The following is a 72089-nucleotide window of genomic DNA, read 5'->3' as shown; positions in this document are numbered from 1 at the left end:
GTGATTTTTGTGTCAATTCCGTATGTAAAAGGCATTCTAAAATTTGAAGCCTAACTATGACTTTTCGAAGGTTTTAGTTTTTCGAATGCAAAATTTGGTAAATTTAAGATGTTAAATTAAATATTTGCGATTCTTGTTGATAAATCTTGAATTTTTTATTGACCTACTGTATATGTTTAACAAGTTTGAATGCCTAACCTTGTTAATTATGCAATCTAATTTGTAATTATGATTAATTTGTTGAAAATTGGAATAATTTAGAATTAATTTGATTTTCATAATTAGTTATAATTTAATTAGATACCTATGATTAAAAACCACCATAAAAATTGTAAATTTATGTTAAATTTTAAATTTTTATGACCTAGACTTGAATCCATGTTAATCGGAAATCAATTGAATAATAAATTTTCGATTTTTTCGCCTTAAAATTATGAAATTAATATTATTTATTAATTTGTCATTAATTTTGAATATAAATTTTAAATTTTTATGCGATTCGCTCATATAACTTGCACGCACAAAGCAATGGACGCTACGTGTTACCCTTAAGGGGTGTTGTATAGTGCGGGCATGTGACGACGAGCAAGGGAGCTCGTCGCCCATGCGGTACGAAAGCAATGAGCAAGGCCATGGTGCACGAGCACAAGGCAGCAGCCCTGCCTTGTGTCGTGGGCTGTGTGCAATGGGTGAATGGGCGAGGGCGAGAGCAAGGCACGAGCAGTCGCGTGTGGGCAGCAAGCGAGCTGCGCCACAGCGCGCACTGCCTCGCGCAAGCGTGCGGAGCCTCGCGCGCAGCGAGCGCAAGCTCGCGTGCCACGAGTGCTACGCCCAGCATCGATCGCTCACGCGCAGCGAGCGCTATTGTGCGTGCGACAAGCGCTGCGCCCAGCGATGGCGTGCAGCGTGCTTGTTGCGACGTGCGACGAGCGCTGCGCCCAGCGATGGCGTGCAGCGTGCTTGTTGTGCGTGCGACAAGCGCTGCGCCCAGCGATGGCAAGCAGCGTGTTTGTTGCGACGTGCGACGAGCGCTGCGCCCAGCGATGGGCTGCGGCAGCATGCTTGTTGTGTCGAGCGCTGGCGCGCGCAGCGAGCACCAGCTCGCGTGATGCCTTGCGATGGTGAGCAGCTGCGATGCGACGCAGCGCATGGGCTGCGCGCACATGGCCAGCGATGGCTGTGTGCGTGTGGCCCATGGGCGTGCGATGCGTGGGATTGTTGCGTTGCGATTAGATCGTTTTGAAATTTTAATTTGAAATTTTCAGTTTACGTAATTTTAATTAATTTTAAAATTAATAATTTAAATTATTTTCTTGGATTTTAATTTTAAATATTGTAATTATAATAAATTTTATTTATTCTAATTATTTTACTAAAATTAAAATCATGAATTAATTTAAATACGACTGAAATTAAATTAAACTTTTGGATTCAATTATAAATTTATATGAGCTTTAAATTTTAATTAAATTTGTATGTTTCCGGTTAGACTAGAAATACATTTTTATGTTTAAAATTAGTAAAGCATATGAATTTATTGTTTTAAGTGGGAGCCCCTTTTAGTCATAAACTCTTGATTAGGTCTACAAATCCTTAAGGTTAAAACAACTTGATTAGAATTAATAAGGACTGAATAATTTGTAGATTATTGGTGCCCTTGATTAATTGCTGCAAATGTTTATGTGATGCATAATGTGTTTTACTAACCAGCTAAGTGGGTCATTCATGATAATGAATGGGTGAATGGTATATATTGTATATGTACTGTTTTGCAGGTTATGAAGTGACTAGTATGGCCCAAATAGGATAGAAAATATGGTCTGCGTACCATTAATTTGAATGTAATTGGTCTAAAGTACCAAAGCTGTTTTTCAATTCAAATATGGTCTGCGTACCATCAAATAGTTGTAATTAGTTTTAATTATAGCTCATCCTATTTGAAGAAAATGGTGCCTCCCACGGAGATTTTCAAGACGGACTTTGAAGTTAAAGCTTCAAGATGAAGTCGGGCCATACTAGATCACATTTATCTTATGCATGCTTTAAGTTATTTATTCCTTTAAATATGTCTTAATTATGCATGAGATTGTGGCTTGATTATGTTGCATGATTAAGGATTTTAGTTCACTTAAAATCTAACCAACATAGTAAGAGCCTTAAGTTCCAAACTTAAAAATTGAGTTAAAAGGTGCCATGCCAAAATATACACTTGCTTGGATATCCTTTACATCAATCTAGTAATAGTTTTCGCTCAGCGAGGTGTTACTTATTGCTCCTAAAGGGGCAAGTTACACAAATAATTGTGAGTACATGTTAGTTTTGGTGAAACTCAACGATATAAGTAAGGAGTCCTTTTATGTCGTGGCAAAATCGATAGGTTTACCTAATAAGTTCTTAGACGTACCTATCAACCAAGAATAGTTTCTAGACTATTAGCAAAAGGATTTTGCTTACCTAAAATGTTTTAGAATTGAGTCGACAAACTGTGCTTAATTCTTCAATGGTTTTAGGGTCTTGGAATCATTTTATTCAAACCTGCCGGAACACATAATTCGAATAAAATGCTAATGACTAGTTTAAATTGCATGATTGCTTTCATTTTCAAGTTATTATTCATGATAAATGTTTAGACTTTGCATGCTTCAATGTATGTTTTAATTATTGTTTATAATTAAATATCTTGCACTGCGGTAAATCCTTTTAGAAAGGTAACAGTAAATTTCCTCGATTGGTAGTGAATTCAAGAACGATTCACGGAAATGAGAGAAAATGAGCAATTTAAAATGTACGTTTCTTTTAGCGACTTTTATGGTTGTTTTCGAATATCAAAATCGAATGGCAAACCAATTGGTGCTTGTGAACTCAAAATACACTGTAGTTTTGAGATCATAAAGCATTGAGCTTAAAATGCTCAGCTTTACCAATGGTTAACAACCTAATATCTTTGTCCATTTAATTCTCGAATGAGTCTAGTCCCTAGACATTCTAATAGATCGATGCTTAGAGAACTTTAGAAGCGTCTGGTAAGATCATCTAGTTGAAACAGAATGTTCAACATAAATTAAATGGAAAGAACCTTGTTGGTGACATTGGACATGTCTAACAAAGTATAAAAGTCAACACTAAAGAATTCAATTCTTAAGGCTATAAGAAAGGGTACAAGAAATAGGAAAACAAAGGAAAAGATGAAAGGAATTTACAATTCCGTTTCTACCTGTAAGTTTATGTTTAAAGAAAAGTGACCTAGCAATCAAACTTCCTTGGTATCATATACCGCTTGAGGTTCTTACTTCGGTAATAACTCAAACAATGGAAGCTAGGATACACTAATGACCTACAAGTGGGAAATGAAGCATGGCAATGCTACATTAGTTGTAGGGTCATCTAGTTTGTTTTAAGTCCTTTCAAAGGCTGGAACTTAATGGCTATTTTGTTCCATAATCAACATACCTAAATTTCTGTTTTCAAACACAGAAAGACTCACATTCAAGAAAAACAAAAAACAATGTTTGTTTGTTTATTTGAATGAAATGGTCAATTACAGGTTGAGTCAATATGCTTGATTAAAACAAACAACTCTTTAAAGAACTTTACTAGGTTCAAATCAACCCCTTGATTTGAGTTCCACTAATCTTTGGCATTGTTGCTTAGACCATATCAACAAGTTAACATTCATAAGCTCTATTTTGATGGACTTTTAAAAGTTGATTGATTTCTAGATCATTTTAAGACAACTAGTCTTACTTGTTGAAAGTAACAAAAGATATGAACTATTGTTAGAACGCCTAGACAATAGAGTTCAAAGCTAAAGAAAGATTTTATGACTTTATTATTTCACATGGATTTGAGTGAATATAGGTTTATTTACTCAAATGTGATATAAGTTGAATCTGTTTGGCTAGTTCAAAGATTCAGAAGTATAAAATCCACTTGGCAAGAAATCATAAAGATCTAGGTTAGATCATGTTGATGATTACTTGAGACCAAATATGATCATCAATGATTGTGTGTTGCAATTTCACAATCTAGGTCCATAAGATATGGCATATCTTAGTTGGAATAATCGAAGTCAATTAGTACTTGATTCGATCAATGATGGATCATAAAGACTTTTCCTATAATTTCTAAACCAAAATGCTCAACTACCACCAAACTAAACCAAATTCGTCAAAGCTATTGAAAAGTAATTTCAGAATAACTTTTCATAAAATATATCTAAAGAGTTCCTAAACTCAGTGGGAGCTTAGTGTTTGTTACTCAACAAACTAAGGCCCCAAGTATAGATATATGTTTCATTGTGATTTATTCAAATGAGACACAAGGGTATTGTTTCTACCACGAATTTTTGAGAACATAATGTTTGTTTGCTCGAAATAATGTCCTTTTGGAGATTCGTTTCCAAAATGACAAGTGGGAGAAAATAGACCTCGAAAGTCTTCGAGGCGAACAACAAACATAAACGGACATTCCGGAGGCTTTTCGAAGTGCTTCAGAAAAACCAACTTATTCTTTAAGGACTTTAGAAGTGGCTTTAAAGAATAGACATCTCTTAGAAGACTTTACAAGTGCTTCAAAGAGAATAGAATATTCAAAGGACTCTCAAAGTGCCTGTTGATATTCTATTGTTTGATGTTCTATACCCAAGTAGGCATAGAGTTCAAGTCACTGGTACTATGAGATTCTTCTATTAGATAGTAAAGAAACATAGAGTTCTGGTCAATGAAACTATGAGATTCTTCTATTAGATAGTGAAGAAACCTACAACTTGCAGTCAAACTATTATCATGTAGATTAATGAGTTTGTGACTTGTAAGAAAGCTATGACGAAACCTAGATTCCCTAAAATGGTTAGAGGCCATATATAGACTCAAATGTTTTAAATGGTTAGAGGCCATAAAACATACTCAATGTTTTGATGACAAAATTGAAATTTTGTTGATTTGCAAGAATAGGTTCACACCTATTGGTTGCAAGTTTGTTTTAAGGATAAAAACCATCAAACATGAAATTGTGTTCACACACAAAGCGAGATTAGTTGCTAAAGGTTACAAGCAAATTCATGGTGTGAATTGTGTTGAAACCTCATGCATAATCGTAATGCTCAAGTCTATAATTCAAGCAATGATTGCATATTGGTACATATAGCAATTGGATGACAAAACGTATTCCTCAATCAAATGTTGGAATAAACTATGTACATGGTATGTCATAGGATTTGTGGATCCAAATAAATGCTTGAAAGAGAAAGCTAGCTTATAAAATCTAAGTACAGATTTAAGCAAGCAATTGGGAATTGGAATTATATTTTAATGAAGCTAATAAGTATTTTAGTTTCATAAAATATACATGATTCTTATAGATATATAAGAAGTTTAGTGGGAGTACATAAAAACTTAATTGGTCCTATGTGTATCACACACATATCTCTCTATTGTAAAATAACATTCAAATGCTAATGACTTAGATTTGAGATTATTCATCAATGATGGACCATGGCAAAACTTAGTACATACTGGGTATTAAGATCTATTTACAAAGATCTTATGATATTGTTTTGGATTAAGTAATGGCATTTACTAAATCAAACACGAAAGTCTCCATTGGAGATATTCGACCCATGTGAATAAATCTAAGTAAAGGATGTTTGAACTATGTATAAGCATTTACTAAGTTAAACATCAAAGAGTCTAAATGAGATTCTTAACCTATATTATATGTCAAAGAATTTAGCTGAATTTAGTATCTACTGAAACTAGATAAGCTAAAGTTACATGAATAGAATTCAATTGGGAATTATTCTGCAAAAGAATTTATCATGTATGATATAATATGAGGATCGCCAAAAACGTATCGTATGACTTTAGGCATGACGAACATATACCAATCTCTATTGATCTAAGTGAAGATCAAATAGATTGAGATCAAGAATACTTATGGTACTTGAAAAGGTACATAGGAATAGTTCTTGATTCAAGGAAATAAAGATATGCTAAATTTTGATGCTACACGCATAAACACTGGCAAAGGATCAAGCAAGACCCTTTGGAGTTAACCATTGATAAGGACGAGCTATAGAGCATCGTGTTTTGAAATGGAAACATGGATTGGAGACCATGAGTTGTTGCGTGGGATATTAAAATATTAATGTTCTAAGATACAGCTGGAAAGTCTTCCACATATCTGTGAACTGCTTGGATAAGCAAATCCAAACAAAGCATCACTAGCAACCTAAACAGTTGAATTAAAAGTACTTATTGCCTAAGAAGCAATAAAATAGAGTTGTTTATATTAAAGAGTTCTTCATTGAACTTGGGTAGATCACATGTCTGTTGACTTAATAGTTCTTCATTGCAAAATGCGTAGAACCACTATTGTAGCAAGAAAGGCTAGATCACCAGATAAACATACTCAAAAGATCTTATCATCATATCTCGAAAAACATTCGATGAAAAGGATGTTAATATTGGCAAAGCGTGATAACTAAACCTATGCAACAAGTGAGAAGCAACACTCACGATGTAGCACTGGAAATCAAGCATAGCTTTGAATTCCATGAAATGTTTTAAAGATGGGTTTGAGGCCCATGGTTGTAAAACATCGGGGTTGAACATTTATCATATATGAAATGTATTTTCATATTCCATTTAATCTTGGTTTAGTATTATATGATGAGTCCCTTCAATTTGACGATATATTCAAGATAGACTGTCAGGACCAGTCCTGTGACTAAGAAATGTCTATCAAGTGAACTTGAATGTCAAAGGTTGAAAATGGTCCCTAGTCCGAGTTTTCTATAAAATTGGACGCATAGAAAACGTTAGACGATTAGAATGCAAGATGACTAGTAGTTCTGTTTCTTGAACTATGTGGACATGGCAATGTCATAATCATTTGCATAGATACTTACTTTGGGAAGACTAGTATCGGACAAGACCTATGAAACTTTACTGTAAGAGATGAAAATCTGTCATAAGTAAATTTCATTAAAATTATTAGACACTAAATCCTCAATACCTGAGTGATTTGAGATTACTTGTTTGAGAACTGGTTGCTTTGACGTTGACCAACCGTCGCACCGTAAAAGGAGGCTATAAAGGCAACGCTCAGGTAATCACCTATCAAACGAAGTCTAATCTCAAGATCGCAAGATTGGGATTGTCCTCCCATAAATCGGGATGAGATGCTTAAAAGTTGTACAAGGCCACTCGGAGAGCTAGAAACTGTGAAATGCATGGCCGTGCTCGGATGAATCATAGGCTATGATTATCTGTTTATTTGATCAGTTGAACTCTGAAACCGAGGAACACCTCTGGACATAATAAGGATGACAAATCTTACCTTATGTTCAAGAGCAAGCATCGAGCGACAAAGGAATTAGGAAATGCACACTTGTCCCTAAGGACAAGTGGGAGACTGAAGGAAATAATGCCCTTGGTCCAAGTATGCATTCTATGTTAAGTCTAATAAGTGCGGTTCAGTATTAATTAACAAGTTAATAATTCAGTGAGATCAAGTGAGCTGAATGCCTAGCTAGAGGCCGCTTCAGTTCAAGTGGAATTAATTATATTAATCCACAGCTTACTCTTGACTGAACCCGTAGGGTCACACAAATAGTACGTAAACGGATCAAGTATTTAATGGCATTAAATACTCCATCTATGGATATTCGGAATCGACGGATCTTGGTTTCAGTGGGAGCTGAGATCGTCACAGGCAAGAAATGAATACTCCGGAAACGATGATATTGCCGGAAACGGAAATATGGATCGTATCGGAAATAAAAATGTTATCCAAGTCTTAGATGTTGCCGGAAAAGGAAACATGGTACGTATCGGAAAATATTATCGGAAATGGAAATATTGCCGGAATCGGAAATATTGCCGGAAACGGAAATATTGTCAGAATCGGAAATATTATTGGAATCGGAAAATAATTCCGGAAACGGAAATATTAAATATTTGTTCGAAACGGAAATTAATTCCGGAATCGGAAATATTAAATGTTGTTCGTATCGGAAATGAAATCCGGAATCGGGAATTTAATCGGAAGCGTATCGTACGAATTAGCATCGGACGAGGCCCGCTAGACGAAGGCCCAGCACGAAGCCAGGCCATCGCCCAACGAGCCGCATGCAGCAACGCACGCCTCGACCAGGCCCAGCGCAAGGCCAGGCCCAGCCAAGGGCGCGCGCGCACGCAGCACCGCACATGGGCTGTGCGCTTGTCGTGGGCCGCAAGGCCTGCGCAGGTGCACGGCTTGTACGATGCGTGTGCGGGAAATCCTAATTCTATTAGGATTCGTGCGAAGATTAAAATCCTAATCTTATTAGATTTGCTTTGTTATTTAGAGTCCTAATAAAGTTCTAATTAACAAATCCACATCCTAGTAGGATTACAATTCCTTTTCCATACCTCTATAAATAAGGGCCTAGGGTCATTATTTATATACAAGTTTTCAAGTATTCAAAGCTGGGATTTTTAAGCAGAAAAATCAGCCATAGCTCTTGCCCATTTAGCCGAAAATAAGTAGTACCTTAAGGGCGATTCTAGTTGGTCAATCTTAAGGCGGATCCGGACGTGCTGTGGACTATCTACGGAGGGACGACACTTGGAGTCCTAAAGACTTGTTCTTGTTCGGTTCGGGCGCAGCTAGGGAAGGCACGCAACAAAGTGTATGCATCTAAACTATGCTAAATGATTATGTGTAAATAATATCCTTTCCTGGCTTTATGGTTTTTTCCGCATGATTTATGAATTGTCATATGTATCATAACCTAACAGGGAGGCGGCGAAGAGGGGTGGCGGTGCTCGTAGGGAAGGGGGGCGACGGAGTGGGATGGCTTACCTGCTTTGAAGATCGGCGCTCATTGAGGATGGGTGGCGCAAGATCTGGAATGGGCGTTGTGGGTGGGTGGGTGAGGAGGCGGTGGAGTGGCAGTTTGCGACGGAACGGTGGGTGGGGAGGCGGTGGAGTGGGGTTCGCGACGGAGAAGATCTGGAATGGGCGGCGCGGTGGGTGGGGTGGCGATGGTGTGACTGAGGGAAGGGGTGGTGGAGAGAATGGGTTTCCTTTTGATTTTGTAAACCAAACAACTTGTGATAATATAGGGATTTCCTTTCCTTCCCATTCCATTCCATACCCTTTCTTGATTCATTCCCTTTACCTCGTGTGAACCAAACGGCCCCTAAGTGAAGACCTCATCAAACTTCCGAACCAAATCTTCCTCCCAATAGCTGCACTCATGGGCGAACGTGGACCAAAACGTAGCCTGAGAAAGCCGAAAGATTAGAAATTCAAAGGAAAGAGGAAGATGAAGGACGATTAGAAACACGAAGAAGACATACCTCGTTTAGATGGAATTGAGCCATGTAAGAAGGATGAGGCTCGGTCTCAATGGGCACCCTGAAGCTAGGAACGCCGCGCACCATATGCTCTCGTGCAGTCTTGGGGCCCAAGATAGACTCCAAGTCATGAACAGGAACTTCCCTGCTCGCCGTAGAAGAAGCATATCTACCCATGGTCTCCCGAACAGCAAGGGGGATGTGCTTGAAGGGAACGTTAACGCAGGGGTGAAAATTCATCAGCCTCTCCAGAGCAGAAGTAGAAGTCGACTCCAGCGAGGAACGTTGCCTTTTGACTCCCAGAGCCGAACCTTCTCCACCTTCGGTAGCAGTCGGCGGAACATCAACATTCTGCTAAATGGCAACCTCAGTTTCAAGACCGTTCTCCTCAGCATCCAACTCAATAACAGTCCCCTTTAGGGCGAGGCTGAGCAGAGGAGCCCAAAGGCAGATCGACATCTTGACCGACGAAAGGAAGGATTGGCTCAGCAGCGGCCTCGGTAGTTGGAGCCAACACGACACCCTGGAGAGGTGTAGGCACATCAGTTGACCTAACTACCTCAGGTTGGTCAACTGAAGCTTGGCCAACGACCTCCACCGCGTTCTTCATCAACTTAGCACCCGGCAAAGGGATCAAGCTTCGGCGATTCTTTGGAGGACTCATCTCACCAACTTCTACAAGTTTGGGAGTCTCAACAACTGCCTGCTTGGTAAAAAACCTGGTTAAAAACAGATCAACAACAAGTAAAAACCAGAGCTACTGCACAAAAGCTAACCTTCTTCTTCGGCTTAGAAGAAATCTTATGTCGCTTTCTCTCCCTCGGCTCAGGAGACTTCTGGTTCTTCTTCTTCTCTCCTCTCTCCTAAGGGAAAGCAGAGAAAACGATTAACATCATACGTAAAGAAGAAAATAATTCAGAAGAAGAGGGTATGACTACCTCAACCACGGCAAGAGAAGGAGGAGACGAGGCCGAAGAGATGATGGGCGCAACAACGGCCACCTCTGGACCCTGAAAAGAAGAAACAAAGCACAAATCTGAGAACTGTTTTCAAAAAAGAACACAGAAAACTCAGGAACAGAATAATCTACAGGGAAAGTTACCAGATCAGAGGTAGTTGCCAAATCACGAAGAACGGTATGCAATAGAAACGCTTCCACTTGATGCGCAGAATCCCAAGGATCAGCTCGGATGTCGTTCAACCCAGCGCAAGAATCCTTGGACAGAACGTGAGCCTCCAACTTCGTCTGAAGAGGATTATGCTTGTTGAAATCGTACCGAGGCACACGCTGAAGAATCGTGTTGTACTCCTTGAAGTAGTCAAGCACCTTGGGGTCAAGAGCAGCTTTCCCAGTCTCTGCACAAGAAAAAGAATGAGATCAAAATCAGAACCTCGAAAGAGGGAGGCAAATACCCCAGCCGAGGCACGATCTCAGCACGAGAAGCTCATCCTTGGCAAAAATCTTGTTGAGACCGGCAACAGCAAGGATAACCTCCCGGGTGATGTAATGCATGTTGGGGAGCCAAAATTTGGGTTTGCTATGCCTCAGCCCAGCGGTCCTGGCTCGGAACCACTTCAGAAGATCAATATGATCCGAATTCTTAGGGTTTATGGAGCCAATCCTGGACATTGCCTGGTCCACCTTCACAAACCACTTCGGGGCCCGATAGTAGCTTGTATGCTTCGGATTACCCGGACCAAAAGCCATTGACCCTTCCACTCATGAACAAAAAGTCAAGTACGGATACGCAGTCAAATACGAAACCTCGCCTTTGCGAGCCCTCTTGTTAACTATGTTCCACCACTCGTGCTCTGCGTTAGCATTCCTCTGAAGCTCATGCATCTCTTTGAAGACGCACAGAGAAGGGGGATATCCGAAGTAATCGCATACCCAACGATACCCAGGCCAATAATTTGCCGCATCGACTTCGGCGATAACTGCGCCAGCAAAATGTTATCGAAGTGATGAGTGTAAACAGTGATGAAACCAGGAGGAGGACGAGTCACCCTTTCATTTTCTTGGGTGGGGAGTTCGCACCAATACCCTTGCGAATATTGAATGCCATATAAATCCTCGGTTAGCCAATGTTAAACACTCCTCTCTGTCTCCACCAACCTGGTACCATCAATTGCTCGGTTCGTTGGACCCCTTGTCCCCAAAACATCATCCAAGATAGGCGTCTCTCGGCTAGCAGGGTCCGCATCCTGAAAAAAGCGAGGAAAGAAGCGACGGATGGGAACGCGACCAATGACGCCGGCCTTTTGGCTTGACTCAGCCCGAGCTTCATCCTCGGATCTACCAGCGACCTCAACACTTCCCGGAGTGCCGAGATCTCGAGAAACAACGTGCATTTTAGCCAAAGGAGCCTCCTCGTCATCTCTTTCACTTGAAGAGGAAACAACAGTGAACTTGTTCTTCCATCTTCCCCCATCCATGGTCAGAAGTCCTAAATTCTAGGGTTCAGAGGGTAGAGTAGAAGAGAAAGCACAGAAAATGACGAAAGTCACAAACAAATTACCTTCCTCCGAAGCGGAATTCGCCGATAAACCAAACAAAGCGGGTTCCCGAGGAGAAAATTCAACCAAGTGGCGAAGATCTGAATAACTCGAACAAGCAAGATCGCCGATGTTTGAGAATCTTTGAGAAAATAGGTGTGATTAAAAGTTGAAATGATGGATTTGGGCGAGTATTAATAGGCTCACACCTCAACAAACCGCCCAACATCCACTTAGCCCTACACCACACGATCCAAAAAGAAATTCAAGGGTCTCCAACACTTGGCACAAATGCAGAAGCTCTAATCACCTTTTTGAAAAAGGGGCGGGACTTTTGAACTTCCAACTACACACTAATACCCGTTCATTTACCCGTAAATAGGATCGGTCTGGGGTACATGTTGTTGGGTGCCCAATTGAGAGTCGATTGGGCATGTAGCCCATAAGCCAAAAAGGCTACAACAAGAACATATAAGTCATTACCCATCAAAGGCTAACCAGCCAAATCACAAGGCCCAAAGCCCACCAAGTAATAAATGACCTATGGGGCATTTACTACACGAACACTATAAATAAGCCGCCAAGGCTCATACCTCAATGTATGTCCAATTTATTGCCTTAACATTACTCACTAGAGAACTCTCTCTATAATCCGAGCATGGTTCTTACTTCGGCATCGGATGGGCTTTTCTCGTAACACCCCCGAGGCTAGTTACTTTTCTCATTGTGCAGGTAATTCCGGACACAACTCATTAAAGCAAGCTAGATCTTCCACAACAACGAAAGGGTCTTCAATCCGAAACCCATTATTTCAACACCGGAACACACTTTATACCATTATTAATTATGAGTAACTAAAATATACTCCGCGTACGTTAATAGAATTATTAATTATGAGATCTTTGCTTATATTTTCTCGTATGTTAACGTATAGGGAGCCAAACTCCGACCAGGACATCACCGACAAGTCGACAACCCTTTTCAAACTACTTTTAGTCGGAAAACTTTTTTCCGACCAAAAATGCTCTTTTTCGACTACTTTTAGCGGTCGAAATTTTGCCTTTTTCTTGTAGTGTACGGAGTAATTCTATTACGGAGTACGTTACTGTTAGCATTTACTCCGTATACGTTAACAGTAACGTAATAGAATTACTCCGTATATGTTAACACACGAAAAAATAGAAGCATAATAATATCAAAGCAATGGAACGACATTTTTCTTAGTACTGCATTTATTTTCCCATTGCTCTTGTAAATCAATAGGATGAGGTTCTCGAGATCGAGTTTCGATGTTCTGATGTTCTGATGTTCAATTATCAATCGATCATTGATGTTGGCAATATGCATGTAATGCTTGGTCTCTACATTCTCACCTTATCTGCTTATCACATCTGATTTGCATTATTTTTTCAAAACTTAAATTCCAATATATAAGAACGGCAACAACAAGATTGTGCACGCGCTCGGTGTATAATACATTTATTATACATTAGGGTAACTTTTATATAGTTTTTGATAACTTTTAACATATTTTGATTAACTTTTAGGACAATTTTACAATAGCCACAACAAAACGGTAGCCACTACAATTTATTAATTCTTAGCCTTTGAATAAGAGTGGATTAATCTTGTCCATCAATTTTGCTGACTTTTAATTTATTTATAAACCCGTTTATAATGAAATTAAAATAAGTTTTTAAATAAAAATACCCACTCTCAAAGTCTCAGTCGTATAATGCATTAAAAAAACGATATTCTCATTCCTATAATCTGTAGTCCATGGTAGATCAAAACTATCGAAATCAAAGCCCGACATTTTCGGAGTGGTTTGATCAAGAACTTTGATACTAAAATCTTCAATCCAAGAACAAGTTCCATTCTTTTTCACGCAATTTTGCGGAACTATTTGTTGTGTCTTTGTTTAATTTGATGAATGTCAAAGAATAATTACAAACTAAAAGTTTGATAATGACTCTTTCTCGGCATGTCCCTTCTTTTTCTTAATTTTCAAGCCTTCATATCTTAATTCTCATATACATTTATTTGCATGCCTTTAAATCTCACCCCTTGTAATTTGAAGACCCCATCGAATTAATTCCAATTTCAATGTTAATTTCAATTTTGATATCGATTTTCAAATTTCAGGTTTCCATGCAGAAGGAAAATTTCTTCCAATTCTAATCTAATTAACTAATCTAAGATAGTTTTGTGTTAGATGAAGAAGAGTGGGAAATAAATTCATGTTTTTCATTGAAGATTTCAATCGGATTTCATGGTTGAGCGGTTGGAAAATAGGAGAAGGGACTAATTAAGAAACAGAAAATATACCAAAAATGGAAAAGAACGTGGGATGATTTTCAATAAATGATTTTTTTTAATCAAAATTTTAATTAAAAAGTCAACTAAATCATTGGTCCAGATTAGTCAATAAAAATAAAAGGATGAGATTTGGTGTACTGTAATTGCTACCATTTTGTTGTAGCCATTCAAAAACCTTCCTAACTTTTAACCAGCTTTTGATACTCTGTAACTTTTATATTATGAAAAAAAAATTGATTGATAAATATTTTAAAGGCTTAATTGATTACCTTTATACGGAGTACATGATTAGTGATTTTGAGGAATTCTTTTTTTATTAAAATAAAAAATTTATCACTAAAAAGTAGATAAAGTTAACTTTTATTTCGATGTACGATATTTATTATACACCACATCAATTTAAATAAGAATTTGTAAAAACACAATTATATCTAGAAGAAATCCATGGAAGTAATAGTTATACATTGGACATAACATTCTCGATTTAAAATTACTCACATTTTTTTCTATATCTCTACAATTAGAAGTAATTAATCCAATAAATACAGTTAAAATCTCGGCGTGTTATTTTTTTGGAAACAATTGACATGGAAACTTGAACATCTTATGAAATTTGTCTTAAATTATTAATGTTCTTCAACAACGTAACTTAATTAGTGTTCCGGTGTTGTAAAGATGGAAACAATGGGCTTCGAATGAAGGCCCTTTTGTATGTGTTGAAGATCTTGCTTGTTTGAATGAGTAGAGTCCGAATTCACCTGCACAAGAGCAAAGTCACTAGCCTCGGGGGTGTTTCCGAGGAAAGCCCCTCCGATGCCTAAGTAAGAACGATGCTCGGATTCTAGAGAGAGGTTCTCTAGAAGAGTAGTCTTAAGGTGATAAATTGGACGTACCTTGAGGTGTGAGCCTTGGCGGCCTATTTATGGTGTTTGCATAATAAATGCCCATAGGTCATTTATTGCTTTTGGGCCTTGGGCCTTGATGGATGGCTGACTAGCCATTGGTGGGTTTGATGCTGTTTGTTTAGAGCCATTGGGCTTTGGATTTAGTGGCCCAATTGAGAATCAATTGGGAGCCCAAACAACATGCCCCCCAGACCCGGTCCATTTAGAATTAAATGGGTGGGTTTCCAGCTGTCAGAAGTCCGAAAGTTCCCTCTCTTTTTTGAAAAGGGATGATTTGCATTGATGACAAGTGTTGGGAGTTGTACTGTGTCGTGGAGATCGTGGGTTGAGGAAGTTGATGCGCCCTTTTTCTTTTCTATAAATACTGGGTGCTTTGCTCTTTTTGAACTTTTTACTCCTTCTTTCAAACCCATTCTCTCTCTAAATTCCGGCGATCGCAGTGCAATTTGCTCCTTCAGATCTACGAAATTCGGCCAACTTTAGACTTCGGGAACTTGTGTTGTTCGCTTTATCGGCGAATTCCGCTTCGGAAAAAGGTAATTTGTTTCTGAGTTCTCCTTTTTTCTTCGTTCTTCCTTCTACCCCTCAATCTAAACCCTAGATCGAGATTTCGCGACCATGGCAAAGAATAGGGGCAAAAGCAAGTTCGTCGTTGGCTCCTCTAGTGAGAGAGAGAACGTGCCTTCGGGGAGGTTACCGAAAACTTCGAGGGGTCGGCCTTCGGCGAGGCCGTTGGAGAAGAGTTCGATTGGTTGGGATGCTTCCGAAGATGAACGCGCAACCTCTGGTGAGAGAGCTGGCTTTTCGGGTGCTCGTCGTCGTTACCCCGAGTTTCCAGTTCATTGGACGAAAGCTGATCCGAAGGGCAAGTATGCCTCAATTTTGCACGAGACCACGCAGATCGACGGTCCGTTGGAGAAATCGGTCAGCGGTGACTGGTTGGTGGAAGCGAAGTTAGGGAATTATCATCGGAAGGCCGAGGAGCTATACGGAATTCAGCATGCCTTGGGGTACTGGTGCGAGCTTCCTGAACAAGAGCGTCCTCGGGTGACTCATCCACCGAGGGGGTTCATTTCCGTGTATACTCACCATTTGGAGAATGGTCTCCGCTTTCCTTTGGATCCGTTCGTATCCGAGCTTTTGGTGTCGTACAACATTAGTTTGGCCCAGCTCACACCCAAATCTATGAGGCACATAATCGGATTTAGATGGGTGTGTGACTTCGTCAATTTCCCTTGCTCTGTCGCTATTTTTCGGGATCTTCACGATCTGGTTCTCAACCATGCTTCCAAGGGTGATGGGTATGGTTGGTGGACCATTGTCAACAAGAAGTCCCGAAAGAGGGGGGATCCGAACTACATCACGGCGTACCCCTACCTTAGCTCTGACCACAATTGGAAGACGGAGTGGTTGCTCGTCCGTGTGCCGACGGATCCGAAGCATCCCAACTTTTATCGTCCTCCGAAGTGGTTCGTGGCTCCTGATCCTGATATGAGGGGTGTGGCAGCTCCAGATCGGAACCATCGCCACTATGTGGACCTCCTCCAGTGGTTCTTGGCTCAAGAGGATAACCATCGACTACCGTCTAGCTGGCTCCCGAATCTCAATTACATTTTGAGGGAGGACATTCTTGCTGTTGCCGGTCTCAGCAGGATTTTTGACAGGGGTAGGTGTCTTTCGGCTGAGACCGTTTTTCAGTGAGTTTGTCCTCTTTCCTGCTTCGTTTTGCTGACATGTTTTGTGCTTTGTTTTTGCAGAGTACGGCTTTAGCTGCATTGACCTAAGAAGTTGGGCATTTCTTTGGATTTGAAGACTATTCACGACCCGGCTCCCGAGTACAAGTTCGGAAAAGATAACCCTCGTAATCCTCGTCTGAAGGATTACGTGTTGTCTCCTTCGGGGGTTGCTCGGATATCCGAAGTTCGAGCTGATCCGTGGGATTCCGCCTCCTCTGTTGAAGCTGTTCCTGTGAAGGTTGTGCTTCCTGAGTTGAAGACAACTTCGGACCCGGTGAGTGTTCATTTATAGGCTCGATTTTCTGTTTGTCTTCTTCTTTTCGGTTGGCCGTCGGCTAACGTCTTGGTCCTGGACCATCTTTTTAGGGTCCTGGGACTGACGCTGTGCCGCGTGCCGTTCCTTCGGTTTCATCTCCGGCTCGGATAGATATCTCTTTATCTAGGAACTGGGTATTTCCCGCTTTTTTCTCTATTTCTTCCTTTTTCTTCTTTTATATTCGTTGACCCTTGGTCTCCCCTTTTTAGGATCAACGCAAAAGGAAGGGTAGCACTCTTTTGAGGCCTTCCACGCATCCGAAGAAAGCGAAGGCTTCTCAGCCCTCGGAGAAGGTATTTGTTCTGACTTGGAGTTTTTTGTAGTTCGTTTCTCCCTTTTTCTGAAACTAATCTTTGAACGCTTGCTATGTAGGAAGCGGTTTCGGAAGTCATGCCTCCTCCTAAGAATCTTCTTCACTTCATGCCCTTGCCAGGGCAGAAGTTAAAGAGTGTGGTGGTTGCTGAACCGCCGCCCGTGGATCAGCCGCTGATCGAGGAAGATATCATCCCCTCTCCACTGAAACCATCTGCTGCTTTGGGGATCGAAATCCAGGATATCACCGAGGTGATGGAGGCGATTGAAGCCGATTTTGTTCCTGGTTCGGATGTCCCTGAGGTAGCTGGGGAGAAGAAGGAGTCTGCTGATCTTCCCTTCGAGAGAGAGAAGAGTCCAGACAAGGAGATGATAGATCTCTCGGGCCCCGAAGCTGCGGTCCCCGAGGTTCAGAAGGAGGTTCCCTCTGCTGGAGAGGAGGAGCAGCCCGAGCAAGGTTTGACGAGGAAGAGGCGCCACTCAACTTTGGGTTCTACTTCTACCTCGGCCCTGGATAGGCTGATCCATGCTGATCCCTGTTCGGATGTTCCGCTAAAACGGATCCCCGAAGAAGTAAGGGAGGCGATGGCTCGATATGCCAGGGCTCCGATTTTGGGAGAGGACCCCTTGGCTCACGTGGGATCCTTGGTGGGCCCCGAGGCTGCTCGGGAGAATCTGCTTCGTGCTAACCCGCAGTGGAGGGTTCCTGGGGCCGAAGAGAGGAATCCGGCTATGATGGCCCAGTACTATCTGAACGAGGTAATTTGCTAGATTTTTCTCTTTGAGTTGTGTTTTTGTTTTATGTTTTTCCTATTTTGCTCATCTTTCTCTCGTTCCCAGGCTGTTTTCTGGTCCTCGTTCGCTTCCGAGTGTAGCTCGGTTGAGGAGAAACAATTGAGGAAATATCGTGAGGCTTATGCTCGTGATATTCCCATTTTGGACCAGAAGGCTGGGCAACTCCTCTCCGAGCTTACGGAAGTCAAGCAGCTATACCTTCATTATAGTCGCGAGGCTAGAGAGTCTGCTGAGAAGATCGGGACCGAGGTTGGCCAGCTCATCTTCCGAGTTGAAGAGGATGCTGAGAAGATCGCTTCCTTTGCTGAGGAAAAGAAGGATATGGCCGCTAAGTTCGCTAGCGAACTTGAGGAAAAAGATAGACTCTTCCAGGAGATGAAGTCTAAATTTGAAGCGGCCGACAAGGAGCATAAAGAGGCGGAGTTAAGGCTCCACCATTTTGTCCAGCATCGGGAGCTGATCCAGCAGCAAGCTGATAAGGTGCCTGTCCTTCGGCTGAAGCTTCGGGAAAAGGATGACTATATTCGGAAGTTGGAGCAGGAGCGAGTCGACCTCTACACTGCTGATCAGTGTAGAGAGCAGTACTGGAACGGCATCCTGGGTGCTCGGCGCATGTTTGCGAAGCACATGCCTCACTTCCCTTGGAACGAGAAAGTTCCCCTATGGATGCAGGCCGAGGACCACTTGGTGGAATGCCAAGATGATCGAGATGAAGCTGAAGCTGAACGCCAAGCTGCTCTTGCAGAGGCTCGGGCCCAGAAGGCAACTTCCGAGGGTGATACTACTGCTGGGGGTTCTTCGAAGGATGCTCCCCTAGGGGCCGCTCCTGAGACTCCCAAGAGTTAGGGATTCGGGCAGTCGTCTTCTTCAGAGTCGGTCGGTTCCAGTTGAGGACTTCCGAATATGTGCTTGCTTTTCCCCCTTTTGCCTCGGCGCTGCGTTGTACTCGTTTCTTTTTGCTTTCTTAGTACTTCGGTAGGCCGGTATTGTCTGTTGATGGCTGCCGATTTTAACTGTTTCATTTTGTTTTCAATTTTTGAGGTTTTCAATGTATTTGTACTTCCCCCAAATATTGAATGAAAAATGAGTGTTAGTTACTTGGCTGCTTTTCAGTTTTCTACTTTCGAGCTTTTCAAATTCTTAGATCTGCCAGGGGACTCTTTAGTTTTGCGAGTTCTTCAAATCCGTAGATCTGCTAAGAGACTCTTTAGTTTGCGAGTTCTTCAAATCCGTAGATCTGCTAAGAGATTCTTTAACTTTGCGAGTTCTTCAAATCCGTAGATCTGCTAAGAGACTCTTTAGTTTTGCGAGTTCTTCAAATCCGTAGATCTGCTAAGAGACTCTTTAGTTTATGAGTTCTTCAAATCTGTAGATCTGCTAAGAGACTCTTCAGTTTATGAGTTCTTCAAATCCGTAGATCTGCTAAGAGACTCTTTAGTTTCCAGACTCTTCAAATCCGTCGATCTGCTCAGAGGTCTGGATTGTTCTTCCGATCTCTTGTGGTTTGGAAACCTGGGCAAGAGATCGCTAGTCTGCCTCTTAGTTATGCCTTCGGCGATCCGTGGATCTGAGCCGGAGTTTTATAACTTGATTCGAGCGACTGTTTGTGGCGAACAAGTTTAATTTGGTTATCGCGAATCCGAGGATTCTGGACGATTCCCCGAAGTGTATGATTTGGTCATTCCTTGCATTTTATCAAGGAATGGGCAAAGTCAACCTGTTTTTAGTCTCGGATTGATCAGATCCGAGGCTGCATGTATATATAAGGGGACAATAAATATAGAGATAAGTTTAATGAAACACATGGTGCCAATGGCTTTCCTCTTCTCATTAAACAACTTACTTGGTTTACAGACAGAGATCATACAAAATATTTCTTGAGAACATCGGTATTCCAATGGTTCTTCAGAATTGTTCCATCTAACTGTTTCAGCATAAACGTGCCTGGCCTTTTTTCGGAGTGGATGATGTATGGTCCTTCCCAAGTGGCTGAGAGTTTGCCATGGATCCGTCCTTTCTGAACCGAGGCGGCGTTTCTGAGCACTAGATCACCGACTTTTAGGGGTCTGGCGTTGACTCTTCGGTTATAGTGCTTGTTGACCCTCTGCAAATAGGCTGCGTTGAGCGTCCTCGCATCGTTCCGAGCTTCGTCCAGTAGATCGAGGGTTTCGGACAAAAGTTGGTTGTTGCTTTCTCCCTGGAGCCCATCATACCTGTTGTATGCCTGGATCCTCAGGCTTTCTGTTCCGATTTCCACAGGGATTACAGCTTCGGATCCATATACAAGGTGGAACGGTGTTTGCCCGGTAGCTTCTTTCTCGGTGGTCCGAAGGGACCATAGCGTTCCGGGTAGCTCTTCTAACCATTTGTTTTTGTCATCCTCGACTCTTTTCTTGAGTGCATTGAGGATGAGTTTGTTAGCAGCTTCGGCTTGCCCGTTGCTTTGTGGGTGACAGACTGCCGAGTACGCTAGGTGTATGTCGAACTGTTTGCACCACTTTTGCAACGGGGTGTTGTCGAACTGTTTCCCGTGGTCGAAGACCATCAGTCTTGGTATGCCGAACCTTGTGATGATGTTCTGCCATATGAACTTGCGGACCTGAGGTTCGGTGATGGAGGAGACAGCTTCGGCTTCGATCCATTTGCTAAAATAGTCGACTCCTACAATCAACCACTTCTTCTGGTTCGTCGCTGAGGGGAAGGGACCAATGATGTCTAACCCCCACTGTGCGAACGGTAATGGATACAGTGTTGATTGTAGGGTTTGAGCTGGTTGATGGATGGCTGGTGCGAACTTTTGGCATTTCTCGCATTTCCTTGCCATCTGCTTTGCCTCGGAAACCATAGTGGGCCACCAGTACCCAGCCCGAAGGGCTTTATGTGCCAATGTCCTGCCTCCGATGTGGTTTCCGCATATCCCGAGGTGGATCTCCCTTAGGATGTAGTCAGCGTCTGTTGGACCCACACATTTTAGCAGCGGAGCGGAGAATGATTTCCTCATGAGCTCTCCTTCAGCGCTGATGATGAACCACTTGTTGAATCTTTTCAGTTTTCTTGCCTGCAGCTTATCCTCGGGAAGTTCTCCCCTTTCTTTGTATGCAACTACTGCGTCCATCCAGCTGGGTTCGGTACGTAAGCTGCATACTGTGGTGGGTAGTAGGTCAATGCTTCTCTCTTGGTGAACTTCCACGTGGACCGATCTGTTTAGGTCGATGAGTGTTGAGCTTGCGAGTTTTGACAGTGCATCTGCTTGCGTGTTTTGTCCTCGGGGAATGAGAATGACTTCAAAGGATCTTAACTTTGACGTTAAGGACTTAATTTTTGCTAAATAAGCTGTCATGCTGGGCCATTTGGCCTCATACTCCCCTCGGATCTGGTTGGCTACAAGCTGGGAATCAGTTTTGAGGCGAACATGCTCGGCTTCCAGGGATAGGCAAAGTTCTATCCCTGCGATTGCGGCCTCATATTCGGCCTCGTTGTTAGTTGCTTTGAAGCCGAACTTCAATGCATACTCTATGCTTTTCCCCGTCGGGGGAATGAGTACAACTCCTGCTCCTGAGCCGTTTACTGTGGAAGATCCGTCAGTGAAAACCTCCCAAGTGCTTTTCGTGTCATCCAGCATTTCTTGGTATGAGCATTCGGCCAAGAAGTCGGCCAATGCTTGTGCTTTGATTGCTGTCCTCGGCTGATATTTGATGCCGAACTCTGATAGTTCGAAGGCCCAGGCCGCCAATCTTCCTGACCTCTCTATTTTGTCGAGTACTTTCTCGAGCGGTTGGTCAGTTAGCACTGTGATCTGGTGGGAGTCGAAGTATGGCCTCAGTTTTCGTGCAGCTACCACTACTGCATATGCGACTTTCTCGATGAGTGGGTACCGGGTTTCGGCCCCTGTGAGTGTTCGGCTGGTGAAGTAGATTGGCTGTTGCTTCTTTTCTTCTTCTCGAAGAAGCACTGCGCTGACGGTTCCAGGGCTAACTGCGACATATAGGTACAGGGTTTCCCCCTCCTTTGGTCTGGCCAGTGTCGGCAGTTGAGCTAGGTGGGCTCTGAGTTGCTGAAAAGCTTCTTTTTGCTCCTGTTCCCATATCAGTTCGGGATCCACTTTCCTCGGGACCCCCTTTTTCTTGACTGGTTCTGTTTCTCCCCCGGGGAGGTTCTTTGATGCTTTTTACGATGGAGTCATCCACGTAGACCTCCACGTTCCTCCCTTTCTGGTCGGCGAAGACGTGATCAACTAACCTCTGGTAGGTGGCTCCGGCATTTTTCAAGCCGAAAGGCATCATTTTGTAGTTGAACACTCCTGCGCTTGTGATGAACGCTGTCTTTGCCCTGTCATCGGGGTGCATGAATACTTGGTGGTAGCCTGAAAAGGCGTCCATGAAGCTGAGCAGTGCATGGCCGCTGGTGGAGTCAACCAATTGATCTATCCTTGGCAGGGGATAGCAGTCTTTGGGGCAGGCTCGGTTCAGGTCTGTGAAATCCACGCACATTCGCCAGGAGCCGTTCGCTTTTTTGACCATCACCACGTTGGCCAGCCATTTCGGATACATGCAGGGTTCAATGAATCCGGCCTCTTGCAACTTTTTCACCTCCTCGGCGATGGCTTTGTTTTTCTCCGAGGAGTAGTTCCTCTTTTTTTGCTTGACTGGCCGAGCTTCAGCGTTGACGTCTAGCTTGTGACAAATTAGATTCGGATTTATCCCTGGCATATCTGCTGCTGACCATGCAAAGATGTCTTTATGATCCCTGAGTAATCGGATCAAATCGATTCGGAGCCCCGAGCTTAGGCCCTTGCCTATTCGGACGCTCCTGTCTGAATCCTCTTCGAGGAAGATATCCTCCATTTCTTGATTTGGTTCGGGAGATAGGGTTTCGGGGCGGGCATCAACTTCTGCGGGAGACAAGCTGCTCGTGCTTGCTCTTCTCCTTTTTGCCTCGCTTTCCTCTCCCGTAGCTCCTTTTTCTTCCTCGGGGTCGTCCCCTAGTTTGGGCTTTCGGACAGCAGTGTGGCAGGTTCTTCTCGCCACTTCTTGATCACCTCTGATTCGTTCGGCGAATCCTGCATCCGAGACGTATATCATCAGCTGGTGGTATGTGGAGGGGACTGCTTGCATCTTGTGAATCATGGTTCTCCCCATGATTACGTTGTATACGGAGTCGCAGTCCATCACCAAAAATTCGTCCCGAAGGGTTTTTGCTGCCTGGCCTTCACCCACTGTGACTGGCAGGGTGATCTTTCCTCGAGGGATAGCTGCGGATCCGTTGAATCCGATCAGAGGATAACTGACTTTCGTCAGTGCTTCCTCTGGCTCTTCGAGGATCAGCTGCTCGAAGCAGTTTCTGAAGATGATATTGACGGCACTTCCTCCGTCGACTAACACTCGATGTACGTTGTGGTTATTGAGGTCCATGGAAATGACCAGAGGATCGTCATGTTTGTACTGGACTCCGAAGCAATCATCAGCAGTGAAGGTCATGTTCGGGGGGTGTGGCTGGTTGTCTCCCACCGCGCTGAAGTTGACCCGATGGGAGAGGGCTCTTAGGTGTTTTTTGCTGGCCTGGCCAGACTTCTGTCCCCCGAACACCACTAGGATGTCATTCTTCTTTTGCCCTGTTGCTTCGTAGACCCTTTTCTGGGGTTGCTCGTGTTGTTTGCCGGTTGCGGCCTTTTCTTTTTCCTCCCTTCGGTCTAACAAGTATTGTTTCAGGTAGCCTCGGCGAACGAGGTCCTCAATGTTGTCTTTCAGCGAGTTGCATTCTTCGGTGTGGTGACCGAAGTCATCATGAAACTCGCACCATTTGTTCTTGTTTCTCCGAGCTGGGTTGGACTTGAGCTTCCCAGGTAGTTTCCACTTTTCGTCATTTCTGTTGAGGCTAAATATCTCTTTTTGGGGTAGAGCTAGTGGAGTGTAGTTGGTGTACTTGGGTTGAAGTTCACCCCTTCTCCCGTCTTTCTTCGGGCTCATCTCTCTAGCTCCTACTTTCTCTTTCCCCTTCCTTGAGCTGCCCTCGGGCTTGCTCTGGGTATTCTTTGTGTCTCTCGGATCCGACGATCCTTTCAATCTTGCAGCGGCCTTGTTGAACTCTTCGGTTCTGATGAACGCATCAGCCATTTGGAGCACGTCAGCTATTCTGGAGGGGTTCTTCATTGAGAGTTCGTCACGGAACTTCCCTTCCTGGAGCGCGTGCTTCAAGGCGAAGATGGCCACGTCTGGCTGCAAATTTGGTATGTTTGTTGATTCCTTCATGAATCTGGCCATGAATTCTCTCAGACTTTCGTCTCTTTCTTGTTGGATTGAGGTCAGTTCTGCTGTGGTTCGCTCGGGGCGATTGTTGCTCACGAACTGTGTGCAGAATCTCTTTTTCAGCTTTTTCCAGCTCTTGATCGATCCCTTCGGCAGCGATCTAAACCACTCTCCCGCCACTCCGGTTAGCGTGGTTGGGAAATATTTACACCAACATGCTTCGGAGTAGGGACTCAAGAACATTTGCTGCTCGTAGGAGATGACATGATCCCTCGGATCTGTGATTCCGCTGTAGGTCAGGTGCGCTGGCAGTCTTACCTTCGGTATTTCTTCCATGATCAGCTCGTCCGAGAAAGGGGATGACGTGGGAGTCATGATTCTTTTCCCGAGTCTAGCCCTGATGCCTTCGTTTGCCGAGGTTCTGTGATTAGAACGTTCGGGCGTACGATGGGGGCTAGGGGTTCGATCATGCCTCCTGTCTCTTCTTCTCTCTCGGCTACTGACCTCGGGTCGTTCGCCAGATCTGCTTGGCTCGCCCACCCCGAGTCTCGTATGGATCGAGGGTCTTAACCTTGAGTGGACCGAGGGCCTCAACCTGCTGAGCACCGAGCTTCGGACCCGAGTGTTACGAGTAGTCGATTCACTTTGGAGAGCTGTTGGAGTAGGCGATGGTCTCGCAAACCAATCTGGTTGCTGTTGTGCCCTTTTTTGGGTGTCCCACGTGCTTTCCATCCACCTCGACGTCAAGTGTGTACCTGTCAAGGGAAGGAGTTCTTGTTCGGGTCTGGACACTTCCGCACTGGGTGGCTCGTTCAGCCTTCGCCTGGTCCTCCTCTCTTCTCTGCGGTCATTTGCCAATCCTTGCTGCTTCTCATTGAAGAGGAAGTTCTGCATGATGGTCATGGCCGCAGTGAGCTCTTCCCTAGTTGGAATCGGAGGTCCTGCATTTGTGGCGGTCGTAGCTCTGCTTGGCTGTGACCTCGCCATCGATTGAGGGTGCTCCTCTTGGTCAGATTCTGAATCTGACCGCACCATCATATCGTCGTCATTGTTGTTAACAACATCATTCACCATTTTCGCGGAAAGAGGTGATTGATGTCTTTCAAAGGCTTTGAAGTGTTCTTCCCCACAGACGGCGCCAAATTGTTCCGGTGTTGTAAAGATGGAAACAATGGGCTTCGAATGAAGGCCCTTTTGTATGTGTTGAAGATCTTGCTTGTTTGAATGAGTAGAGTCCGAATTCACCTGCACAAGAGCAAAGTCACTAGCCTCGGGGGTGTTTCCGAGGAAAGCCCCTCCGATGCCTAAGTAAGAACGATGCTCGGATTCTAGAGAGAGGTTCTCTAGAAGAGTAGTCTTAAGGTGATAAATTGGACGTACCTTGAGGTGTGAGCCTTGGCGGCCTATTTATGGTGTTTGCATAATAAATGCCCATAGGTCATTTATTGCTTTTGGGCCTTGGGCCTTGATGGATGGCTGACTAGCCATTGGTGGGTTTGATGCTGTTTGTTTAGAGCCATTGGGCTTTGGATTTAGTGGCCCAATTGAGAATCAATTGGGAGCCCAAACAATTAGTATTATATGTTGTTCTAGCTAGCTAATGGTAACACATACAATGGATCCTTTTTCGTGTTCTTTCAAATTGTTATGAATTTAAATAATTTAGAATTACTTTTTCGTGTTATTTCAGATTTTCCGATTGGGTAAAATTTAGCCACATCTAGACGTAGACAATCTTAAATCTTGACAAATCAAAGGTAGTGGGGCAATAGTCACGTACTCTATCAACTTTAAGAAAATCAATCAAGAGCAAAAACAAACCATATACTAGTTGCATTATTATTTATCATCAATCAAACACTCCCTTTTCACTTTTGGGTGATTTTGAGTATGAAACAGCACTTACAACTAAATCATGCAGTACAAATGTACAAAATTTGCTTACCCACGAAAAAAGATAAAACAAAAACACTGGCTCTAAATATTTGGTTATTAAGTTATTTTAACAAAAGCTAAAAAAAAGCCGAAACCCTTGCCTCCCATACCTCCTAATCACTCAAGGATCGTGGAGGAGTTAAGTCGCAGCATATACCTCAAATGATCAGTTTTCAAGAGGTATATATTCACATGAGCATATCTCACAAGATTCGAACCCTCTCTCTTATTTCCAATCATACATTTTCAAACTGATCACCACTCCATCTTCTTTACCAACTGAGTTATGTGTTAAATTGATATGGTACTAGTCTAGCTATTATTTCTAGCCTTATATGGGCTTTAACGTAACTTTTTATCATTTAAATGTACCTATCTTTACTTTATAATCTTTTCCCTTTCACACTAAAAAGAAAGGAAAAAGAAAAAAGGAAAAGGAAAAAAAGGGAAGGTACAATAGCTCGAGTCCCTTAGCTGCATTTGTTTACCTTCGTCCTTATTCCTCTCTCTATCTCTATTGTGAAGTGATCTGGAATATTGTCTGTTGAGAATGATGTTAGACCTAAAACAAATTTGTATTATTCAAATTTGCTTGTTAATCTAGTTTGTGTTATGGTATAAATTAATATATATTGGGCCTGTTTGGAAACTAGTTTTTTGCTGGCTTTTTTATTGGCTCTTGGCTTTTGGCTTTTTAATGTGGTCAAACAATCAAAAATGTGTTTGGTAACTGACTTGTTGGATGGCTGAAAAGCCAGCTTTTCCACCAAAAATGAAAAGCTAGTGTTATTAGTTTTTTAGGGTTGGCTTTTGGCTTCTCACTACCTAAACTACTTTTCTATCCTTGTTTTTCACTAATTAACTACTTCATAATAATTAATAATTTATTAATTAAATAATTAATAATTAAATAAAAAATTAATTTATTAAATAAAAGAATAATCAATAATGAATAATTTATTTTTTATTATAATAACTAAAAATTAACAATAATTAATAATTAATATTTAAAAACTAAAAATAATTAATTTTAATTAGATTTATGAATAATAATTAATAATATTAAATACTTAATAATTTATATTTTTTAATTAGTATACACTAATTTATAAATGGTAACAATAATACTCTAATTACTAAGTTACCTTTAATTAATAATTTATGTACTCTGTATTAGTTATTACGTTTTTTTTTTTTTTTTTGCTAAGCAAGTGAGAATAATATTATAGCTCAAAACAGTCAAGTACAACCTAAGTTCACTTCAAGAGAGACAAACCAACTAGGTTGGACCATCTCAACCAAGAAGCAAACCAAAACAACTAGGCTTACACAGATTACAAATTCACAAACCAATTACAATCTTTCCTTTTCACATACTTAGGCATAACTGCCTGAATTCTGCTTCTCACTGCTTGCTTCAAAGCACCTATAGTACTCTTGACAGTAGGGATACAACAATCCCAAAACACTGAGTTCCTGCATTTTCAGATGAGATAAACCACTGCTACAATAGCAGCAAGATATACCTGCTTTCTAAACTTAGAGCTTCTGCCATGTCTGATGGATCTGTATAGAAGGTAGAGATCAGTTGCTGCAGTTCTAATACCCAGCCATGTTTTCAACTCTGTCAGGCATTGCCTGCTATAAGAACACTCAAAAAACAGATGATGATGATGAGTTTCATCACCTTGTCCACAAATGAGACAGCTAGAGGAATTGCTGATGCCAATACTAGCTAACTTAGCTGTAGTTTGTAATCTGGATTGTATTGTCAACCAAGCAATAAATCTGTGTTTGGGAGTACTGAGCCTATTCCACACAAGTTTATCCCAATGGACCTTAGGTCTATCTCCAACTAGCTTTTGATATACTTGTTTCACTGAATAATGAGGCATTGCTTCCAGTTCTGCTTTAGAGTAGACTAACTTCAATTTCTCCCTTGTATTGCAAATCTACTTCCAATACCAACTAGCAGAGCTGCTAGGTTGGTAATCCCACCATTCCCCATTCTTTAAATACACTGAAGTGACCCACTTAATCCAAACATTATCCTTCTTAGTAACCAAAGCCCAAACATATGTGCCTAAATTGGCAACATTCCACAAAAACACATCTCTGAAGCCTAATCCACCAGCTTTCTTATCACAACAGATGTTATCCCAAGAGATATTGCAAGGCTTATGGCTAAAAGCTTGACCACTCCAAATGAATGCTCTACAAATTTTAACAATACTCTACATCACACTCTTAGGAAGAACAAAAATCTGAGCCCAATACATGTGAAGACTAAGAAGCACAGAATTGACCAGCTGCATTCTAGCTGTATAGGATAGATTTCTGGAACTCCAGAGCTTAATTCTGCTGGTCATCTTGTCAACCAACACCCCACACTGAACAGTAGAGATTCTTTTTGAACAAATGGGAACACCAAGGTATTTAAAGGGTAAACTACTGCTGGTGAAACCAGAAGTCTCTACCACTCTTTGCACTTCACTTTCTACCATGCCATGACAGAAGATGGAAGATTTCTGAATATTAGCTTTCAAACCAGAGGAATCAGAGAACAATTTGAAGGCTTGTAAGATAAGATAGATGGATGGAAATTCACCTTTACAGCACAAAATCAGGTCATCAGCAAAACACAAATGAGTGAGCTTTGTATCTTTACATCTTGGATGATACTGAAATTGATTCAAACTACTCATTTTATGCAAAATTCTTGACAGATACTCCATGCAAATAACAAAAAGAAGGGGAGAAAGAGGATCCCCTTGCCTCAAACCCGTCTGAGATTTGAAAAACCCATGCATGGAACCATTGATCATGAGAGAAAACATTGGTGTGGTGACACACTCCATTACTAAATTCACAAATTGCTCAGGAAAGTCCAGTGCAACCATCATCTCTTTTAGGAAAGACCAATCCACTGTGTCATAAGCTTTTTGCAAATCAATCTTCATTAAGCAACTAGGTTTCACACCTTTTCTTCCATAGTGTCTCACAAGGTCCTGCACCACCATAATGTTATGAACAATGTACCTGCCATGAACAAAGCCCCCTTGATTCACCAGAATAAGATCAGGAAGAATTTGCCTCAACCTACCACAAAGAACTTTAGTGATGCACTTGTAGATAGTACTGCAGCAAGAGATAGGCCTAAAGTCACTAACATTCTTAGGACATTTAGTTTTTGGAATCAAAGTAACAACTGTGTGATTCACCTCCTTCAGCAGTTTACCATTCCTCAACACATCCAAGACAGCCTCAATCACCTCACTCCCAACTACATGCCAAGCATCCTTGTAGAAAAAAGATCCAAAGCCATCTGGACCTGGTGCTTTGATACCAGGAATAGAGAAAAGAGCTGCTTTCACTTCCTCAGCAGTATAAGGGGAGTTGAGAATTGTTTTATGATGCACCTGACAAACAGGACCAGTGTGAACAACCTGTGTGATAACAGGAGTTCTACCTTCATGAACACTCCCCAATAACATCTTGTAATAATCCAAGAAAGCTTCTGAAACATCTGCAGCTTGATCTTTCCAATTTCCTTCCATATCATGGATACTGTAAATCTGATTCTGAACTTGTCTGCTTCTTATACTTTGATGAAACAAAGCTGTATTTTCATCACCAGCTTTGATCCAAGCCAGCTTAGCCTTCTGGGCCAAAAAGTCCAGATAAATCTTGTGTTTGATCTTATAATAATGAATGGCCTATAATTCCAAATCTGCAAGAGTGTGATCTGTAGGAGCTAAATGCATAGCTTCTTGAGCAGCTATCATTGCATGATAAGCACTAAGATCAGCAGCTTGAACATCTGAAAAACTAGTTTTATTTAGATCCTTAAGAACACCCTTAACCTTCTTGAGTTTACTCACCACACAGAACATTTTACTACCATTGATAGGAGTGTTCCAAGCATCAGTCACAATTGTATTGAATCTGGGAGATGTTTTCCACATTGTAAAGTATTTAAATGGTTTTCTTCCTCCATTAACCCTGGGATACACAGTCAAAAGACTAGGAGAATGATCAAAATGGCCTTCTGGGTGAAAGCAAGCTTCTGCAGAAGGATAACAATCAAACCAAGCAGCATTGCCAAGAATTCTGTCAAGTTTTGAAAAAACTTTGTCTGCCCCTTGTTGTTTATTATTCCAAGTGTAGAGATTTCCCACACATTTAACATCCTCCATTCCACATCCATGCATACAATTATTGATGTCAACAATTTCCATATGCCTGACAGGAGCACCAATTCTTTCATTCACTGACATGACACAGTTAAAATCCCCACAGATAATCCAGGGACTCTGAACATTCAATATTACTAAATCTCTCCATAAGACTTGCCTTAAACTGTTCTCATTAAAAGCATAGACAAATGTGCAGTAGAATCTAGGCATACCACTTACAGGGGTGATGTGACAATGCATGAACTGACTTGATGCTGCTACAATATTTACTGTAAAACACCCAGCCTTCTAAGCTACAATAATTCTACCACCAACATGATAGCTAGAATTACTAGTGAAACACCAAGTAACAAACATATTTTGGTAAAGCTTACCTAAATTAGGCACCTTCACCTTGTGTTCCATAAGGCCTACCAATCCCACCTCATATTTTTGAATGAAATTTCTAACTTCATTCTTCTTCTGAGATGAATTGAGCCCTCTGACATTCCAGGTGAGTATTCTATCCATAAGAGTGGGAAGAGTCCTCCCTTCCGCTAGCATTGCTCTCATTTTCCACCTCCACCAAACTATCCTCTCCAATGGCAGCATCACCTTCCTTCTGCATCTCAACTAACAACTGGAAAGTATTAGTTGTATGAGTTGGAACAACTGGTGAGTTTCTAACTCTGATAGGTCTGAGGGTTCTTTGAAAACCTTCTGGATCCATGATTGGCACCTCAGTGGCACCATTTCCATTTTCCTGAATTGTACTCACAGTAGTGTGTTTCCTAACCCACACTTTCTTAGTGTTCCCTTGTCTACATTCAGCAGCCATGTGTCCTATCATCTTACATGCTGAACACAAGGTTGGTCTCCATTCAAAGTGAACCCCAACTCTTATCATTTCTCCATTCTCATTCCTAAATGAAATAGCATCCACAAACTCCTGAGATAATGGCACATCCACTAAGACCCTTGCATACTGTAATTTATCTCTGCATGTTGTTGCATAGTCTCTCTTAATGGGTTTTCCAATCTGGCTTACAATTTTGAATAAGGATCTTTCTCCCCAATATTTGAAGTTTAGTTGCAGCTGCAACCAGATGGGTACTGATTTCACATCATCCTTTTCCATGTCCATGTCAACAGTCCATGGTTTAAGAATCAATGGTTTGCTGTCAAAAAAGTAGTGTCCTGCTACAACTTTATCCCTAGAGTCCATTGTTAAAAAACGAACCAGGAAAATACCCTTTTTCACCATAACCACCTTATCAACATTCAAATTCCTCCATATCCTTCGAATGAAACCCTCCATCACATTCAAAGGAGGATTTGCTCCCACAATATAGCATACTACTGCAGAATTCCAGAAATCAACCTCCTCTTGAATATCTTCAAGATCAATTACAATCGGATTATTGGATTCCATCAAAACATGTTCATCATGAATTATGTGTAAATCAGATTCAATCAGTTCATTCGTATTCACAGTATGATTAGAGTCATCATCAGATTCATTATCAATCATCGAATCAATTTGGTGCAAAATAGGAATAGTACCTACATCCAAATTTACTCTGGATTGAGTTTTGCCAACATTTCCAGCTGATTGATGAATATGCTGCATAAAATCATTGAAAGAGTGCCTCATTTCTGATCGAACTTGCAATTGGTGCAAACTCGTTTTCGGAGTGAAAACCTCATTCTCAAATCCAAAATCAATTGCCTCCACTCCAAGAACTTCATTGATTGATCTCGTACGTTGAGCCTGAGAATCCGAAGTAGGTCCTCTTGGTTTCGCTTTCCCATTACCATCCTTGTTCCCCTGAGTTTTCGATCTTGACTTCCTTGCCATGGCGGAGGTGTATGGTAAGCTACCATACGCCCGAGAGAAAACGTAGAGAGAAAGTCAGGGGTTTTTGTTATTACGTATTATTCCGTGCATAACATTTATTAAAAAATGAACAAAAGTCATAAAATGTCCTTAAATGTAATTTTACATATCTAGAACAAACAACCAACAAATGAATTTACCAAACATGTTTGTAAACAATCAATAGTCAAACAGCCAACAGAAGCAGTCAGTCAAACCAGCCAACTAAAACAGCCAACAGCCAATTGCCAAACAGGGTCATTGACTCCTTTCTGGCCATTACGATTAATACCATTGTACTACGTAGGAGCTAGATGGGCTTTAATTTTCTCATATGTCCGCTTCAATCTATGGTATTGCAAAAACTAGGATCCGCTGGTTGCAAAAAAAATTAATCCGTAAAATTCAATCTGTAAAATGGGTGATGATGAAGGTCGCAAGTTGCGACAATATTTAGTTGTCGCAATTCTACGTGTCGGGTTCTAATATAGACGTCACGAGGTCATGCGTCATCCAAATATTTTTAATATCAATGCAATATTTTTACTATGAAAATACCTAAATAAGGTAGTCGATACAAGAAGGAAACAAATATTTTTTATATTTATAATAACTTAGAATATTAAGATTTTTTTCTACCTTTTTTGTAACATGTATAATAGGTAACGTAAGTTAAATATTTTAGTTTCCAATTACGTTCATGACACATAAGCATGCTATGTCATCATTGTGACACAGCTTAAGCAAGCTGCGACCTTTATTATTTTCGCTGTAAAATTAACTTTACATTACGGGTGCGTTCTATTCAGCTTATTTACCTGAACCTATATGAATTTTTAGAATTGATCAAACCTAATTTAATTTATCTTCATGAAACTGCATAATAGGACCTTATTGGAACTTAATAATAATAATTGTAGTTATAATAATAATTATAATAAGCTAAGTTACAATCACGTCTAATAAGTTAAACTTAGACCTGATTGGAACATAATAATTCAGATAACTAGCTTATTAGACCTGGTAACTAACTTTGTCATTAACTAATGAGTTGAATGAACTTTTATATTTTATGAATACATAAACTTAACATAAAATTCTTGGTATGATGAAGTATATTTTTTTGCAACTTTATCTTAAAAATCAAAGCTTGGAATAATTTTTTTAAATAAGAAAATGGAGGAGAGCAACAACATATTATATTTATTTGTATCTTCATTGCATTGGTTCCCATGATGGGATGATGAAATCATTGATAACACACTTTCATTGTTTATTTATTGTTCCATTTTATCCATCAACAATAATAGATGATTCCAAACTTCTAGAAGATAGCATGATAAAGTCACACGAAGAATCCAACAACATGAGGAGTATAATGCTCTATGTTATCCTTTGCATAACTTAAATAATCAATTGGAAATTAGTGCTCCATGCATATAGTTTAAGGTAGCCTAAGTGTTAAGATTATGATTCCTTAAGCTAATTAAAGTGTTATTTATTTTTCTTGATTGGGTTTATAAAGTCGTGGAACTTATGTTTTATGTGATTTTCCTACATGAATATATTCATTCCTATTCTACTTTAATCACATAATAAAGATATACGAAGATGTTTCAAAAGTTCATGTAATTTGGACATTTAGTTATTCATATTGCTTTCCGTTACAAATGCAATATAAATAACCTTTGTTCAGTTTGTTTATATTATAGATTTATAGTGTTAGGCGACATCCATGTGATCATAGTAGCCTAAAGGGTTTGCATGCTTTGAACCTTTGTTTTAAAACGTGTGTTTTTCTTCGTAAATTTCATTACTATCTAATTAGGGATACATCGCGTCTCCTGTGAGACCAGTCACACCATCAACTTGATGGTGTGACGAGTGCGAAACCAATAGCATACCTCCCCTAAAATTATATATAAAAAAAAGTAACAGATATAAAATATAGAAGTAACATACCTAAACTAAAAAAGTACCTCCTCTAAAATTATATATATAAAAAAAGTAACATGTCTAAACTATAGAAGTAACATACATAAACTAAAAATGTACCTCCCCTAAAACTATTCCGTATAAAAAAAGTAACATGTATAAACTATAGAAGTAACATACCTAAACTAAAAAAGTACCTCGTCTAAAATTATAAAAAAAATTAACATGTCTAAACTATGGAAGTAACATACCTAAACTAAGAAGGTATCTCCCCTAAAACTACTCCGTATAAAATAAAAAAAAGTAACATGTATAAACTATAAAAGTAACCTACCTAAACTAAAAAAAAGTACCTCCTCTAAAATTATAAAAATAAGTAACATGTCTAAACTATAGAAGTAACATACCTAAATTCGCAAGTGTGAACTGGTCTCACCATCAGTTGATGGTGAGGACAGTCTCATATAAGAATTTGGGTTAGGGATATGTCACCTTATTTTGATCTATTTAATTTGTTTAAGGGAAAAAAAATCAAGAAAAATATGGACCAAGTGTAGGGTTTCTTATTCTCTCTTTTTGAGAGTCTAGGGTTGTACTCCCTCCGTCCCTTAATACTCGCACCGCTTTGTTTTTCGGACCGTCCCTTAATACTTGCACCGCTTCTATAAATGGAAATTTATACCAATATTATATTATTTCTCACACTTACTTACTAACCCCACCTACATCCCTATTCCCTACAAAAAATCATTTAAAGATTCACACACCCACTCACCACTCTTCACCTCTTACACATTTTCCACTAACTATATTAAAAATACCCCACTATCAACTAACACCCATTAAATTAATAAGTCAATTCAAATGTCTTAAACTCCGCACCGGTCAAACCGGTGCGAGTATTAAGGGACAGAGGGAGTATTTCTTTGTTTTCAAATTGGTTAATTGATGAAATTTTATGTGGTGTCGCAAAAGAGTCTAGATCTCAGCTGCTATTGTAATATATCAATTGAATCAGATCGAAAGTCACCTCAAAATTACAACATACTATTAATTAAACCCCTCCTTGAAGCTAGGTTGTATCAAACAATGATATGAAAGAGGGTATGCACATCTGTCAGATCTCATCCACAATAATCATATCGTAGTTTTGCCAAGTTCGAGTTTTATTTTGTTCGATCAATTCGATATATATTTGTTAATTTTTTTATTTTCTTTTGTACACGTCGCATCCAAGTGTTACACGTATATATTCTAGCTTGATTCCCCCTTAAGAAAAAAAAAAAAAAGATGTGTTGTGTACAGGGCCGGTCCTGGCTTTTTGGTGGCCTATGGGCGAAAAAAAATTGAGGCCCTTTTAACGGCACGTGGACAATTTTTTTTTATCATAAATGTGATGTACTTTATGATTGAAAAAATGTATGTAAATAATTGGCATTTACCTTCTTAAAACTTAATACTACTCTATTCTAATTAAACTAGCCAAGAAATATTACCTCTATTACAAAATATGAAGGCTTGAATATTTTCGAAATTGTGCCATTAAACATGAATTATATTCAAATATTTCAAACATTCAAGGAAACATAAGACAAATCTTACAACAACTTGACCTCTTCAAATCTCAAAATGGATGAAAGAAATGTTTTGAATAATTAAAGAAATAACGAAACTTAAAATTGAAAACGACGATGATGTAGTAACGAACCATTTAGCAAGTCGGTAATAATTTTTGAAGTACAATAAGCTAAATATCAATTATTTTTTCTAAACTCTAAAATAAAACAAGGAGTGTGATTAGATTAACAAAAGAAAAAAAAAATATTATGATTATAAACATTGTATATGGCTCTACTTTATGGTGTTCATTTGGACTCAAATTGGATAATAGAATATGATTTCATTGTTAGCAAATGAGAAATAACAAAAATGAAAAAAAAAAAAAAAAAAAAGAGAAAAAAGAAGAGAAAAAAACCAAGCAAAATTAAGGCTAGTAGGAGTCGAACTCAGGTGAGTTTATCAAAATCATACACATACAAACCACTAGGCTACAATGCCTAATATAAACAAATTTGCATGAAATTTTATAGAACCATACTTTGATTAGTTTAAGTGATATTGGGCCTTTTCCCTGGGGCCTAGGGCGACGGCCCCTTATGCCCTGCCCCAGGGCCGGCCCTGGTTGTGTATATATATAGAAATGCAAAAAAAGACGATCGAGGAAATATGAAAAAATGGTCGTTGTTTGTTTCTTTGTTTAAATTTAGTGGGATGACATATAAAAGCACTATAAAATGTCCTTTAGCCAATGATTGTACTTTGCTAACATTATTAGTACCACTACAACCTTTAATTAATGGGATATTACTCATGTTTGGGATAAGAAACAATGGGCATAGATCGATAGTGATTAGTTACCTACAAATCTAACTAACCACATTATGGGGTCTTTCTGTAAATGTTAAAATTTAAGACTTTATTGTATGTCGTTTTTTATTTGTACTATTAATGGGTTCATCAATTATAGCAATTTCTCTTAATAGGACGAAACACTAAAATAGCATATATACTCCGATCCGTATAATACAAACGTACTATATATGGAGTATAAAGTATGTACGGAGTAGGTGTTTAGACAAATGAAAAGATTTAAAATTTATGATTTGAATATTTAACACACTAATATTTGGTATCATGATACGAATTTCATATACGAATTTCACGGTTTATAAGTGTGCGTCGAAATGTTTGGTAAACCGTGTAAAGGTTAGTCTCAATGCTCTTATTGATGAATCCCAACATGCCTTTATACCGGGACGTTACATGAGTGATAACATTTTACTAAGCCATGATATTCTACATTTTATGAATGGAAGGAGGGCTAAGGGTCCGAATTTGGCAGCAATCAAAATTGACATGAGCAAAGCCTATGATCGAATTCACTGGGGTTTCCTGTTGCGGGTGCTTAAAGCCTATGGTTTTCCTCCATCTTGGATTCATCTGATATACCAGTGCATTTCAACGGTTTCTTTCAAGGTTCTTATTAATGGGAGAATTTCGCAGCCATTTAGACCTAAGTGTGGGCTAAGGCAAGGGGATCCTTTATCTCCCTATTTATTCCTATTCTGCATGGATATTCTAGGACGAATGTTATCTTTAGGTCAGGATATTAGGTTATTTCAAGGGATTAAACTTGCGCGGGAAGCCCCAAAGATATCGCATTTGTTCTTCGCTGATGATGCTATGATTTTTTTCCAAGCAACGGAAAAATCTTGCATAAATATAGGTGGTATTTTGGATCGCTACTGCCGAATTTCAGGTCAAAAGCTAAATCTTGCAAAGTCATTTATCAAGTTTAGCCCAAATACATCTCTCTCTCAACAACAACTTTTCAAATCGATTTTACGAATGCCACAGGTATCACAGTTTGGACAACATCTAGGTGTTCCTATTGATTGTGTTGGTTCTAAACGATCTCATTTTAATTACTTAATCGACAAGGTTTCTGAACTGATAACCTCTTGGAATGGGGTTTTGATTTCCCAAGTGCAAAAAATGGTTTTAATTAATACTGTTATTGTTGCTACGGTTTCTCATGTGATGATGAGCTTGGATATTCCTATAACAATTGTGAATAAGATAGATTCATTGATTGCTACTTTCTTCTGGGCAAAACAAGGTCATAAGGGAATGCATTGGATTCGTAAGAGTATTTTACATCTTCCCCGAGGAATGGGAGGCCTGGGTATTCGTCATTTATCATCACTTAATAAATCCTTTTTGATGAAACAAGTTTGGAGAATGCATCAGAATCCGCAGCTACTAATTTCAAGAGTTTATGCTGCAAAAGGAAAATTTGTTTTATCTACTGGTAAGTATAATGAACTCAAAGGTTGTTTTTTCATGGGGTATGCGAGGTCTTCGCAGAGCAGAAAATTTGTTACTACAAGGGTGTGATTGGAAGGTTGGTGATGGAAAGAATATAAGAGCAGGAAGGGATAGGTGGGTTCATGGTAAGGTACCTGTTTTTACTTCCCATATCCGTTTGACTGATGCTAAGTGGTGGACAGTCAGTCATTTTATTGAGAGTTCGGAATTTCGATGGAATGCAGCCCTAATCAGAAGCTCTTTTGATAATAATGATGCAAATGCTATCCTTTCTGTTGAGCTTCCATCTGAGTCAGTTCCAGATCGGTTATATTGGTCTAATAACAATGGTGGAAAGTTCACGGTTAAAACTAGTTATGCTTTTTTACAAGAGCAAATCATTGATCGGGAAACTATTTTAGGGTTTAGACAGAATAGATTTGTACCTTTCTTTAAATTACTCTGGGCTCTGAAAATTCTTCCAAAGTGGAAGCTTTTAATTTGGAAGATTATGGTTGACGGGATCCCAGTAAAAGCTAATCTGGATCGGAGAGGCATTATGTTAAATGTCAATTGTGACTTGTGTAATGATGTTTGTGAGGATGCGCAACACATGTTTCGCCTTTGTAATTTGGCTCAAGACGTGTGGAGGAGTTGTATTCTAGCCATACACTCAAATTTTAATGAGAATCATTCCCTTCAGCAATGGGATTCTCAACTATATCCAGCCTTTTATAAGCGAGGATGGCAAGGATAGTGATCGAGTTGTTACTTTTATAGGAATTTTGTGGGCATTATGGGTTACACGAAATGCAAGAGTTTTCCGTTCCGAGACTGGGAACATCCAAACAGTTCAGACTCGGTTTACTTTAGCTTTGGAACAGAATGTAATCTTCCGGCGGAAAGAAGGTGAATGTTTGGGTTTCTTACATCCACCAGAGAACATGCCAAATTACCCACCGGGGTTTTTATTTGCAAATATTGGTAGGGAGATCGCTTTTATGCAAGGGTCTGTTATATACATTGATGGAGCATGGAATAAAGTCACCTTAAGAGCTGGAATGGGATGGGTTCTTCAACAAGCACATACAGTGGGATCGGGAATCATTGGGGGTTGTGACTATGGTCTTGGGCATTCAGCTTTACATGCGGAATCTATGGCTTGTCTGCAGGCTTTACAATGGGCAACAACCTGGTAAATGACGGACATATCACTTCATACGGACTCAGCGACATTGGTCTCCTACTTACAGGGAAAAGTTATGTCCGACATTCGTATTCGTTGGACAGTGAACGCCATTTTTAACATAGGTAAAAGGTTTAGGAGTTGCATGATTAATAAAGTTGACCGAGGTGATATACAGTCGGCTCATGATCTGGCAAACAGAGCGTCGAAGGAATGATTGAATTTCTCGTCACCTTTGTAGTTATGCCTAACGGTTAATTTGCTTGTCGTATTTTTTGTTTCTTTTTCTGTAACTTCATCCAATGTCAAAAAAAAAAAAAAAAAAAAAAAAAAAAAGGAAGAAACATATAGGACACCAAAAAGTCAAATCTCAAGCGCTTCTTTATAAAATAGAGATGTATACATTTATCATATATAGCTAATGGTACTTAGTATCTCTACTCTATAAGAGATTTCCTAAGATCATTTTAGTAAATGACCTTTTAGTGCCCCCTATAGAATAGGCTATAATAGCTAATATATATGTTTATAATTTAATTTAATTAATTAAAAAAATTAATTGTAATAAATCTAAAAATTGATTATTTAATGTTAATTATATATTGCCAAAAAAACAATCAATGCATGTGACAACCAAAAGTCAACAACAATTTTATTGAATTCGTCTAGCAAACATGAAACCATGTATTAAAGCAGTTAAATAAACGGAATCCATTCCTTCAATCTCGCATTTATGTATACTAAATAAAACTTAGTCTTACTCTTAATCACCCCTAATTTTACATATGATATACAAGTACCAAAGACGCAAAATAAAATAAAATAATAAACAAGTAAAAAACACAACCTTTTACGTGTATTTTAGTTAATTTGTTTTTTTCTTTTTATGGCAAACGAACTCATTTATTAGATTGATAAACAGCAATCAGCAGCAATATATAACATCATCAAGCATAGATGGACATCCCCCAACCCATATCCTCGTGGAATAATCCAACAGACTTATGTGAGCTATAGCGTTAGCCGCTTTGTTCACCTCTCTAAACACATGATCAAAACTAATAAAATCAAAAGAACATTAATTCCTAAACATGTTTTGTTACATATAAATATGTTAATATTTTTCTTTTATTTTAAATAAATTCTTACATGTGTTAACTTTTAAGTACGTGTAGCATGTATGTAGGATTATGTTTTAATTAACAACTTAGAGAAGAAGATCATTGAAGTATATTTTAGTTCATTTTGATCAAACTTTATTTTCCTAACTTAACACTAGGGATGGCAATGGGTCCAAGATCCGACCCAGATCCGGTTGGACCCGGTCCATTTTTAAGGGTCTGGGTCCAAAAAAATTAGACCCTGTGGATCTGGGGCGGATCTGGGTCTTTGTTCAATGGGGCGGGTCTGGGTCCGGGTCCAAGAATTAAAGATCCAGATCCGGTCCAGATCCGACACACAGACCCATATATATAATTTTAAAAAAATTATTAAAATTTAAATATAATTCAATCTTTGCGTGCTAAACTTTATTCAATTCTTATGATACTAAACTATTTAAAAATTGTTTGATGTGACATATAAATAATAATATTAGAAACTTTAAATACTTATTGTATCACAAGGCTAATATGATTTTTTTTCCTAAACAAAATTAACGAATATTCCATATTTAGTGGTTTTATTAAAGCAACGTTACGTTTACATACAAAAAATGGGCGAAAAAATTACATATTATAAGAAAAATGAGGGACAATTTTTTTTGGAAAACAAATACGCTTAGACCCATTTAGGACCCAGACCTGACCCTAAACCCATTAGACCCAGTGGATCTGGGTCTGGATCTGATTTTTTTGGACCCAACGGATCTGGGTCGGATCTGGATCCACCTCTTAAAAAGCGGGTCTGGGTCTGGATCCTGTCGGACCCGGTCCAGATCCGACCCATTGCCATCCCTACTTAACACTAAGGTAGGTGTCCAAGTAATATATCGATAATTTCCTCACAAAAATTGTTAAAAAAAATTTATAAAATGTTGGAACTTAATCACAACATATTCCGTCTCGATGAAGTTATTAAACTTAACTGATTAACTTTTTTTTACTCCCTCTGTTCTTAAATATAAGTCCTGATTTGACTTTTCAACTCGTTTCAACTCAATATTTAAACGTAAATATCTCCAAATACGTATGTTAGAAAAATATAAAATTTGATATTATTAAACTACACATTAAGACAAACAAAATAAGATCTCAAATGAATATGTTTTGAAGTACGTATTGGAAAGAAATTAGAAGATTATGTTCAATTGTGAATAGTGTCAAGAATCCAAAAGAGACTAATATTCGAGAATAGAGGGAGTACTGAATGTGAATTATTTTTACTGAATATTTAAGGTGAAGAGAACACACCTAAGAGTAAGGTGCTCTGTATAACAAGGCAACAAGTTAGGAAGGCAATATTTAATTCATAAAGTAATTTTTTTTTTTTTTTTGGTTGTTAAGAGGAGCAAAGCCCCTAAGAAATTAATTTTATTATAAAAAAAAATTGTCAATATTAATTTTTATTTATCAATATTAAATGTTGATAGAAAATAAAAAATAAAAATGTAAGGCTCACATCCCTAGGTAGTCTAGGATAGAGGAATTGGATACCTGGAGATTAAGATATCCAACAAAAATCAGATGAAGAAGTGTGGTGCAAGACAGTTTCGGATCGCCGCGGGAAACATTGGAATCTTCAACTGCCTTAATTCACAACACCACATAACCACAATGTTTACTGGGTTTTCCCCGATTTTCCTCATTTAATTGTTTTTAGTGTGTCATGAACTTACCATTTCATTTTAGAAATTTTTTATCTTTCTAAACTTCATTGTGATTTTTCATTTTTTGTTCAACCAAATTTGTCGCGTTTTGTAACCAACTCAACTTCGACGATTCTTAGGCAAGAAAAGAAAAACAAAAATAATTAAAGTATACTAATTTTTACATATATAATTCCGTGAAATTTTACAGTTTCGCTCAATTTCTATATCGCAATCAACATTTTCCAATCACTTAAAACCACAAAATCGGGAAAAACAAACGTTACCTATTTCACTCAAATTCTTTAATCATCAAACCTAATTGCTACCTATTACTCATCAACTCACAAAATTACCCTCTCCGCCTGATTTACATCAGACGGAGAGAGTAAACAAAATTATATTAAAAAAAATCTACGTAAACCTCCTCTACGTATGTACTTAATCTAATCTGATCCTCAACCCAAATCTAATTATCTTAATTAAAATTTATTGCACAATTTTTTTCATAAATTTTCCTCCCTCAATTAAAAGAAAATTTTGAAATTAGAAATTTATGCATGGGTCCTCCTAGTACATCCCATGACATACCTGAGCAAAATAATTGACAAATATTGACCCACCACCACACCCCACACTATAACCTCCACCAACATACTCAGGTTGTCCTTTCTCTGCTTTTTTCTTCTTCATGAGTTGTCCCACTGGTCTCTAACTCCGTCACTTTCTCCACCCCACCACCACCAGCTCCGCCACTAGAACCACCGTCAGCACCACCACTACTACTACTCGCTTTATCACTCTGATCATAATCTCCTAAAGAAGAAGTTCTACTAGTTGCTGGCATGGCCAAGAAAGTAGGCTTCTCCTCACCCGCCATTATCACTAGTATGCTACTCGGATACGACACCGTGGTAGCATTAGTATTACTATCTTTAGGTTTCTCATCTCCGGTGACCTCGCCGGAATCCTCACCTGCGTCGAGGTGGCCGGAGAGTTTCCAATATGAACAAGCGAGGATGACTAGCGCAAATGCTATTAGTCCGAGCATGGCGGCTAGGCCTCCGAATAAGTATGGCACCGGGGACTTCCACCCGGCCGCGGGTGGTGCTACATGACGGTGTTGGTGTGGTGGTAGTTCTTGTGCTCCAAATGTACCTCCTATATGAATTGTTACTCCTGGCCTCATTTTTAGAATTATTTTTGTAAAAAAATGTTGAATTGTTAAGGGTCTTTTTGGATTTTGATTTTTGATTTTTGATTTTTGATTTTTATGGAGTAGAGGTAAAGGATGGGAATTGGTTGGGAGGTGATATAGTGGGTGAAGGTTGTTATTTATAGAAGAAAGAAAGTGGGTTTGATGAAAAGATAGAAAATATAGAGGTGCTTTTTTTATGAATGGAAATATAGAAAATATAGAGATGGTTTTTTTGTGAATGGAAATAGTGTCATCTATTCATTTATGTTTTGCTTAACAAGTGCCTTTTAGGTTGGGACAAGAAATACATACGTAAGAAATTAAAAAGTTACATATGGAGCGTACAAGTAATACTTTTAATGGATCAATAAGTCTTGCGCATATCCAATGTGCAATAAATTTATTGCACAGTATTTTGATAACTTTTATCCAGTTTTAAGTAATTTTGAATATGTTTTGATGGTCTTTTTATATGAATAAATAAATTTTATTGATTAGCAAATTACAAAAGTGACAAAATAAAAAGTGGTGTTTCACAATTTTTCCCTGCATTTACAACTAAATCATGCATTACAATAGTGAAAAAATTTCTTAAATAAAAACCACGGCCTCTAAAAGTCTATTGGTTTAACTGAATTTCACTAAATAAATTTATCTAAAACTTATTTGCATTTTAAATTATCCAAAAAGAACTTATTTTTGTTGAACTTTAATCATCTAAACTTATAGGAACTTTAAAAATAAGTTAAAACAAACAAATCCTAAATATTGGGTTATTTACCAAAGGGCGGTATAGACCATTTAAATACCTATCTATATTTTTCAATCTTTTCCCCTTTTATTAAATAAGAAAGAAAGGTAGGAATTTGTTGTGATGTGATCTGGAATGTCAGTTGAGAGTGATGTTAAGACCCTAAAACAATATTGGTGGTGTTTGGTTGTTAGAGGATTGATAAAAAATTAGAGGATTTGGCCAATTTAGAGGTTCGACCAATTCAATCCTCTAATCTAGGTGTTTGGAAGTAAGAGGATTGAAATAGAGGATTGGGATGAATCCTCTAATTTCAAAAAAGTTGCTCCAATGAGCTTTTTCAATTAGAGGATTGTATTAGGTAAGATAAAAGACAATTTAGTCCTCAAGTTGCAAAAATTACACCCGTATCAATCATGTCCATACATTTATCATTGGATTCACCGATTCGCAATAGCTTAATCAAGTAATTACAATGAAGGTAACAACCCTTGTAACAACATACAAGATGAAGCTAAACAATGACAGAAAAATACAAAATGTCAAAAAAAATTGAGATGGACTCGAACTTTTAAACATCTTGATCATCCAATGAACCTTCTTTTACCGCTTAAGAATTCCTTATATTTGTTAAACTTATCTTATTTGAGTTTAACAACCTTGTTAGATGAATCATGAATGATTTGTAATGCTCAACTTATTTTGACTTATTATAGCCAAAAAATTAATGTGAAGATAAATTCAAATAAGTTCAGATATAATAGACAAAATGCTTTTAATGAGAAATTAAATAAGTGATTTTAGAAGAAAAAAAATTCATGCACAAAATTATAACACAGTGCTTACCTTTTCTTTATTCACTTTAATACTTAAATTTATTATTACTTTGCTTACCTTTTAGTTTTATATTACTTAACTAGACATTTATTTCTTAAATAGAAGATGTATAATATAATAATGAAAAAATTTTGAGTTTCTTAGAAGAGTGTAATGTAAACCTTTTTTTTTTTTTCTCTTAGTTATTCCTATTTTGCAAATTAGACATTTAATGATTTATTTTCGTAAAAGTTCTTAGAGGAATTAACAAATTTTTAATTTTATATAAATGTTGTTTAATTATTTTCACGTTAGTACATTTTATTCCGATAAAAATCTAACCATACATATCCATATATTTAACAATTACTAATTCAATAATTAAATAAGTTAATGTCCTTATTGGTAATTTTACACAATCAAACATCTATTATATATCAGCTATTTACCAAATACTTTTACATAACCAGCTAATACAATCAGCTAGTCAAACAAGCTAATACCAACAGCTAGTCAAAACTGCTAATACAATCCGCTACACCTAACAGCTAACCGCTATTTGCCATACATAGTCCGTATTATTCAAATTTGCTGGTTTTACTAGTTTGTTTCATGGGATAAATATTGACTTATTTTTGGCCACTACGTACGATGGTTTAAAACCATTGTAGTAGATGGTCGATTGGTCCGGTTATTTCTCATATATCTACTTCAAGAGCTGGTGGCCTAAGTGTCAAGGTTGTGATTCCTTAGACTAATTAAATTAAAGTCCGTTTAATTTTATTAATCGGGTTTAGGCGTGGAAAACCTGTTGTTTTATGTGATTTTCTTATGTCAATAGATTCGTTCCTATAAATATATAATCCCGTTGTACTTTAATCACATAATTATAGGTATTGCAAAAGTTTTTTTTTTCCCACCCGATTCACCCTTAGGACAAATACGGATACGGAAAGAGTTTTGGGTGTGTAGACACCTACTTTTGTCCCCATTTCCGAAAGGGAAGGTTCGATGATGAGAACATAAATCTCCACTTGGCAACGCATCTCCTATAAAATAACGAATCTCGATCACCCTTTTCATTTCACCCGAACCTGCTATTTATAAAAACCTGCTAAAAATAGTAACTGCCGTAACGGGTAGTTGTTAAAAGTGGCAAGTCATAAAAGATAGAAACCTGTCAAAATTAGGTGTTGCACTCCAACATAAATCCTAAAAGAGATAGAATTTGCAAGAGGAATCATATTCCTAGTATAATTCGAAAATAAGAGTTACGTATTGATTAAAATCCTAACGAACCTAGAGTTTGTAACGGGCCCAGACGCATTCCGTCATAAAGTTAATACGCACTAAAAGACTCGGATAAGTCTCAAACACTCCGGATTCTAAGAGTCCAAATCTGACAAAGAACTAGGCCCAAACATCATTTTCAACGCCCAGCCCTGGGCGCTGAAATTGCCTGGATCCCATTTTCAACGCCCAGAGCTGGGCGCCGATATCTTTAACGCCCAGCCCTGGGCGCTGAGATTACCTGGGTACGTGTTCTCTCCTAATTCTTCTTGGATTAGTGCTCTAAAATTCTATCTTTCCACGAACTCTTTTCTATAAATACAGCCCCACATTCGACGTAAAAACACAACACACAATTCATATTCTGAGTATTGACTCCAACCCCTAAGCCTAAGCCTCACGCTGCGAAATTGATCCCGCGTTCTGTCGCAATCGATCCAAAAATCGAACAGAACGTATCCTGTCCCTTGTAGCTGAAGCATTAAGCGCGGAAACTTGAGATTCATTAAATAAAAGGAGAAATAGCAAAACCAAAGTGGTTAGTTTTCTGAGAACCGTGACGCACCTCTCAAGGGTACGTCGTAATGTGTCCATTCGCATGATTTAATCGCTTTCCTCGCCCTTTTATAAAATTGTTAAACTATTAATCTGATTGTTCTATCACGCCTAACAAAGATAATATCTGGGACAATTGAACTATCATGCTAGGTCCCTTAAATCAATCTAAACCAGATAATCACGATCGATCTAGTATTATGTGTTGCATATTACTAAAATCAATTCAGATTAGTTTAAAAGTTAACGCATGTCCCTTCAATTATTTATGCTGAGCTAGTAAGGATATCCTGCCTCTGGAGTTATAGAAGAGCGAGTACTCCTTTCGGTAGTTACAGTCCCCCGAACCCTCAATCTCTACCCTGCGGGTGTACGTTGAGAGATCCCCACACCAGGGATCACAAGGGAACCTATGGCCGTCGTGGTCAAACATAATTGCACTCCCTTTATGTCACGATAACCGGGTTTCGTCAGTTTTTCTCATTGTCGTTAAAAACTGAATGGCGACTCCTATATTACTAGTCAATTGGGTGTAAACTCACAGGAAATCCAAATACACTTGATTTGACAAAAAGAAACGTCACGCCCACGAGGGACGAGGTCACGCATTAGCCTCGTGCTTTTTCGACCCCCTCACAGGGTGGATAGGTTTTATCCCCTCCCAATTATTGTTGCGGAGGATCAAACACGTAGTTCGCCCTACCAAGTTCAGTCTCAATAACCACTGAACCAACAAAAAATTGGTACAAAAACTCTTAACTTTGTCTCCACGCCCCACTTTCCCCTTAGATGTCTTTTCTGCCATGTTTAATTATTGTATGTTTATCATATGTTTTAAAAAAAAAATTACAATATAGACAGACTTTTATACATTGATAGTTCAGTAGGAACACTTGACAAGAGGAAGGGGGGTTGTGAACTGTTTCTTGGGAACTTGGGTAAGTCTCTTGCGGAATTTAAACAATATAGAAACAGTGATCAATAACGAAGAAATATATGAAACTGAGGAACCTTCTTAACACTAATCAAGAAGGAAAACCTCACAACTCTTTTGTATTAATGTAATACTTCTATTACAAATACACTCTTTAATTCGAGTTACTCTCGAATACGAGTTCCTCACAACAATCCCCGTTGATTACTGTGCTCCTCTTTCTCATTCTTTCTCTCTCTGACTTAACTCTAAGTCACTCAAGGATCACTCAACCCTTAACCCACAAATACAATTTTGATAATAAACTCTAGTACGTAATAAAGCTTATACGCAATAAGGAACTCAAGGAACTGAAGGAAATAATGCCCTTGGTCCAAGTATGCATTCAAAGTTAAGTCTAATAAATGCGGTTCAGTATTAATTAACAAGTTAATAATTCAGTGAGATCAAGTGAGCTGAATGCCTAGCTAGAGGCCGCTTCAGTTCAAGTGGAATTAATGATATTAATCCACAGCTTACTCTTGACTGAACCCGTAGGGTCACACAAATAGTACGTAAACGGATCAAGTATTTAATGACATTAAATACTCCATCTATGGATATTCGGAATCGACGGATCTTGGTTTCAGTGGGAGCTGAGATCGTCACAAGCAAGAAATGAATACTCCGGAAACGATGATATTGCCGGAAACGGAAATATGGATCGTATCGAAAATATAAATATTATCCAAGTCGTAGATGTTGCCGGAAACGGAAACATGGTACGTATCGGAAAATATTATCGAAAATGGAAATATTGCCGGAATCGGAAATATTGCCGGAAACGGAAATATTGTCAGAATCGGAAATATTATCGGAATCGGAAAATAATTCCGGAAATGGAAATATTAAATATTTGTTCGAAACGGAAATTAATTCCGGAATCAGAAATATTAAATATTGTTCGTATCGGAAATGAATTCCGGAACCGGGAATTTAATCGGAAGCGTATCGTACGAATTAGCATCGGACGAGGCCTGCAGGACGAAGGCCCAGCACGAAGCCGGGCCATCGCCCGGCAAGCCAAACGCGCGCCACACGCCCAGCCAAGACAGCGCCCAGGCCCACCGCAAGGCAGGCCCAGCGCGCGCCAAGGCCACGGCTGTGTGGGCCTCGTGGCGTGGGCTGCTGCTCGCATGCACGCCCATGGGCGGCCCTCGTGGCTGCCGTGCGTGTGTGTGTTTGTGTTCATGCACGATTCCTAAAGTTATTAGGATTTGGTATATGATTAAATTCCTATTCCTAAAAGGATAAATTAATTAATTAGAGTTCTTATAGGATTCTAAGTTTAATTAATTCGTATCCTACTAGGATTCCAATTCCCTTTCCATACCTCTATAAATAAGAGCCTAGGGTCATAATTTATAGACACAATTGAAGTATTCAAAGGGTAAGTTTTTGAAAGAAAAATCAGCCATACACTTGCAAACACAATAGCCGAAATTCCTAGTAACCTTAAGGGTGATTCTAGTTGGTCTAACTTGAGGCGGATCCGGACGTACTGTGGACTATCTACGGAGGGACGACATTTGGAATCCTAAAGACTTGTTCTTGTTCGGTTCGGGCGCAGCTAGGGAGGGCACGCTACAAAGTGTATGCTCCTAAATTATGCTAAATGATTATGTGTAAATAATATGTTTCCTGAAATTAAGGTTTTTCCGCATGATTTATGTTTTGTCATATGTGTCATATGTATCATAATCAGCCATATGTTTTGTCACGAGCCTCTTATTATTTTCATAATCTAAATTGCATAAACATGGTTAAATTATACAAATTTGCAAGGAATTAAAAGGGGTGATTAATTTTCGTAATTGTTAATTAATTGCAAATTGCGTTTATTTAATTATATGTACGCAATTTTTCGGCAGTTTCTTCGTTATTCATCCAAATCGAGTGATTTTTGTGTCAATTCCGCATGTAAAAGGCATTCTAAAATTTTGACAAAAATAATAATTTTCAGCCGAACCTAGAATTCCCAAATTCGAAGCCTAACTATGACTTTTCGGAGGTTTTAGTTTTTTGAACGCAAAAGTTTGTAAATTTAAGATGTTAAATTAAATATTTGCGATTCTTGTTGATAAATCTTGAATTTTTGATTGACCTACTGTATATGTTTAACAAGTTTGAGTGCCTAGCCTTGTTAATTATGCAATCTAATTTGTAATTATAATTAATTTGTTGAAAATTCGAATAATTTAGAATTGATTTGATTTTCATAATTAATTAATAATTTAATTAGATACCTATGATTAAAAACCACCATAAAAATTGTTAATTTGTGTTAAATTTTAAATTTTTATGACCTAGACTTGAATCCATGTTAATCGGAAATTAATTAATTAATAAATTTTCGATTTTTCGCCCTAAAATTATGAAATTAATATAATTTATTAATTTGTCATTAATTTTGAAAATAAAAGTTTTAATTTTTATGCAATTCGCTCATAAAACTTGCATGCACAAAGCAATGGACGCTACGTGTTACCCTTAAGGGGTGTTGTATAGTGCGGGCATGCGACGACGAGCAAGGGAGCTCGTCGCCCATGCGGTACGAATGCAGCGAGCAAGGCAATGGTGCACGAGCACAAGGTAGTAGCCCTGCCTTGTGTCATGTGCTATGTGCGTGTTAGGTTATGATACATATGACAATTCATAAATCATGCGGAAAAAACCATAAAGCCAGGAAAGCATATTATTTACACATAATCATTTAGCATAGTTTAGATGCATACACTTTGTTGCGTGCCCTCCCTAGCTGCGCCCGAACCGAACAAGAACAAGTCTTTAGGACTCCAAGTGTCGTCCCTCCGTAGATAGTCCACATCACGTCCGGATCCGCCTTAAGATTGACCAACTAGAATCGCCCTTAAGGTACTACTTATTTTCGGCTAAATGGGCAAGAGTTATGGCTGATTTTTCTGCTTAAAAATCCTAGCTTTGAATACTTGAAAACTTGTATATAAATAATGACCCTAGACCCTTATTTATAGAGGTATGGAAAAGGAATTGTAATCCTACTAGGATGTGGATTTGTTAATTAGAACTTTATTAGGACTCTAAATAACAAAGCAAATCTAATAAGATTAGGATTTTAATCTTCGCACGAATCCTAATAGAATTAGGATTTCCCGCACACGCATCGTACAAGCCGTGCACCTGCGCAGGCCTTGCGGCCCACGACAAGCGCACAGCCCATGTGCGGTGCTGCGTGCGCGCGCGCCTTTGGCTGGGCCTGGTCGAGGCGTGCGTTGTTGCGTGCGGCTCGCTGGGCGATGGCCTGGCTTCGTGCTGGGCCTTCGTCTAGCGGGCCTCGTCCGATGCTAATTCGTACGATACGCTTTCGATTAAATTCCCGATTCCGGAATTCATTTCCGATACGAACAACATTTAATATTTCCGATTCCGGAATTAATTTCCGTTTCGAACAAATATTTAATATTTCCGTTTCCGGAATTATTTTCCGATTCCGATAATATTTCCGATTCTGACAATATTTCCGTTTCCGGCAATATTTCCGATTCCGGCAATATTTCCATTTCCGATAATATTTTCCGATACGTACCATGTTTCCGTTTCCGGCAACATCTACGACTTGGATAATATTTATATTTCCGATACGATCCATATTTCCGTTTCCGGCAATATCATCGTTTCCGGAGTATTCATTTCTTGCCTGTGACGATCTCAGCTCTCACTGAAACCAAGATCCGTCGATTCCGAATATCCATAGATGGAGTATTTAATGCCATTAAATACTTGATCCGTTTACGTACTATTTGTGTGACCCTACGGGTTCAGTCAAGAGTAAGCTGTGGATTAATATCATTAATTCCACTTGAACTGAAGCGGCCTCTAGCTAGGCATTCAGCTCACTTGATCTCACTGAATTATTAACTTGTTAATTAATACTGAACCGCATTTATTAGACTTAACATAGAATGCATACTTGGACCTAGGGCATTATTTCCTTCAGTCTCCCACTTGTCCTTAGGGACAAGTGTGCATTTCCTAATTCCTTTGTCGCTCGATGCTTGCTCTTGAACATAAGGTAAGAGTTGTCATCCTTATTATGTCCAGAGGTGTTTCTCGGTTTCAGAGTTCAACTGATCAAATAAACAGATAATCATAGCCTATGATTCATCCGAGCACGGCCATGCATTTCACAGATTATAGCTCTCCGAGTGGCCTTGTACAACTTTTAAGCATCTCATCCCGATTTATGGGAGGACAATCCCAATCTTGCGATCTTGAGATTAGACTTCGTTTGATAGGTGATTACCTGAGCGTTGCCTTTATAGCCTCCTTTTACGGTGCGACGGTTGGTCAACGTCAAAGCAACCAGTTCTCAAACAAGTAATCTCAAATCACTCAGGTATTGAGGATTTAGTGTCTAATAATTTTAATGAAATTTACTTATGACAGATTTTCATCTCTTACAGTAAAGTTTCATAGGTCTTGTCCGATACTAGTCTTCCCAAAGTAAGTATCTATGCAAATGATTATGACATTGCCATGTCCACATAGTTCAAGAAACAGAACTACTAGTCATCTTGCATTCTAATCGTCTAACGTTTTCTATGCGTCCAATTTTATAGAAAACTCCGACTAGGCACCATTTTCAACCTTTGACATTCAAGTTCACTTGATAGACATTTCTTAGTCACAGGACTGGTCCTGACAGTCTATCTTGAATATATCGTCAAATTGAAGGGACTCATCATTTAATAAACCACTAATTAAATGGAAAAATGAATTCTTTTCATTTGTTGTGAATGATTAACCAATAATGTTTTACAAAGATTTAAACTCTAAAACTTTAAAACATTAAACAGGGACATCAAAGCCATTCTCCAATATGCTTGATTCCCATAGCTGCAGTGTGCGAGTTGTGCTTCGCCTGCGGCAGAGGTTTAGTTAATGGATCTGATATGTTGTCATCAGTTCCAATCTTGTTTATCTCGACTTCTTTTCTTTCAACGAACTCTCGTAGAAGGTGAAATCTACGAAGTACATGCTTGACTCTCTAGTGGTGTCTAGGCTCCTTTGCCTGTGCAATAGCTCCGTTATTATCACAATACAGGGCTATTGGTCCTTTAATGGAGGGGACTACACCAAGTTCACCTATGAACTTCCTTAGCCATATAGCTTCCTTTGCTGCTTCATGTGCAGCAATGTACTCCGCTTCAGTTGTAGAATCCGCAATGGTGCTTTGCTTAGAACTTTTCCAGCTTACTGCACCCCCGTTGAGGCAGAAGACAAACCCAGACTGTGATCTGAAATCATCTTTGTCGGTTTGGAAACTTGCGTCCGTATAGCCTTTAACAATTAATTCATCATCTCCACGATAGACCAGGAAGTCATCTTTGTGCCTTTTCAGGTACTTTAGAATATTCTTGGCAGCAGTCCAATGTGCCTCTCCTGGGTCTGACTGGTATCTGCTCGTAGCACTGAGTGCGTACGCAACATCCGGGCGTGTACATATCATAGCATACATTATTGAACCAATCAATGATGCATATGGAATCCCATTCATTCGTCTACGCTCATCAAGTGTTTTTGGGCACTGATTCTTGTTTAGAGTTATTCCATGAGACATGGGTAGGTAGCCTCGCTTGGAGTCCGCCATCTTGAACCTATCAAGCACCTTATTGATATAAGTGCTTTGACTAAGTCCAATCATCCTTTTAGATCTATCTCTGTAAATCTTGATGCCCAATATGTACTGTGCTTCTCCTAGATCTTTCATCGAAAAACATTTCCCAAGCCAAATCTTGACAGAGTTCAACATAGGAATGTCATTTCCGATAAGTAATATGTCGTCGACATATAATACTAGGAAAGCAATCTTGCTCCCACTGACCTTCTTGTATACACAAGATTTGTCTGCGTTCTTGATGAAACCAAAGTCACTGACTGCTTCATCAGAACGTATATTCCAGCTCCTGGATGCCTGCTTCAATCCGTAGATTGATTTCTTTAGCTTGCATACCTTTTTAGCATTCTTTGGATCCTCAAAACCTTCAGGCTGTGTCATAAACACAGTTTCTGTTAAAATGCCGTTTAAGAAAGCGATTTTGACATCCATCTTCCATATTTCGTAATCGTAATATGCAGCGATTGCTAACATTATCCGAATAGACTTTAGCATTGCAACTGGTGAAAAGGTTTCATCGTAATCCACACCGTGGACTTGCCTGTAACCTTTTGCAACCAATCTAGCTTTGAAAAATTCAAGTTTCCCATCCTTGTCCTTTTTCAGTTTGAAAAACCATTTGCTTCCAATGACTTGGTAGCCATCTGGCAAATCGACCAAATCCCATACTTGGTTTTCAGACATGGAGTCTAATTCAGATTGCATGGCTTCTTGCCATTGCTTGGAGCTAGGGCTCGTCATAGCTTGTTTGTAAGTCGCAGGTTCATCACTTTCAAGTAATAGAACGTCATAGCCCTCGTTCGTCAAAATACCTAAGTACCTTTCCGGTTGAGATCTATATCTTTGCGATCTACGCGGGGTAACATTTCTAGATTGACCATGATTCTCACCAGATTCTTCTAAAGATCTCTGAGTTTCATCCTGAATTTCATTTTGAGCATTCTCTAGAGTTTGTTGTTCGACTCGAATTTCTTCGAGGTCTACTTTTCTCCCACTTGTCATTTTGGAAATGTGATCTTTCTCCAAAAAGACACCATCTCGAGCAACAAACACCTTGTTCTCAGATGTATTGTAGAAGTAATACCCCTTTGTTTCCTTTGGATAGCCCACAAGGATACATTTGTCAGATTTTGGATGAAGTTTGTCTGAAATTAATCGTTTGACGTTTACTTCACATCCCCAAATCTTCAGAAAAGACACATTTGGAGGCTTTCCAAACCATAATTCATATGGAGTCTTTTCGACAGCTTTAGACGGAGCTCTATTTATAGTGAGTGCAGCTGTATTTAGTGCATGTCCCAAAAATTCTAATGGAAGTTTGGCCTGACCCATCATTGACCTGACCATGTCTAGCAAGGTTCTGTTCCTCCGTTCTGACACACCGTTCCATTGTGGTGTTCCAGGAGGAGTCAATTCTGATAGAATTCCACATTCTTTCAGATGGTCATCAAATTCATAGCTCAGATATTCACCGCCTCTGTCAGACCGCAGTGCCTTAATCTTCTTGCCTAATTGATTCTCTACTTCACTCTGAAATTCCTTGAATTTGTCAAAGGATTCAGACTTATGCTTCATTAGGTAGACATAACCATATCTACTGAAGTCATCAATGAAAGTGATAAAGTAGCTGAAACCACCTCTAGCAGGCGAAGGGGTCACTCAGGCAGCCCTCAATCGTTGGATTGATGCCAACAAGGATGTGAAATGTCTAATGCTCGCCACCATGAGTGCAGATCTGCAGAAAACGTTCACAAACTCAGATGCTTTCACAATCATTAGTGAGTTGAAGAACATGTTCCAAGATCTGGCTCGAGTCGAAAGATTCGAGACTCATAGGCAAATTCTTGAGACCAAGCTTAAGAAAGGCGAGCCCGTAAGTCCACATGTTCTCAAAATGATTGGATTCATTGAGAATATGAGTCGGTTGGATCAGCAATTCTCTCAGGAAATGACTGTAGACACCATCCTCCATTCTCTTCATAACGGGTATGATCAGTTCAAACTGAACTACAGTATGAATAGTCTGGACAAAATGCTCACTGAGCTTCACGGTATGCTGAAGACCGCTGAAAAGACGCTCAAAAGTGATAAGCAAGATGTGCTTATGGTGCGTGGGGGCAAGTTCAAGAAATCTGGAACGAAGAGGAATGCTAAGAAAGGTGGCAACAAGGCCAGCCCAACTAAGCAAACTGATGCCAAGTCTGAAAAGAGGAAGGTCAGTCAACCCACTTCTGAATCCGAATGCTTCTACTGCAAGAAAAAGGGGCATTGGAAGAGAGATTGCTTGAAGCTAAAGGAAGATCAGAAGAACGGAACAGTCGTTCCATCTTCAGGTATTTTCATTATAGACTGTACACTTGTTAATTCAACTTCTTGGGTATTAGATACAGGTTGTGGCTCACACTTATGTTCCAATTCTCAGGGACTAAGAAGAAGTAGAAAGTTAAGCAAGGGTGAAGTCGACCTACAAGTGGGAAATGGAGCACGGATTGCTGCATTAGCTGTAGGAACTTATTATTTGTCGTTGCCCTCTGGGCTAGTTTTGGAACTGGAAGAGTGTTTCCATGTTCCAAGCCTTACTAAAAACATCATTTCAGTTTCTTGCTTAGATGCTAAGGGATTTTCCTTTTTAATAAAAGACAATAGTTGTTCGTTTTATTTTAAAGAGGTGTTTTATGGATCTGCTAGATTAGTTAATGGACTTTATTTATTAGATCACGACAAACAAGTTTATAACATAAATACCAAAAAGGTCAAAAAGGATGATTCAGATCTCACCTATCCGTGGCATTGTCGATTAGGCCATATTAACTTGAAACGCATGGAAAGACTTCAAAAGGAAGGAATTCTAGAACCATTTGACTTAGAGAATTATGGTAAGTGCGAATCATGTTTACTTGGCAAAATGACAAAGCAACCTTTCTCTAAAGTTGGAGAAAAAGCAACTGGACTATTGGGTTTAATCCATACAGATGTATGTGGACCAATGAGTACAAATGCTAGAGGTGGTTTCAGCTACTTTATCACTTTCACTGATGACTTCAGTAGATATGGTTATGTCTACCTAATGAAGCATAAGTCTGAATCCTTTGATAAATTCAAGGAATTTCAGAGTGAAGTAGAGAATCAATTAGGCAAGAAGATTAAGGCACTGCGGTCTGATAGAGGCGGTGAATATCTGAGCTATGAATTTGATGACCATCTGAAAGAATGTGGAATTCTATCAGAATTGACCCCTCCTGGAACACCACAATGGAACGGTGTGTCGGAACGGAGGAACAGAACCTTGCTAGACATGGTTAGGTCAATGATGGGTCAGGCCAAACTTCCAATAGAATTTTGGGGACATGCACTAAATACAACTGCACTCACTATAAATAGAGCTCCGTCTAAAGCTGTCGAAAAGACTCCATATGAGTTATGGTTTGGAAAGCCTCCAAAAGTGTCTTTTCTTAAGATTTGGGGATGTGAAGTAAACGTCAAACGATTAATTTCAGACAAACTTCATCCAAAATCTGACAAATGTATCCTTGTGGGCTATCCAAAGGAAACAAAGGGGTATTACTTCTACAATACATCTGAGAACAAGGTGTTTGTTGCTCGAGATGGTGTCTTTTTGGAGAAGGATCACATTTCCAAAATGACAAGTGGGAGAAAAGTAGACCTCGAAGAAATTCGAGTCGAACAACAAACTCTAGAGAATGCTCAAGATGACATTCAGGATGAAACTAAGAGATCTTTAGAAGAATCTGGTGAGAATCATGGTCAATCTAGAAATGTTACCCTGCGTAGATTGCAGAGATATAGATCTCAACCGGAAAGGTACTTAGGTATTTTGACGAACGAGAGATATGACGTTCTATTACTTGAAAGTGATGAACCTGCGACTTACAAACAAGCTATGACGAGCCCTAGCTCCAAGCAATGGCAAGAAGCCATGCAATTTGAATTAGACTCCATGTCAGAAAACCAAGTATGGGATTTGGTCGATTTGCCAGATGGCTACCAAGCCATTGGAAGCAAATGGGTTTTCAAACTGAAAAAGGACAAGGATGGGAAACTTGAAGTTTTCAAAGCTAGATTGGTTGCAAAAGGTTATGGTTGCAAAAGGTTACAGGCAAGTCCACGGTGTGGATTACGATGAAACCTTTTCACCAGTTGCAATGCTAAAATCTATTCGGATAATGTTAGCAATCGCTGCATATTACGATTACGAAATATGGCAGATGGATGTCAAAATCGCTTTCTTAAACGGCATTTTAACAGAAACTGTGTTTATGACACAGCCTGAAGGTTTTGAGGATCCAAAGAATGCTAAAAAGGTATGCAAGCTAAAGAAATCAATCTACGGATTGAAGCAGGCATCCAGGAGCTGGAATATACGTTTTGATGAAGCAGTAAGTGACTTTGGTTTCATCAAGAACGCAGACGAATCTTGTGTATACAAGAAGGTCAGTGGGAGCAAAATTTCTTTTCTAGTATTATATGTCGACGACATATTACTTATCGGAAATGACATTCCTATGTTGAAATCTGTCAAGATTTGGCTTGGGAAATGTTTTTCGATGAAGGATCTATGAGAAGCACAGTACATACTGGGCATCAAGATTTACAGAGATAGATCTAAAAAGATGATTGGACTTAGTCAAAGCACTTATATCAATAAGGTGCTTGCTAGGTTCAAGATGGCAGACTCCAAGCGAGGCTACCTACCCATGTCTCATGGAATAACTCTAAGCAAGACTCAGTACCCAAAAACACTTGATGAGCGTAGACGAATGAATGGGATTCCGTATGCATCATTGATTGGTTCAATTATGTATGCTATGATATGTACACGCCCGGATGTTGCGTACGCACTCAGTGCTACGAGCAGATATCAGTCAGACCCAGGAGAGGCACATTGGACTGCTGCCAAGAACATTCTGAAGTACCTGAAAAGGCACAAAGATGACTTCCTGGTCTATGGTGGAGATGATGAATTAATTGTTAAAGGCTATACGGACGCAAGTTTCCAAACCGACAAAGATGATTTCAGGTCACAGTCTGGGTTTGTCTTCTGCCTCAACGGAGGTGCAGTAAGCTGGAAAAGTGCTAAGCAAAGCACCATTGCGGATTCTACAACTGAAGCGGAGTACATTGCTGCACATGAAGCAGCAAAGGAAGCTATATGGCTAAGGAAGTTCATAGGTGAACTTGGTGTAGTCCCCTCCATTAAAGCACCAATAGCCCTGTATTGCGATAATAACGGAGCTATTGCACAGGCAAAGGAGCCTAGACACCACCAAAGAGTCAAGCATGTACTTCGTAGATTTCACCTTCTACGAGAGTTCGTTGAAAGAAAAAAAGTCGAGATAAGCAAGATTGGAACTGATGACAACATATCAGATCCGTTGACTAAACCTCTGCCGCAGGCGAAGCACAACTCGCACACTGCAGCTATGGGAATCAAGCATATTGGAGAATGGCTTTGATGTCCTTATTTAATGTTTTAAAGTTTTAGAGTTTAATTCTTTGTAAAACATTATTGGTTGATCATTCACAATAAATGAATAGAATTCATTTTTCCATTTAATTTGTGGTTTATTAAATGATGAGTCCCTTCAATTTGACGATATATTCAAGATAGACTGTCAGGACCAGTCCTGTGACTAAGAAATGTCTATCAAGTGAACTTGAATGTCAAAGGTTGAAATGGTCCCTGGTCGGAGTTTTCTATAAAATTGGACGCATAGAAAACGTTAGACGACTAGAATGCAAGATGACTAGTAGTTCTGTTTCTTGAATTATGTGGACATGGCAATGTCATAATCATTTGCATAGATACTTACTTTGAGAAGACTAGTATCGGACAGACCTATGAAACTTTACTGTAAGAGATGAAAATCTGTCATAAGTAAATTTCATTAAAATTATTAGACACTAAATCCTCAATACCTGAGTGATTTGAGATTACTTGTTTGAGAACTGGTTGCTTTGACGTTGACCAACCGTCGCACCGTAAAAGGAGGCTATCAAGACAACGCTCAGGTAATCACCTATCAAACGAAGTCTAATCTCAAGATCGCAAGATTGGAATTGTCCTCCCATAAATCGGGATGAGATGCTTAAAAGTTGTACAAGGCCACTCGGAGAGCTAGAAACTGTGAAATGCATGGCCGTGCTTGGATGAATCATAGGCTATGATTATCTGTTTATTTGATCAGTTGAACTCTGAAACCGAGAAACACCTCTAGACATAATAAGGATGACAACTCTTACCTTATGTTCAAGAGCAAGCATCGAGCGACAAAGGAATTAGGAAATGCACACTTGTCCCTAAGGACAAGTGGGAGACTGAAGGAAATAATGCCCTTGGTCCAAGTATGCATTCAAAGTTAAGTCTAATAAATGCGGTTCAGTATTAATTAACAAGTTAATAATTCAGTGAGATCAAGTGAGCTGAATGCCTAGCTAGAGGCCGTTTCAGTTCAAGTGGAATTAATGATATTAATCCACAGCTTACTCTTGACTGAACCCGTAGGGTCACACAAATAGTACGTAAACGGATCAAGTAATTAATGGAATTAAATACTCCATCTATGGATATTCGGAATCGACGGATCTTGGTTTCAGTGGGAGCTGAGATCGTCACAAGCAAAAAATGAATACTCCGGAAACGATGATATTGCCGGAAACGGAAATATGGATCGTATCGGAAATATAAATATTATCCAAGTCGTAGATGTTGCCGGAAACGGAAACATGGTACGTATCGGAAAATATTATCGGAAATGGAAATATTGTCGGAATCGGAAATATTGCCGGAAACGGAAATATTGTCAGAATCGGAAATATTATCGGAATCGGAAGCGTATCGTACGAATTAGCATCGGACGAGGCCTGCCGGACGAAGGCCCAGCACGAAGCCGGGCCATCACCCAGCAAGCCAAACGCGCGCCACACGCCCAGCCAAGGCAGCGCCCAGGCCCACCGCAAGGCAGGCCCAGCGCGCGCCAAGGCCACGGCTGTGTGGGCCTCGTGGCGTGGGCTGCTGCTCGCACGCACGCGCATGGGCGGCCCTCGTGGCTGCCGTGCGTGTGTGTGTTTGTGTTCATGCATGATTCCCAAAGTTATTTGGATTTGGTATATGATTAAATTCCTATTCCTAAAAGGATAAATTAATTAATTAGAGTTCTTATAGGATTCTAAGTTTAATTAATTCGTATCCTACTAGGATTCCAATTCCCTTTCCATACCTCTATAAATAAGAGCCTAGGGTCATAATTTATAGACACAATTGAAGTATTCAAAGGGTAAGTTTTTGAAAGAAAAATCAGCCATACACTTGCAAACACAATAGCCGAAATTCCTAGTAACCTTAAGGGCGATTCTAGTTGGTCTAACTTGAGGCGGATCCGGACGTACTGTGGACTATCTACGGAGGGACGACATTTGGAGTCTTAAAGACTTGTTCTTGTTCTTGTTCGGTTCGGGCGCAGCTAGGGAGGGCACGCTACAAAGTGTATGCTCCTAAATTATGCTAAATGATTATGTGTAAATAATATGTTTCCTGGCATTAAGGTTTTTCCGCATGATTTATGTTTTGTCTTATGTATCATAACCTAACAGGAACACACTTTTTGTAAACTGACTTTGTTAAAACGCTTAAGCTCTTTTTGGAATATTATTTGCAAAGATCAGTTGTGTTTGAAATAGTGAAAACTCTTTTCCTTTTATAAAGGAGTTTTACCTAGGGTTAGTTACCCATGTTTCCCTCAACTTCCACTAACTGTTACTGCTCAGTAGCTTGGGCATAGTTGGAGTGAAACAAGGGAGACTAATTCCAACTACTAGTTTGCACGTTCGATTTAGAAAATACTGGGAGTAATCTTAGGATCAAGGGAAAATCTTTTTGCTTGGAAAACAAGGAAAATCTAAATAGAATCCTATGTTTATTTTTATTAAAATTATTTTATTTATTTTCCAAAAATTTTCTAATTAAAACTCATTTATATTTACAGTTTATATTTTCAGTTAAAAACGTACCAAAATACTCATGTTCCTTTCGTTCCAAACTACGCATATGCAATATTAAATACTTACATAAATCCTAAATATTAACTCATATGTTATAGTCTTCATTCTTGCACCTTTAGGAAGCTTCACTCGAAGTCCTCGCAATTTGTTCCTCCTCTGGAACATCGATGATCCGCATAATATATGAGGATCTCGCCTCAGGAACTCGCCTAAGGATCTCGCCTTTCTAAACTTGCCAAATAGTTATTTCTTCAAAGTAATGTCTAACATTGATCAAATGACTTGCGTATATTCCAATTCGCTTAGTTTATCCAACTCAGGATCTCCCTAACTTAGCATTGTCCTTCAAATGATCTCGGGACCTAAATAGCAACATAACTTAACCAATAGTCAGGAGTTTGCTTTGTCATCATGAAAACTTTAGGGTCAACAATATTCCCCCTTTTTGGTGACGACAACAAAAGAAAACTTTCACTAAACACAAGTATAACCATCCAACATAAATTAAAACTTAGAAAAATAATAATTTAGAGTAAGTTAAAAGAAATAATAATTAATTAGAACGACCTAATTAAGTAAATTTGTAACTTACATTGAGAAGAGAGTAGTAAGACATGAACTCATGGGATCATTTGAGAGTGTTTTCATTCTTTTTCCCCTATTGGCATTAACAAAAAGTAGAAAAACACAATACTAATATAAACCATTTATAGCGCCCTCCGATCAACGGTTGGCAAATTAAGTTAGCCTCAAAGGTAAGTGTCAATGTACTCAAGTTGAGTATAAAACAAAATATTAAAAAAACCAAATTTTAGAGATATGATTTTTAGAAGTTCCACTTAAACAAAAGAAATAAAAAGCATAATGTATTCCAACAAAGGGTTACATACCAAAAGAAAAAGAAAAAGTTTCATCAAATAAAAAGCATAATGTAACACAATGGATATGATCAGTGCGAAGAGTTTTGGAGGAAGTAAGTTTAGGTTCGTCAACAAGATCCTCAAGACTTGAACCCATATTCTGAACCACAGACACCAAAGCACTCACTTGTGCCTGTAGTTGAAGCACCCTAGCATTTGTAGTTTCTTGAAGAAGCACCATACGATCCATATCTTTCCTTAACTGTATCACCTATTCCTTGAGTTCCTCCTTGTTCTGATCCTTTGATCCCAAGGAACTCGAGGAACCAAAAGCTGCAAATCCACCAAAACCAGTAAAGCCTGGAGAAATAATGTGAGGGGGAGGAACTAGGATATCCACCTTAGGTGTAGGAACTGGGGGTGAGATTCTTTCAAGCATAGCATGGTCCATTTCCTCTTTCCCAATTACTATTGCTTCTTCTAAATCTTCTACTTCCTCATCATCCCATTATCACAAGATATATCAACAAAAGACGGAGGACATATCACTTTAGGATCCCTAGTAGCTATCCTAATGCTCCTACGTTTCCCTTTAGGAACACCCTTAGGAGACACCTTAGGAATCACCATTTTAACCTTTTCTACCACCTCTTATTTTTTCTCCTTAACAACTTCTTCTTCCTTCTCACTTTGTTCCTCTTCCTCATCACCCGAGGACCAACATAATCTCCCATTCACTACTTCTAATTTCATTCTCTTCAATAAATCACTTTGAACAATTTTCTCACTTTTGAGAGGCAATTCTCCATAATCACGCAAATCCACAGAAAAACTCTGAAGCACCAAGGTCAACATAGAAGTATAGCCAACATTAAAATCAGAAGGAACACGATAGAATAGGTGTTTGATCATTAAAGCATGGAAATTTATAGGAATTTTGTGTTCAAGACAATACATTAGTGAAGCATCATAGAGGTTTGTCAAGGTTCTCTTTTGTGTTCGAGGAACAATCCTCTCCTAACAAGATTAAATAGCAGTTTTTGAATAGGGGATGGAAATTGGTTTTGGTTAGTCAATGAACTTTGTGAAAGGTCACCACCAATGACCTGTACAAGTTGCTCATTAGTGACCACACCAACTTTAATTTTGGTTGTCTTCCCCTTAACATACAAATCATAACCTGCATTTGGCACACCCAATATAATCAGCATTAAATTCAAACAAAGTTCCATTGACACTACTATAGCACACACCATCAACACACCTAAAGTTTGCACGAAATTCATTCATAGCTTCTGGAATAATTGGAGTTCTAAATGCATACAAAGTAGGTTTACCCAGTTTTGATGGTTTAGAATTTCCATGAGTTCCTCGAAATTGTTTGCCTTACACCATGTCTGATTAATAGCAAAACCTTTAGCCAAATTTGCATCCCGAGCCGAGAGGACATGAGTTGGGTAAACTTCCCCCTTAGATCGACCACCACCTTCGACCATGGTGGTTGGGGTGTCGGATTTAGGAACCCTGCTCGACCGCCACTGCCTCTTCGCAAGCCGAGGTGACTCCTCGGCAGGCTGGTCATCGCTCGAGGATGCGCGCTCGGTGGGCGTGGTGTTGGGTGCGAGAACCACCGACAAAGGGTCATGGGTTGCCTTCGCTGGTGGCCCGCGACTGTTCTTGGGTTGTTTCAAGATGGACGACTCGACGGGAGGAGGGAGAGCCGGGCACGGCGGGTTGAGAAGGTCGAGGCTGGCGGTTGGGTTTGGGGGAGAAAGCGCGCGACCGGCGGTTAGGCGAGAGTGGGTGCAGGTTGTGATGGTGTTGGTGGTTGATTTTTGAGGAGATTGCATTTGTAAGGGTTCTGATGTTTGAATTGGTGAGGTTTCCATGGAAACATGTGAGATTGATTTTCTCTTTCTTTTGTGTTTTAGATCTGTATTCATACTAGTTTTCACCATGGTTGAAAGATTTGGGGAAGATGAAGGAAGATGGAGAGGTGGAGTGGAGAGGATGAGTGCTTGTTCCACATGAGTATGCCGTGAGTTTTGAGTGTTTGGTGGATTTGGGTATGAGAGATCCATAGGTGTGTGATCCATTTGCTTTTATTTTTTGGAAAAGATAAAGATTTGAGGAAAGAATAAAATTTGAGAAAAATTGGATATATTCATATATATACCGAAAAATAAAAAGATAATGAAGAAAAATAAATAAAAATAAAACTAAGGATGTAAACAGAAAAAAAATATAACAAAAAGATTTTGAGTGAATAATATATCCAAGATCCTATTTTAGTGGAACAACTTTAATTTACGTATCTCGTATTGTTGACCTATTAATCATATGTGTTATTTCTATATATGTTTTTCGGTTGATCCTTAACAATGGTAAACTTCATCTATACTTGCGCACGTATAATTCATAAAGGTATATAGTAGCTATGCATTAATCTATTAAAGAAATACCTTGAGGGGAACTTCCTGCTTACTTATCTCAGTTTGATCATTCCGAGTTCTAGTCTCATTTTCTCGTGCTTCTCTCTTCTTATTAGATTTGAAAAATCCTTGCACAAATTTTCATCAGTTGCACCAAATAATGTATCATCAACATAAATTTGAACAGCTAATAGGTCAGTTCCTTTTGATTTTAAAAATAGAGTTTTGTCAGTTCTTCCTCGTTTAAAACCATTTTCTAAAATAAACTTGGATAATCTCTCGTACCACGATCTAGGAGCCTACTTTAACCCATAAAGACCTTTATCAAGCTTATAGATGTGATTAGGAAATTCAGGATTCTCAAAACTGGGGGGTTGTTCCACATAGACGTCTTCTTCAAGAAATCCATTTAAGAAAGCACATTTGACGTCCATTTGGTACAATTTAAATCATATAAAGGCTGCAAAAGAAATTAAGATACATTAGCTTCTAATCTAGCAACAGGAGCAAAAGTTTCTTCGAAATCAATACCTGCATGTTGATTGTAGCCTTTGACGACCAACCTTGCCTTGTTCCTGACGATTGTTCCATGTTCATCGAGCTTGTTCCTGAACACCCATTTCAAACCTATGACCTTCTGATTCTTTGGTTTGGGTTCCAGATGCCACACCTTATTCCTTTGGAACTCATTTAGCTCATCTTGCATGGAAGTGATCTAATAAGCATCTTCCAATACTTCAGTGTGGTTCCTTGGCTCGGTTATGGAGAGGAACGCATGAAAAGCACAGAAGTTCCTGAGTTTAGACCTTGTCTGAGTTCCTTTCCTAATGTCACTGATGATTAGTTCCATTAGTTAGAACTTTGATGTTTCCATGCTTAGGTTGAAATTGTGCCGCTGGAACATTTAAAGTCTCCTTAGTTCCTTCTGTTCCTTGAGTTCCTTCTGTTCCCTGAGTACCTTGTTCCTGTTGAATGATATTGTGTTGAACAGGAACTTCTATTAGTTCCTCTGGATCAGAGTTTCCTTGATCTTCTCCGATCTAGTTCCTCAGGATCAGCAGCTCCTGATTCTTCTATTAGTTCCTCAAGATCAGGAACTCATGGATCTCTTTGAACAGAAACTTCATGGTTAGTAGCAATTCCTTGACTTTGTGGATCTATGATTCCATTGTGTTGTCTTTCAAGAGAGATTTCCTCATCATTATCTGTAAAACAAATTAAACCAATTTCAAAATATTTCTTTCCTGAACTTCATTAACATTGTTAGCCTCATCAAAAATAATATGTACACTTTCTTCAACACACATCGATCGCTTATTGTAAACTCTGTAGGCTTACTATTTAAGGCGTATCCTAGGAACACGGCCTCATTACTTCTTTCATCGAATTTTCCTAAGTTCCTTTTGCCATTATTATGAGCAAAACATTTGCACCCAAAGGCTCTAAAATAAGAGATATTAGGTTTGATTCCTTTTAATAGCTCGTAGGGAGTCTTGTTTAATATGGCCCTGATCATTACTCTATTAATAATATAACAAACCGTGTTTACTGCTTCTGCCCATAAGTTCCTTGGTAAGGAACTGGCTATTAGCATGATTCTAGCCATGTTTTCCAAGGTTCTTTTTTTCCTTTCAACAACTCCATTTTGTTGTGGAGTCCTAGGTGCAGAAAAGTTATGATCCATACCTTGTTCCTTGCAGTATTCATCAAACTTGTGATTCTCAAATTCAGTTCCATGATCCGACCTTATATGTATTAGTTGACGTCATTTGGTTCTCTATATTTTCTTAGAAAAAGCAAAAAATTCATTAAATATTTCATCTTTACTTGCTAGAAAAACAACCCAAGTGAAACGATAATAATCGTCAACAATAACCTAGACATAACGTTTTCCACTTCTACTTTGAATTCTCATCGGTCCACACAAGTCCATATGGATGAGTTCCAATGGTTTGGTTGTGCTGACCATTTTCTTAGGCTTAAAAGAGCTCTTGACATGCTTTCCTTTTGGCACATGCTTCACAGACCTTATATTTAAGGAAATTGATGGAAGGTAGTCCTCTCACTAGTTCATTTGATCTTAATTTATCAAGCAGTGTAAAGCTAGCATGTCCAAATATCTTGTGCCATAAAAGTGGATCATCCTCAGTAACACTAATACAAGTTAAAGTATTCCTTGGAACTTTGTTGAGATCCACAGTATATGTGTTCCCTTTATGAGTTCCTTCCAAAATAACTTCCTTATTGTTATTGTTAATTATTCGACAATTTCTGAAGTAAAGCTTACCGAGTTTCCCTTGTCACAGAATTGTGAAACACTGAGCAGACTGTCATTAAACCTTCTACCAGGAATACATTGTCAATCGAATGGGAACTTAACCTTCCTACCTTTCCAATGGCGATGATTTCACCTTTCTTGTTGTCTCCAAAGGTCACAGTTCCTCCATTGTAGGCCTCTAGTGAGAGAAATTTGGTTTTATCTCATGTCATGTGCTTGGAACACCCGCTATCAAGATACCACGAGTTGTTCCTCCTCACTAGGACCTGCAAGATTATCAATGATTAGATACAGGGGTTTCCTCGAGTTCCTTTACCACTAAAGGACCAACCTTCTTAATCCATATCTTCCTGACAATATACTCGTTTATATTGAACAGTTCCTTCTTTTTGGAACACTTAGTCACAACATGATCACCAATACCATAAAAGGAACAACTTTGACACTAGGCAGTTCCACGTAATTTTTCTTTTTACTATTGTTCCTTTTATAGTAAAAACCTAGGCCTTCAGTTCTTTTAGATTGTGCATTCTCAATCCACTTAGGAGTGATTTTAGGAGATTGTTTCCAAGCATTAGCTAAAGCAAGTTCCTTGACTAATCTCTCCTTTTGTTCCTTTACTGTAACTAACTCACTGTTTAATTTTTCTAAATCAACATTGAAGATCCCCAAGCTAATCTCAGTAGATTTACTAGGATCTAGACTTAAACAGTTGTTCCACATTGAGAAGAATGTTTTTGTTTTTGACTCGCTCAAATAAGTTTTGAAGAGCGATATCCTATCAAGCATGTCAAAGAACCTACCCTGTACATCAGATCTAACATTATTAAGATAGATCATGTGTCCCTTGCTAAGTTCCAAGGTCTTGTCAGTTGTCACTTTGAGCCTTTACTACGCTAAGCTTTTTAAAATTATCTAGAGTTTATATCAATAATTCCACTAATTTATTTTTAGACAGAGATTGAAGAGTTGAGGAACTTACTTCACTTGATGGATCTTGGGTTGTTCCATCGATCTTTTCCATAAGACAAAGGTTGGCTGTTTCTTCTTCTGGTTCATCCTCGTCTTCTTCCGAGTCTGTAGCTTCTCCCCAAGCTGCGATCATTGCCTTCTTGAAGTTGGATTTGGCAAAGGTATATTTGTTGAATCTTTCCTTGGGTTGATCCTTTCCCTTGCCTTTTCCTTTCTCATTTTTCCACTGAGGGCAGTCTCTGATTTGATGGCCAGGGTCACCGCACTTGAAACATCCTTGGTCAGATTTGGAACCACTTAGTTTTCTCACTGAGTTCCTTCCTCTTAGATTTTCAGGTTTAGAGTTCCGGTAAAATCTTTTCATTCTTCTGACCAACATAGCAGCCTCTTCTTCATCGAGTTTTGAGTCCTCTAGTTCCTCAGCCTTAAGAGCAAGGCCTTGGTTCTTGGGATTCTAAAGAACACCTGCTCCTAGATGTAATTCATGAGTCATCAAGGATCCCGCCAATTGTTCAATGTTGGATTTGGTGAAGTCCTTTGTTTCAAACAATGCAGTGACCTTGGTTCTCCATCTATCATCCTGAGGCAAGCTCCTTAGGATCTTCCTAACCTGTTCATCAGAGGGAATAGTTCTTCCAAGAGAAACTAGCTCATGAGTGATGTTAGTGAAACGAGTAAACATTTATTGGATTGTTTCTCTTGGTTGCATTTCGAAACGTTTATATTTAGATATTAATAAATAAATTTTAGAACGTTTAACCTCGTTAGTTCTTCATGAGTTATTTGAAGGAGATCCCAAATTTGCTTTGCGCTCTTGCACCCCGTAACTCTATTATGTTCGTGAGGTCCAAGGCCGCAATGCAAGATTTTCACAGCCATTGCATTGATTTCATACTTTTCAAAATCTTCCTTAGCAAATTCAGACATAGGTTTAGGAACTACCTCAATTTGGGAATTTGTCGTTACCTCGAAATCGCCGACTTCTATGACTCGCCAGACGTGATAATTCTATGCCTTGATAAAGATCTCCATCTTGTTCTTCCAGTAGGTGTAGAATTTTCCATTGAACATTGGAGGTCTTTGAGTGGAATAACCTTCCTCGAGTTTCTCGTGAGAGTTCATACTTTCCAGGAACTTTTTCTCAACAGGCTTTCCTGTATTTTTGTGAGATCCTGCTCAATTACCAACTGATAGTACAGTAGGAACACTAGACAAGAGGGAGGGGAGTGAATTGTTTCTTTTGAAATTGGATAAGTCTCTTGCGGAATTTAAACAATATAGAAACAGTGATCAATAACGAAGAAAGATATGAAACTGAGAAACCTTCTTGACACTAATCAAGAAGGAAAGCCTCACTACTCTTCTGTATTAATTTAATACCTCTATTACAAATACACTCTTTAACTCAAGTTCCTCTCGAACACGAGTTCCTCACAAGAATCCCCGTTGATTATTGGGCTCCTCTTTCTCACTCTTTCTCTCTATGACTTAACTATAAGTCACTCAAGGATCACTCACCCCTTAACCCCAAAATACAATTTTGATAATAAACTCTAGTACGTAATAAAGCTTATACGCAATAAGGAACTCAAGGAACACACTTTTTATAAACTGACTTTGTTAAAACGCTTAAGCTCTTTTTGGAATATTATTTGCAAAAATCAGTTGTGTTTGAAATAGTGAAAACTCTTTTCCTTTTATAGAGGAGTTTTACCTAGGGTTAGTTACCCATGTTTCCCTCAACTTCCGCTAACTGTTACTGCTCAGTAACTTGGGAATAGTTGGAGTGAAACAAGGGAGACTAATTCCAACTACTAGTTTGCACGTTCAATTGAGAAAATACTGGGAGTAATCTTAGGATCAAGGGAAAATCTTTTTGCTTGGAAAACAAGGAAAATCTAAATAGAATCCTATGTTTATTTTTATTAAAATCATTTTATTTATTTTTCAAAGATTTTCTAATTAAAACTCCTTTATATTTACAGTTTATATTTTCAGTTAAAAACGTACCAAAATACTCATGTTCCCTTCGTTCCAAATTACGCATATGCAATATTAAATACTTACATAAATCCTAGACATAAACTCATATATTATAGTCTTCATGCTTGCACCTTTAGGAAGCTTCACTCGAAGTCTTCAAAATTTGCTCCTTCTCTGGAACATCGATGATCCACATAATATATGAGGATCTCGCCTCAGGAACTCGCCTAAGGATCTCGCCTAAGGATCTCGCCTTTCTAAACTTGCCAAATAGTTATTTCTTCAAAGTAATGTCTGACATTGATCAAATGACTTGCGTATATTCCACTTTGCTTAGTTTATCCAACTCAGGATCTCCCTAACTTAGCATTGTCCTTAAAAGGATCTCGAGACCTAAATAGCAACATAACTTAACTAATAGTCAGGAGTTTGCTTTGTCATCATCAAAACTTTAGGGTCAACATACATAGTACACCCTTCGTCCCTTTTAGTTCTTTACGTATTCCATTGTGGGTGTCTTGTTTTGTTGTTTACATTTTCATTTATATTCTCACATAAATTCAATAATATCCTATCAAGATTTGTGTCCAAGGATTATTTTAAGAAATTAAATTTATTTGGGCGTTTAACGCTCACACTTTTCTATTGGGGCATTAAATATTTCTCTTTTTTCCAATGTCAGATTTTTATAAAAGTTAAAACATAAATAAACGTAATTTGCCTTTTTAAATAATAAAAAAAATGAATCTCAATGCATATTAATTAGTCGTTTAATCGCGTGCATAACACCAGACGTATAGAAGAAAAAGGGACGGAGGAAGTAGTTAATTAGGCAAAGTTTGGAGCCATGCCCTTACAACACTATTGTACTTTAATAGTAATAAATTTATATTTTGTGATTATTGTCTACATAAAAAAATATCAATGAAAATGTCCGAAGTCAAAGGCTCGTTCGGTATCATTGTAAGTTTTAACCTTTTGTTTTTTTGGTTTTTTAAAGTATATGATTTAGGCCCTGTCTTCTGAGTTTTTTTTTGCTGAACTGAACTGGACTGAATTGAATTAAATTGAGATGAACTGAATGAAACTGAATTGAACTAAACTGAATGAAACTGGATGAATAATAAATAATAAATAATGCAGAAGAAATAATAAATAATAAATAATAATAACATTAATAGTTATGTAACAATAATAACAATAATAATAATATTAAACATCGGCATGTTCTGCTTGCTCCAGGGTCTTTGCGGGAGACATCTTTTGTGATCATGCGGTGTCATGTGCTGGCATCGTGAGTATTAAACATCGGCATAATGTGGTTCGGGATACCTTTATTTATGTTTGTTATCGGTCTCGGATTTCGGCGCGGAAAGAGGTTGATATGGGTCTATCTGGAGGGAACAATGGAGCTCTCCGACGCGCAGACATGTTGCTCTACTCTTGGGATCGGGGCTGTGATGTGTGTGTTGACTTGACGGGATCCTCTCCTTTGACACAATATAGGTTTTCTATCTTTATCCCGGGCTGGGTTGTGACTGATGAGGCTATTCGGAAGCGGGTCAAGTATGAAGCACGTTGCAGGGCAATTGGTTATGGCTTTCTTTCGTTCTTTTTCTCTTCTTTGGGTGAGCTGGATAAGGATGTTGTTGCGTTGCAGAACAGGGTTCAGAAGTTCTCTAGCACTCAGTGTTAGGTTATGAATAATACAATAATATAACTCATGCGAAAAACCATAAAGCCAGAATCCAAATTAATTGACACATAGTTAATTAGCATAATTTAGGTGACATACAATGTGATGCGTGCTTCCCTAGCTTCTCCAGAACCGAACAAGAACAAGTCTTTAGAGCCCAAAACGTTTCCCCTCCATAGAAAGTCCACAACACGTTCGGATCCGCCTTAGGTTCAACCACCTAGGATTTTACTTAAGGTTTTATGTATTCGGGCTAGGCTGTATTATGTTCTCCCTTGAACACAATGGGAATAAAGAATATGATTTTCAATTCAATTGATGTGTATAATTATGAAGGTCTAGCCTCATATTTATAGGGTAGGAAA

At 39.0% G+C, this 72089-nt stretch overlaps 4 protein-coding genes across 4 annotated transcripts; 1 reads left to right on the top strand and 3 right to left on the bottom strand.

The window, feature by feature from the left end:
* Positions 1-27777: 27777 nt before the first annotated feature.
* On the bottom strand, positions 27778-28295 carry LOC130467368 (uncharacterized). Its single transcript, XM_056835868.1, has 2 exons — positions 27927-28295; positions 27778-27876 (listed from the first exon to the last, which is right to left on the bottom strand). The coding sequence occupies exons 1-2, from the start codon at positions 28293-28295 to the stop codon at positions 27778-27780; spliced, it is 468 nt and encodes a 155-aa protein (XP_056691846.1).
* A 1821-nt stretch (positions 28296-30116) lies between these two features.
* LOC130467367 (uncharacterized) lies at positions 30117-30836 on the bottom strand. Its single transcript, XM_056835867.1, has one exon. The coding sequence runs from the start codon at positions 30834-30836 to the stop codon at positions 30117-30119; it is 720 nt and encodes a 239-aa protein (XP_056691845.1).
* Positions 30837-37080: 6244 nt separating this feature from the next.
* Positions 37081-39452, top strand: LOC110795900 (uncharacterized). Its single transcript, XM_056835866.1, has 3 exons — positions 37081-38178; positions 38279-38896; positions 38982-39452. The coding sequence occupies exons 1-3, from the start codon at positions 37081-37083 to the stop codon at positions 39450-39452; spliced, it is 2187 nt and encodes a 728-aa protein (XP_056691844.1).
* A 3060-nt stretch (positions 39453-42512) lies between these two features.
* LOC110795908 (protein GLUTAMINE DUMPER 2-like) lies at positions 42513-43660 on the bottom strand. The gene has a single exon (XM_022000945.2). It carries the CDS (start codon positions 43432-43434, stop codon positions 42904-42906), a length of 531 nt encoding a protein of 176 aa, XP_021856637.1. The 5' UTR covers positions 43435-43660; the 3' UTR covers positions 42513-42903.
* Between the last annotated feature and the right edge of the window lie 28429 nt (positions 43661-72089).

This window comes from Spinacia oleracea, chromosome 2, assembly GCF_020520425.1.
Source record: "Spinacia oleracea cultivar Varoflay chromosome 2, BTI_SOV_V1, whole genome shotgun sequence".
Classification (NCBI taxonomy): Eukaryota; Viridiplantae; Streptophyta; class Magnoliopsida; order Caryophyllales; family Amaranthaceae; genus Spinacia; species Spinacia oleracea.
The sequence above is the reverse complement of the archived record's forward strand: the minus strand, read 5'-3'. Positions and strand labels throughout refer to the sequence as shown.

What these genes read in the sequence shown, in the direction of transcription:
- LOC130467368 (XM_056835868.1), bottom strand. Translation starts at nt 28,295, where the DNA reads ATGCCTCATTATTCAGTGAAACAAGTATATCAAAAGCTAGTTGGAGAT. An exon ending in GCTCTAAGTTTAGAAAGCAG is followed by an intron (nt 27,877 to 27,926) that starts GTATATCTTGCT and finishes CTGAAAATGCAG; the next exon opens with GAACTCAGTGTTTTGGGATT.
- LOC130467367 (XM_056835867.1), bottom strand. Translation starts at nt 30,836, where the DNA reads ATGCATTGTCACATCACCCCTGTAAGTGGTATGCCTAGATTCTACTGC.
- LOC110795900 (XM_056835866.1), top strand. Translation starts at nt 37,081, where the DNA reads ATGATACGAATTTCATATACGAATTTCACGGTTTATAAGTGTGCGTCG. An exon ending in AATCCTTTTTGATGAAACAA is followed by an intron (nt 38,179 to 38,278) that starts GTTTGGAGAATG and finishes ATGAACTCAAAG; the next exon opens with GTTGTTTTTTCATGGGGTAT. An exon ending in TTTGTAATTTGGCTCAAGAC is followed by an intron (nt 38,897 to 38,981) that starts GTGTGGAGGAGT and finishes AACTATATCCAG; the next exon opens with CCTTTTATAAGCGAGGATGG.
- LOC110795908 (XM_022000945.2), bottom strand. Translation starts at nt 43,434, where the DNA reads ATGAGGCCAGGAGTAACAATTCATATAGGAGGTACATTTGGAGCACAA.